Genomic DNA, 72,089 nt, shown 5'->3' with positions numbered 1-72,089 from the left:
CGCCTGGCTGGCTCAGTTGGTAGAGCATATGACTCTTGATCTCAGGGTTATAAGTTTGAGCCCCATATTGGGCATAGAGTTTACTTAAAAAAAAAACAACAAAAAAACCCAGAATTAAAAAAAAAAAGTCAACGCACTCTTACTATGTTACCCAGCATTTTGAATTCTACATACTTGTATATTCTAAATAAAACGAAACCTATGTCCACAAAATAACTTACACATGAATGTTTGTAGTAGCTTTATTTATTAAAGTTTCATACTGGAAATCAACCAAAATGTGTATCAACATTTAAATGGGAAAAAATTGCAGTATATTAATAAAATGGAATTCTACTTCATAATAAAAGGAACAAATTGATACGTGCAACATGAGTTAATTTCAGAGCATTACATTGAGCAAAAAACCAGACACCAAAGAATACATATTATTTGATTCCACTTAGATAAAATATTACAATAAGCAAAACTAATCTATAGTAACAGAACGTAGATCAGTGGTTGTTAGAGACCAGTAATAGGGTATGGTTGACTGCAAAGAGGCTAGAGGGAACTTTTTGTTGTATGAAAATGTTTTATATCTTAACTGTGGTATATACTAGTATAAATATTTGTCAAAATTCATTTAACTGTAAACTTAAGTGGATGCATTTAGAGTTATACTCCATAAAGTTGTCTTGAAAAGAAAGTAATGCTAGTTCTAAGTTATTTATGGGTAAGTGGAGTTATCTTTTTGTGGGCGTCACTATTGGGTGACAAGCTGATTTTTTCCTTAGGGGACCACAAAATGTCAGTAGCTCTTTCCAAAACAACATAGCTTTTTATAGAAACAACTATTTTTTTGGTGCAGTAATGTATTATTTTTTTGTATGTATCTAATTACAGTTGACCCTTGAACAACATGGTTTAATCTGCACAGGTCCACGTATATGTAGATTTTTATTTTTTTTTTATTTTTTTATTTTTTTTAAGATTTTATTTATTTATGTGACAGAGAGACAGCCAGCGAGAGAGGGAACACAGCAGGGGAGTGAGAGAGGAAGAAGCAGGCTCCCAGCAGAGGAGCCCGATGTGGGACTCGATCCCGGAACGCCGGGATCACGCCCTGAGCCGAAGGCAGACGCTTTAACGACTGCGCTACCCAGGCGCCCCAGATTTTTAAAATAAACATATAGTACAGTACTGTAAATATCTCTTCTTTATGATTTTCTTAGTAACATTTTCTTTTTTCCAGATTACTTTTTTCTCTAGATTATTTTATTGTAAAAATACAGTATATAAAACATATAACATAGAAAACATGGGTTAGTAAACTGTTTATGTGAACTGTAAGGCTTCTAGCCAACAGTAGGCTATTAAGTTTTTAGGGAATCAAATTATACATGGAATTTCAACTGCATGGGAGCTAACACATATTGTTCAAGGGTCAACTGTATATTTTATAATTATAAATACAAGTGGTAGACAACAGATTCAGAAACTAAAATAGTTGACTCTTAAGCATTCAATTCAACTGGTAGAAACTAAAGGTATGAGTGAATCCTGCAGCATAGGCTATGTGCTATGAGCATTAAGCATTCTACAGGCATTAGTGTGTTTTGCAGAGGACTGAGAGCTTCACTGAACCTCATTAGTCAACTCAGTAGAGTTTGGTTAAGAGAGCGAAAAAATCTAGGCAGCCATGAAGCTGTCTGTAACAGAGGAGTCCTGCAGATGAGTTTTGCAAGGTTTTTGCCACTGGGCTAGAGATTCAAGGAAGGACTTTTGTCCTGAGATAGGTGACGGTGTTGGGGAAATAGAATTAAACATCAAATCTCCTGCCAATGCAGTAAAATCTCTCCACAAAATGTAGAAATAATGAAACAGTATTATTACTAAATAAGGATTAAAACAGACTGTGATGAATCACAGGTAATCTCCTAAAGAGATTATAGAGACAAAAAAAGAAATCTTACCCTATTTACATAACACAGGCAGATATAATCCATTATATACCTGTTGATTGTCTTTAACCAAAAGAAAAATAAAATTTCTCATATCTTTTGACAAGCAGGAAGTTACACCTTTGAGCTAAATTGCCACAGACGGGGAAACACCTTCTTGAAGTTCATTTTTCAAAGAGATGGTGGCCCCCAAGAATGGTATTTCTGGGATGCATAACTGGCAGGAAGCTTATTTACTATTTAAATAGATTTACATACATCTCAGAGGTAGAGATGGCATTTTATAATCTCAAGTTTTCTGAAGGAAATGCTAAAAGAAGAGGGGAAAATGTTCTTTTTAGGCATTAGGAAAAGTTTTAAGTTTTTTAGATTTGTATTTAATCTTATAATTTCCCCTTTCTGTTAACTATTTTTTAGCGAACTACAGTTTTGTAATTATCTACATAGCCATTTCTGCCTTTCTCTAGCAACACTCTAAATATCTAGCAAGTCCATAGTAAAATACAGAACAAAGCAGTTATCAGAATTACAATAGATGAGTTTTAAAAATTAGTATAGTATTTGCCTTGGGAAAAATGTTTAAGTATATCTTACCAGTGGCGAATGCTTAAAGCAGACTCTTGATTAACACAAAAGGGCACAAATATTCTCCTTCATCATTAATTTTACAAACTGTTGTGATGTCTTTATTGTTTGTACTTTCAAATAATTAAGTACTTGAAGAAAATTAACTGGAGTATAATTTGTAATTTTTTATGATATCACATCCAATCCAAGCCTAATCAGTAGTTTAACTCTGGAGCTTGATAATCTGAATTTTTAACTACATTTTTTGTTAAAATACAATAAATTTCTCCTGTCTTTTCATCAGTCATAGAAGTAACATTACAATTAAGGATAAACTAGGCCCTTCAAGTAATTATTCCATCTACCCAAATAATTCTCCCACATGTAAAACAAAGACACTCATGGCCATTATCTAGTATCAAAGTACTAGTATAAGGAATTCATTGCAGGGGTACAGATTGAACTTTGTACAGGAGCAAAAATAAGTTTTCCTCTACCCTTCTATGTTCTTGGCTGAGACCTTCCTGTAATAAAAGACAGATTAACAAGAGAAAAACAGATGTTTAATAACATATATACCTCCTATATACACGGGAGATACCCAGAACTGAGAAACTCTGAAATGGCCCACACCATCACCTTATATACATCTCCAGCTAAAGGCAGAAGAAGATGTTGGGGGGTTGGGGATGGGCCCAACGATGGAAGGTTACCACGTGAAGCACAGTAAATGAGAGTATGGTTGTTATGCTGATGTAAGTCACTACCTTCTCCCGTGGTAAGAGTTTCTAGGGATTTAGTCCTCTTCCTCTTCCTGGTACAGAGAGGGAGACAGCCTTACAAAGGGAGCTTTCCCTTCTGTATGTAAGTGTTTTGTACAAAACGGTAACTTTTGGTTTTTAGAGCTTCTCCTATATCTGCTATTTCTTAAAACTAACCAGTTAAAGATAATCCTTATACCAAAGAGGCATATTTTGGGGGTAGCAAATTCTGCTCCCCTTCAACTTCCAGAGCTTAGTGTATATGGCTCTAATCATTTTAAGTGTATCTGTAGGCCATTTTTCACCTCCATCCAATCAGTGGTTAACAATGGATTTTTAATTAACTATTATAATACAACAGGCATGTTTATCTATCTATACTAAGACTAGAAAAAACTTGTATCCCAAAGTGGTTAACAGTGATATTACACCTGCCTTCTGTAGTTTCTATCCATAAATGCCAGATTTCTGTTTTTCTATTAATCAGGCCCTTTTCTATACCATCCTTCTCATCAAACTAGTTAACAAAACATTTTTTGTGTCAAATTTGGGGCCCGAGTATGATGCATATTAGTTTTACTTTGATATTATTAAAACAACTTAGTAATGAGGATGGTCTTATTTTTATTCTGCCGATAATCAGATTGTTGGATTTATAAGCCCAGGCTGTGTCCATGCTGGGAGTATAATTTAGAGCTGATCAGAAATGTGTGACTTTAGGAACCATTATTGGGAGTACAGAAAGAAAAAGTAAAGTAACAAACAACAGGAGTGTTTTCGAGTAAAATGTATTTCTTACACTAACTGAAATAACTACTGGAATAAGACAACAAGGCTGTCTGAGAATTGTATTAAATTCATTAGAATACCTCCTTTCAGCTGAGTTCAGTACCAGTATCAGTCTCTCAAAAAATGTAAGTTTCAAAACCTTTGTGGCAACCACAGTCTAGTCCTCCCGAGGGGCAGACTCCACATGGGAAGCACGCATCTATCTGGGTTATCTTTTACTTTGACAGCCATATGGGTGATCAGCGCTTCAAGTTGTCTCTCCATGTGGTGACGCCTCGTCTTCTCTCCAGAACACTTTTATGTAAAATAAATTGCTCATTGTGATGGGGGTGGGGGGGGGGAAGGGCAGACTTCTTCCAGTAGATCCCTCCAGGCCCTTCTGACTTTATGTCTCAGAGTTTCTAGGGAAGAGAGAAGCCATTTTAAAGTATTGAACAGGATTATGAGAGAATTCAGTTAAATGGGCAGGGGACGTGATTTCAGACACAAATTCACAGTTCCGACGTAGCGGGTGAAAATTTACTTCTACCCTTCAATATTATATTCTTCCAGATGGTCTAAGAATTAAATTGACATGAGACAGATTAACAGGAGAAAAAACCCAAAGTTTAATTACATGTGCACAGAGGCCCAATAATGAAACCGTGACCCAAAGAAATCACTAAGGCAGGCAGTTTTTATACTTTTTAGACAAAAAGGACAAAAAAAATCTGTGAGGAATTGATAGGACAAAGAAAGCTTAACTTCGGGAGCTTCATTTAGTAAGGAATTCAAAACAGATTTTGGTCTGTGGTAGTAAATTAGTAAAAAGTAACAGGGGTTGTTGAGACAGCCTTCTTGGCTCTAAATTTCTTATCTGTGGTAATAATGATATCTCTTTACCTCCTGGTATAGGGAGGGTACCTTTCACATTCATTTCTTGCTTTGTGGAGGCAAAGGAGGGGTCAGAGAGTTCTTTCTGCGTTGGCTGTCTCTTAAGTCACCTTTATTTAAAATGATCACTACGCCAAAGTGGCATATTTTGGGGTGGCCTGCCCTTGGCCCCTATACCGCCAAACGTAAGTTCAAAGACAGGGATAACACTATTGTTTGCAAGAATAGTTCTAATTATTAACAAAGGTGGTGGGAACTCTCTAGGCCACTTTAACCCACCAGATTGCTGAATCTTAGGCAGAGTTTGAGTCATCCATTCTACTTGGAGTATGGTAGCTTTTAGGAATCTACAAACATTTTGCATAATTCCTGGACAACAGTGGACATAAAATGGTTTCTTCTATCTGATTCCTGTGGGGGTCCCAAAAGTGGGGATTATGTGCACTAAGAGAGCCTTTATGCCTGCCTGAGCATTCACTTTAGAAGAGGGAAAGACCAGGCCATTCAGACATCATCCACATCACAACTAGACAAAAATCTCTTACCTTCCATAGGCATTAGTTCTATGAAATTTAACTGCCATCAGGTTCCTGGTAAAGTTGGTCAGGGAAAGCTTGCTTGCACCTACCTTGGAAGTGGTCTGTAAAGAATTCTGATAAATAACAAAACGCTTTAGTATGTTTTGCATAATTTCATCTATTTGATAGGTGTCATAAGAGTTTAGTGCCTTTAAAAATCCCTCTTAGATGATGTTGACAACATAACAATAAACTAATCAAGGAAATAAAGACTGTGGTATAAGAATTATTTTGTTAGGTAATTTTTATAGTCCAGTTGAATTTCTTTTAGCCCCCCCCCTTCAATCCCTTCAATCCATTTGTTCATTTCCCTTTGTGAGGCTTATTTTTGAAATTGAACAAGGCTTGTAGTATTAAAAGTGGGGCTTCTAAGTTTGGAGTCTGTCATGTTTTAACAGCAGCTTTTGTAGCTCTTTCAGCAAAATCATTGCCTTTAGAAATTTTGTCATTTTGCCCTGTGTGAGTTCCACAATGGATACTGATAATCTGAGTAGGCAATTGTAAAGCCTCTAACAAAGCAGCGTTTAACTCTTCATGAGATGTTTTAGTCCTCACTGAAGTCAACAATTCCCTATTTTTCTAAAGTTGCCCTGTTGCGTGACAGACACCAAACACATATTTATCATCAGTATATATATTTGCTTTTTGTCCAGAGCCAAGAATCTCAGCTGTAGTAACTGCTACTAACTTATGTGCTTTACCCAACTTAGTTCCGGACAAAATACAAGCTTCCAAGATTTTATGATAAGTCACCACAACATAGAAAGCCTGGAGTTGGCCACTTTTGTCCCAAGTATATGACCCATCAGGAAATATTATGGAATCTGCATTTTGAAAAGGATGATCAGATAAATCAGATTGGGGCTTAATGTTTTCTTCTATTACAGCTGTACAATCATGATCATCTATTCGATTTGCTAATCTGGTAAAAAAAAAAAAGGTACCAGGTTTAGGAAATTGCATCTTCCAATCACAGTGTTAGGATTGAATAACAATGCTTGCTCCTAGCCAGTCTGACAGTGTACCAACAAATGCTGGGTCTTACATACTCGTGAGATAAGTATCACCACATGTGGGATACTCAGTCAAGGAATCCAATGGAAGGGCTTGAGCATATTCAATAAGTGTGGTGGCTGCCGCCACAGCTCAGAAACGTTCAGGCATTTTCAGGGTGCCATGGCATCCAGATCGGTCTATTGTCTAATCCCAGCTTTAGAGTTAAAACTCTAGCAGTACCTTTATTTTTAGTACAAAACAAATGGAAAGATTTTCAAAATTTGGAATCCCTAAAGCTGGGGGAGGGACTCTAGCCAATTTTAATTGTTCAAATTCCTTTTGAGATTCTAGGGAGCAAACCAGAAGATTTGAAGCAATTATTATGCAATTGCATCATCAGAGATTTTCCCTGCTCTGCAAAAGCTAGAATTCATTGTTGACACTACCCTATTAGACCCCCAAATTGTCTAAGCCAAAGTATCAGTTTTACGTTACTGAAATTACTGGAAAGTCATCTACATATTGAATAATTACAGATCTTCCTGACGGGACAGATCTCTCTGCTTTCCCGTAAATGACTAGAGAAAATAGTAAGGAGTCCCCAAACCCTTTTGGATTTCTCTAACTTCATAAGAAAGAGCAAACAAGAATACAGAGTTATCCACTAGAAGAAAAGCAAAAAGTAAAAAAAAAGGGGGGGCGGATAATACAGATCAATTACAGTAAAAACTCTACAGACAATGGTACTGAAGTCAGAATAGTTGCAGGTTTAGGGACTAGATGGGTTAAGAAACAGAAAATTTATTTACTTGTTTAAGATACTACACAAATGTACACAGTAGTCAACCATTTGTATCAAATTTATCTTCCTACTTTACCAGAAGTATGGGACTATTACAAGGTGAATGCACTTTCAAGATTATGCCTCTTTTTTCTCCTAATTTTACTTATTTATTTTTAAAATTTATTTTATTTTTTCCCCTAATTTTAAAATACAAGTTTTATTCCTTCAAATTGAGCTCTAAACAAAGGGTATTATTTTATACATGGCCATGGCTTATCCTTTTGGTAAGCTATTTTTCCTGGTTTTCTATCTCAAATTAATCTAGTATCATTATTGGGTGCCTGGGTGGCTCAGTCGGTTAAGCATCTACCTTCGGCTCAGGTCATGATCTCACGGTCCTGGGACTAAGCCCTGCATCAGGCTCCCTGTCCAGCAGGGAGTCTGCCTCTCTCTCTCCCTCTGCCACTCCCTCCTGTTCCTGTGCTCTCTCTCTTGCTCATGCTTTCTCGCTCTCTCTCAAATAAATAAACACAATCTTAAAAAAAAAAAAAAAAGGAAATACCAATAACCAGTATTGCTGTATCACCCAGATACAAAATGAGAAATTTCCAAGTTAACCGCAGAATAAGTAGCACCTATATCTACCAGAAAAGGCAAGGACAGGTTAACCTGAGAGAAAGGTATTGAAGCATATTATTCTCCAGTTCCTACCTCTAAGATTCCACCAATCTATCAATTTTTGAGCCATTTTCCAATTATTTCCTAGCCGAAGATTTTGTCTTTCTGGGTTTTCTTGATTCTCTTGTTACAATTTTTGTACCCTCTAGGGTCACTTCCTACAATCTCTTTTCCAATATCTTGGCTTTTTGCAACGATATGCAATTTTCCCATCTTCCTTTGCTCCCTTCATAGGTTGACCAGAATAGGGCTATTCCCTTTAGTAGAGAGTTTAGTAGCTAATGCTGTGGTTTTTCATTTTTTCTCTTCTTTGTCTTTCTGTAGAGTGCCACAAAACTGAGTAGCTAATGCTAAGCCTAAGTTCTTTTGCCTTTTCAGTCCATCTGATTGTCTTTCCCTAACTTGAGTTTGGATAGTTGGCAAGATAGCAAAGACAAAAGTGAATAGTACTAGAGGGTGATTTTGACCTGCCCCTGCTTCCATACCAGTGAATGTTGAAAAAGCAACAGATTGCTAATGAAAATCAATTGGGAACTCCTTATGTCTGAGTACCTCTTGGTAGTGTCTCCCAGCTCATCATTAGGAGAAAGGTATTAAATCACCCTTCTTGATGGGTTTCTAAAGCCCTTAATTCTTCTCCAGTTATAAAGGGTGGCTGATAGCTTCCCTTGGCATGATACACATTATTGTGTGTCATTTTCTAGTCTCCAACATGTTTGCTCCATGACCTCAGTGAAGTTTGCTGGTTGCAGAATTCCTAGCAGCCAATGCATATCCCCATATGTGGGGCTACAAACTGAAAATGCTTGGAGCACTTCCTTGAGTCTTTCTGGGCACGGAAAAAGAAGTCTTTAAATGACTAATAGCGGGGTGCCTGGCTGGCTCAGTCAGTGGGGCATGCAACTCTTGATATTGGGGTTGTGAGTTTGAGTCCCATGTTAGGTGTAGAGATTACTTAAAAATAAAATCTTTTTTTTTTTTTTTTTTTGAGAGAGAGAGAGAGAGCGAGACAGAGCGTGCCGGAGTGGGGTGGGGGAAAGGGGGAGAAAAAGAATCTTAAGCAGGCTACATGCCCAGTGCAAAGCCTGAGGCGGGACTCTATCTCACGACCCCCATATCGTGACCTGAGCTGAAATCAAGAGTCAGATGCTTAACCGACTGAGCCACCCAGGTGCCCCAAAAGGAAAATCTTTAAAAAGAAAAAAAAAAAGGACCAATATTATCTGGTGAGAAACGCAAGTGGATTACCTGGGACGCCTGAATAGCATCTCCATGGCATCAGCCTCACAGGTGATCTGAATTGGAAGGGCAGGTTTTCATTATACGGGCCTTGGAGATATTGTGGGTTTGGTTCAGACCACTGCAATAAAGCAAATATCACAATAAAGCAAGTCAAATAAGTTTTTTGGTTTCCTGGTGCATATAAAAGTTATGTTTCCAATATACTGTAGTCTATCAAGTGCACAATAGCATTGTGTTCAAAAACACAATGTGGATACCTGAATTTTAAAATACTTTATTGCTAAAAATGCTAACCATCATCTGAGCTTTCAGTGAGTTGAAATCTCTGATCACAGAGCACCATAAAAAAGTACAGTCTTTCAAATTTTTCATTATTATGAGAATTACCAAAATGTGACACAGAGACACAAAGTCAGCAAATGCTGCTGGGAAATGGCGCCAATAGACTTGCTCAATGCAGGGTTGCCACAAACCTTCAATTTGTAAAATATGCAATATCTGTGAAACACAGTAAAGTAAAGCACAATAAAAGGAGGTATGCCTGTTGAGACAAAAATGTAGGATTATATAGCACTTTGGTTTCTTTTCTCATGTTGATATTTATCAGGCCTAACACTGTTTTTTGTCTTTTTCCATGTGGCCAATGCAGCCACTCTATCCCATTGCCTTCATACAGAGACATAATCTTTTATCCCAAGTCCCGATTATTTCTTGATCACATTTCTTTATGCTTGGTTTCCTAGCTACAGGTTGTGTGTTTCCTAAGGAACTCTTAGAAGTGGATTTCAGGGCTGAGACATGAAGTGGAATCAGGTTAGGACACCAGGCATACAACCATGTGCCCTCACACAGGGCAGGTAATTAGTTACCAGCTGGAGAAGCTGTGCCCTTGTTTTTCCACCCAGGGAAATCTACTCACGAAGGAAACCACCATCTAAAAGATTGTTGCTTCCTTCTTCTCGGGAGTCAATTTCATGTAGGGAAAGATTAAGAGATGCAGAGAGAACTGGTACAGCAAAGAAAAGAGGGTGGTTCTATGGAAGAGAAAGTGCTTTAGTTTTCCCATTTGCTTTTCCATTGTTCTCAGTCTTTCTGGTTATCAAATCACTTTTTACATTCTCCTTAGAATAACAGTCATCCAGTAAATACCACCAATCCGTATGCTTCGAACGAGGCACGTCTAAGAACCCCTACAAATATGTTCATTTGTCCAAATCAAAGAAACAGTCCTCACCACCATTAAGACTGGATTCTTATATATATGTCCAGTCCAAATATGATAGAGAATATTAACAATTTAAGAAAAGCCCTGCAGGCAACATTTCTGGCTTTCTACAATTTTTCTACCATCAAAGCTAATAGTGATCCTGAAGGGATTTTAGAGCTGGTGTCACCTTACTCAATAATAAAATCTTGAATTTGGAGAGGGTAGTTCATCTGGCTAGTATTCCAAAATAGTAGAGAGCGAGAAAGGAGACTTGTCTTAATTCAGGGTTTCTTACCTTACTGTTGTGTGTCTGTAAGACTTTCAGCTGATCCACCCAATTCAGGAATTGCCAGATAAATCCTTAGTGCCAAATCGTTGGGAAAATATAATTAAATATAAAATTTCCTGCCAAGCCAATAAAACTTCTTCATAAAACATAGAATGAAATGGTTTTATTACTGAATAAGCACTAAACAAGACTGCGACGTGCATCAACAGGCAATCTGCTAAAGAGATTGTACAGACCAAAGAAAAAAAAAAAAACACCTCTTACCCTTTTCTATACATGTTAACCCATGTTGGTGTTCATTTTCAAAGAGGTGGCTCCTTGGGCCCCAGCAATGACATTCCTAGTATGTAAAACTGGAAGAGGCTTATTTAGCTTTGAAAAACATTTACATGCATTTTAAAGAGGCTGAGCTAGCAATTATAATCTCATTTTCAGAAGGAAATTTTAAGAGAAAAGTGGAGGCCGGGGGAGGAAATTTCTCTACTTTTTGCACTAGGGAATTTGTTAAAGTAGTTTTTTTAGATTTACCCTTACGCTGGCAAAGAATAGTCAACGTCACGATCCTAGAGGGCCTATGCTACCTAATAAATTACCCAGATAGGGTCTCACACAGGAAGAGAAAAGACCTTAGTAGCTGGATCTAGAGTATGAGGTGAGCTATGGCTTTCAGGTGTAAAAACAAGACAACAAAATGGAGTCATTTATGCCAAGCCCCATGTCACCAAACCAAGACATAACTTAATTGCAGTTTCAGTTCTCCCAGAAATGGAATCTTAAACCAGCCAATTGGAATGACCTGACCAGCACTACTTATGTAATGTGCCTGATAGAGCCCTGCCACCCCCTAAGGGAAAGTAACCTTGCAGTAACCAGATACTGCATGATTCAAATTGATTTTTGCTCAGATAAACTCTTACAATGTTTATTATGCCTCAGTTTATCTTTTTTTTAAAGTTTGCTTATTTTTTTTTAGTAATCTCTACACCCAGTGTGGGGCTCAAACTCATGACCCCAAGATCAAGAGCATGGTACTCTGAGCCAGCAAGACACCCCTCCTCAGTTTATCTTTTTTTTTTTTTTGGTATTAATGAATAGATTTTTATTTTTTTTATTATTAAAGTTATATATATATATATATTTTTTAATTTAAATTCAATAATCCAACGTATAGTACATCATTAGTTTTGATATGATGTACAATGATTCATTAGTTGTGTATAACTCAGTTTATCTTTTAACACAGCAAAGGGGCAATGCCCCATTATAAATGGTACATAAGGTCCAGGTTGGAGTAACAAGAGGAATCTGAAGCTTGGTTTGACAGATTAGGGCTAGAGCTACTCATACTTTTGGTTTGTATGGCTTCTAGAATCCAGGACAGGGCTCAGCCTGCAGATAGTTTGGGTCACAAAGCCTCAGCTACATTAAAGAAAAAGCAATCTGGGGGGAACCCGGGTGACTCAGTGGGTTGAGTGTCCAACTCTTGATCTCAGCTTAGGTCTTGATCTCAGGGTTGTGAGTTCAAGCCCCATGTTGGGCTCCACCATGGAGCCTACTTAAAAAGAAAAAGTAATTTAGGACTAGAAACAAGAAGATTAGGAGTTATAGAGAAATAGATTTGTGTATAAAGGCATTGTTGTATTTTATAACCATATTGAAATTTACTCCTTTTACCACAGTTAACAAAATATATCACAAGAAAAACAAGGATGTTTGGGGAACCTGGGTGGTTCAGTCGGTTACGTATCTGCCTTTGGCTCAGGTCATGCTTTCAGAGACCTGGGATTGAGCCCCACTCCCTGCTCAACAGGGGAGTCTGCTTCTCCCTCTTCCTCTGCCCCTGCTCATGTTCTCTCTCTTGCTCACTGTCTCTCTCAAATAAATAAGAAATATCTTAAAACAAAAAACAAAAAAACCAACTAAGCATGTTTAACAAAAACAATACTTCTGAAAGTAGAACACAATTTTCTTTTCAGGAAATAATATTGCAAATGGTTGCTTCTGGGTCAATTTACCACAGTAGAGGAGCAAGTTGTTAAGGCATAGCTATGCTCAACTGAGCCACTTTTCTGCACACTTGTAAAGTGCCTGAAAACATTCCTAAGGTCAAGATTTAAAACCATTTTAAGAGACAAGACTTTAAGTGTTTTATAGCCACCTCTGTGAGAGGTTCTTTCCTGCCCCAAATGGTCAAAACTTAATTAGAAGGTTGACAATACTTAAGTTTGTTTTCCTCACCATATCTTCTGTTCAAAATACTATTATCATTGGTAATGTGGTTTGTATCTTGTCTGATCTGGATAATACAGTCCAGAAAGTAGGGTTTGAGAAGATAGACCCTATGCTCATGAAGGAAGTGTTGGCCCTCTGGGTGCAGGCCACATCCTGACTTCCCCCTCCCCTAGTTTTATAAATGGGGGACTCTGAGTTCCTTGACTTTCAGTGAACTGGGGTAAAGAGTGTGAATTACAATGGTGAGAAGGTTGCGTACTTACAAGTCAACTATCCTGTTGAAGCAGAACAGGTCCTGGAAGAAAATATTTCATATAAGGTAGCATCTGAGCAATAATATGTCTATGGAGAAGGCGATGGAGAAGAAGTCAATGGTAGACCTGAAGCTTGGCTGCGAATCAAGTGAGAAGTAGATGGCAACCTGGGAAGGATGTGGTATTTGATGGCTTACTGGTGGTGGAGTTGAGAGTATGGTATAGAATGTTGCTCTGGAGGCATAATATGATGAGAGTTCAATACCATTGGTTCACCCCGATATTCAGGATGATGGCGAGCTCAGGCGTGGAGAGAGGAGGTAGTGGTTCTCAAGCACCTGAGTTTGAGTCATTCTGAATAGGGACAGTTATTAAGTTTCTAAGTTTTCTTGTTGAAATACAAAGGTTTCCTGACTCACTGAAGGAAATTGAGGTGAAGCTGTGTACAATGAATTCCCCTGGAGGAGCACAAATATCTTCTTATGGCTGATTATATGGCTTGTGCAGTACGTGTTGGAAAGGAGGTGGTGGTATACTGTGTTGCCTTGTTGGAATATAGTTCATATGATGCTTGTCTGGCAGCCTTATAAAACGATCAGAAATTTCATGTGGTGTAGAAGCAATACGTAGGATGAACATTTTCAAGTTAAGGACGGGCAGCAAGGTCTCCGGATCTCATATGGCGGTGGTTGATATGAGCATCTAAATCTCTTTGAGACAAGTATGTTCTCTTGCATCCTTGAACAGTGCTACACATGAACAGAGAACCTTGTGCATGCTCCTCAATTCGGTGAACATATTTACTACAGCCTGGACACAACTTATCGCCTTCTTTTGCATGTAACATAGCACAGGCATAGCAAAAAGCATGCTTGCATGGAATCATCCGCCCATAGATTTTAATGGGTAATTCGCATTTGTCACAGAAATGAACTGGGGTGTCATCCCTTTCACCCAAGATGTTTATCCTAAAGTCCCAGAAAATATCTTCACTAGATCTTTGCTCATTTCTAAACGTTTCGCCCCTATTAAAGTCGTACCGTTCTTCCGCGCTAAGATTGTGTCCTTCAGCGCTAAGATGGTGTCCTTCAGCACTAAGATGGAGTTCTTCCGTGTGCTCCATGATTCAGCTTGCAGGGCACGATGGGAACGGAAATCAACCTCACTGACCCAGGGAGCGCATGTGCGCTACCCTCTTGAACCAGTGAGGCGGAAGTGCACGTGAGTTGCTCCAACTTTGACGTCTTCTTACGTACCCCCATTCCGGTGATGGAGTCAAGCAGGGAAAACAGGAAGTGTTTCAGAGCGGAGTTTGGTTAGACCGCTTTTTTTTTTTTTATGCTTCAAGACAAAGTAACCTTTAACTGGAGAAAGAGACTGACCTAGAAGGGAGTTGGGGGGAGGGGGGGAGGGGGAGGGGGAGGGGTGGGGAAAAGGAAGGGGAGGGGGGAAGGGGAGGGGGGGGTGGGGAGAGAGCAGGCCAACCAGCGCAGTAATATACCCAAAGGCATAGACTTGCTGCAGGTGAGGCAGCCAGCGCACCCTTAAAGGTTTTTTTAGTAATCCACGTTCTTTCCTTTTTTGGGTGAAAGCCCTTCCATTATATGAAATGTTCAAATAGATACTGGATAGCTTCTTATCAAGACGCTGTAGCTCTGGCTTCTCAAACTTTTCTGCCAAAGTATCCCCCAATCGTAGAGAAAAGTAAATTTAACTGTGAGAGTGAGGGGAGCAGAGTTCTAAATACCTCTGAAAGCAAGATATTTCTTTGAATAGTTGTACTTTACCTTAAAATTATATGAAGATAACTTGTCTTAAAATGTTGGTTTATTTTATTTTAGAATGTTGGTTCATTTTAATAAAAAAATATTGCTTTTAATTACTTAAATTACTCGACTTTCTCCCTGCCCCTAAAGTCTTTGAGTAGTAGTGATACCCCAGCGAGCTGTGCAGGAGATGTACCAAACGCTGTATGTAGCACACTGGTATAGCTCTCCTCAGCGTTGGTACACTAGTTTGTGATCCACTGCTCGCAGTAGCTTCTTTACTGAGTGCAGGGTCACCGGTAGGACTTAGAAATCTTTTATACAGAATCCTATATAATTGTATTTGTGTATAAGAATATCTGTGAATAAAAGTTAAAGGTTGAAAGCCCCAACAAATTAGGAAGATGATGAGTCACATTATAAAATACCTTCCCATATCTCCCAATTTCTAATTTTGGTTCTTTAAATATTACATCCTCCTGACATATTTGACGTGCACTTATAGAACATTAACAACTTGGAGGAGAGACCTAAGTAAAATAAAAAATTCAAGAGCAGGGGCGCCTGGGTGGCACAGCGGTTAAGCGTCTGCCTTCGGCTCAGGGCGTGGTCCCGGCGTTGTAGGATCGAGCCCCACATCAGGCTCCTCTGCTATGAGCCTGCTTCTTCCTCTCCCACTCCCCCTGCTTGTGTTCCCTCTCTCGCTGCCTGTCTCTATCTCTGTCGAATAAATAAATAAAATCTTAAAAAAAAAAAAAAAAGAACGTCTTTAAAAAAAAAAATTCAAGAGCAAATCAGTGATCACTCAAAGATGAATAGGAAGCATATCATAAGTGATCATTCGTTTACGGAAAGATAAGGCTGGATTTACAGCAATACTGTTTGTACTCCCATTTTGGGAACTTATGTCTATTGTAAAGTGAGGCTCACCCTCACTGTGATAGCTTCATCCATACTGTTCAGAATAAGTGCACTCATTTTCATTTACAAGACAACTTCGCAAAGGAAGTAATGAACTACTATGACCAAATATGCCAAATATATGATGAAAAAATAATTGAAGGATAGGTCAGAGCAGGAAATTGCCCTCATTAAGCAGATTATCCATCTCTGCTGAAACGCCGGTGCATAGTCAAAGCTGACCTTTGCCAAACAAAAAGAGAGTCAGCAGGGATGTTGCCCCAAGTTGAAAATGCTACAGAGAAAAGAAAAAGCCATTTTTTGATGGTCTTCATTTAGATACTGGAATTGCTGAAGCATATAGCTAGATCAGACTATTTTTTTGCAATTATACTCCGTGATTGATGCTGGGGATTTGGAGAAACTCTGAAATAATGAGTAGTTGACAAATTTTCATATTTGCTGACACACTTTATAAAAGAAAAAATACACAGCCTCATAGGACATTTTATCAGAGAAGATGAGCAAGAGAGTGAATGAGCAGCAGAGGTAGGGTTAAAAAGAATAAGAGACAAGCCCCCCTTTTCATGTTGGAAATGATTACGAGTCTTACAGGTCATTGGAAGAAGGAATCCTCTTTATCCATTTCATTATTGATGAATTCCTGAAAAGTTGCATGTAAGTAGGTACCAGTTTTCTCATCTTGACCTGTGATATCACTTCACGACTGTTCTGTCTTTATTTTGAATTTGTCACCTGTGGATAATGGTTATTGATACTTAAACTTTTGGTTTCTTTGGGCTTCTGCTAAATAGCTAATGCCATACAAACACGTAAGTGTGCAAGGGGACCTTGTGACTCAGTATGTGCCCTGCTTTCTGCAAAACAATCCTGTTTGAAATGGAGTAGTTTTCAAGCCTTCTCTGTAATCAGAAGGGTGCAGCTGCTCTGAGCGAACAGAGTTGGGAGCCCAGTCTTACCTCCTTAACACTGTCCAGCTCTGGCATCCCTTTCACCCACTCAGTGGAACACAGTTTGAATACTACTCCTCATACATTTTCTAAGCTGATATATAAAACAGATGGGCATTCATATATTTACCACCTAGATAAGAAAGAGAGCAGTATCAGTGCACTTGAAAATCCTGCTGTATTCCTCACTCATTATCACCCTCACAGGAGGAAAGCACTGTACTGAATTGTGTATTGTGTATTCATTGTTCTCTTGCTGTTTTCACTTTAAAGAGTCCCATATGTGTATATCTTTATACAAAATATTAGTTACTTTTGCATGTTTTTCACTTTGTAGGTATGGAATAACACTGTGACTTTCTTTATACCTTAACATATTTCTGAGATACTTTGATGTTAATGCATATATTTTATTCATTATCAATACTGTATTCCATTGTCTGACTGTATTATAATTTAAATATTCCCCTACTGATGACTATTCGGGTTGTTCTTACATTTTGCAAGTGTAAGTGCTGCTTTGAAATATTCTTGTACGTGCCTCTTGTACATGTTCCAGAATTTCTCTAGGGGATGTGTATAGGATTGATGTACGGATCATAGAGATATTCAACTTTTGCAAAGTGTGCATACTAATTTGTCAGTGGATTATAAAAGTTTCTGTTGTTCATCTTCACCAATACTTGTTATTAACTGACTCTTAATTTATTACAAATTTGTTGGTTGTAAAATTTATGGGTTTTTTTCAATTAATTATTGAAGATTTTATTTATTTTATTTCAGAGACAGAGCGTGAGTGAGAGAGAGAGCTGGGGGGAGAGGGAGCGGGAGAAGCAGAGTCCCCGCTGAACAGGGAGCCTGATGTGGGGCTTGACCTCCGGACCCTGAAATTGTAACCTGAGCTGAAGGCAGGTGATTAACTGACTGAGCCACCCAGGCACTCCAATTTATGGGTCTTTTTAAAAAGAATTTTTAAAAGATATTTATTTTAAAGGTTTTATTTTTTAACTAATTTCTACACCCAATATGGGTCTTGAACTCACAACCCCAAGATCAAGAGTTGCATGCTTCACCAACTGAGCCAGGCAGGTGCCCCCAAATTTATGTTTTTATGTTGTGTTTCTCTGCTTAAAGTGCAGTTGAGGGGGCGCCTGGGTGGCTCAGTTGTTGGGCGTCTGCCTTCGGCTCAGGGCGTTATCCCAGGGTCCTGGTTTCAAGCCCCGCATGGGGCTCTCTGCTCCACTGGGAAGCCTGCTTCTTCCTTTCCCACTCCCCCTACTTGTGTTCCCTCTCTTGCTGGCTGTCTCGCTCTCTGTCAAATAAATAAATAAAATCTTAAAAAAAAAAAGTGCAGTTGAGCAGTTTTTCATGGTGTTTTGACATTTATAATTCTTGTTTTGTTAGATATCTATTTATATCATTGGACCATTATTGAACAATTTATATTTTTCTTTATTGATTTGTGAGATACTAATTCTTTGCCAGTTATATGACTTGCAGTTATCTTCTCTAACTTTGTAAGTTGCCTTTTAATTTCTTTATGATGTGGTAAATAAAAGTTCTCAATTTTTTTAAAAAAAGTTTTTATTTATTTATGTAATCTCTATACCCAATGTGGGGCTTGAACTCGCTACCCTGAGATCAAGAGTCAAATGCTCTTCCGACCAAGCCAGCCAGGTGCCCCAGAAGTTCTCAATTTTGATTTATTAGGCTTATCAGTCTTTTTCTTTATGATTAGTGCTTTTCTGAAATGCTTAAAATGTTTTCCCTAACTTGAGGTCATAAAAGATATTTTCCCTTACAATTTTTGTTTTGTTTGGCCTTTCAAATGGAGTCATCTTTAATTGAATTGCAATTGATTTTGTATATTGTAATGTCAGGATATGTTTTTTTTCCTCCACATAAAAAGTCACGTGAAACCGAGTTAAAATGGAGTTGGGGGGCACCTGGGTGGCTCAGACATTTGAGTGTCTGCCTTCGGCTCGGGTCATGATCTCTGGGTCCTGGGATGGAGCCCAGCATCGGGCTTCCTGCTCAGTGGGGAGTCTGTGTCTCTCTCTCCCTCTGTCCCTCCCTACTGCTCCTCTCTCTCTCTCTCTCTCTTTCAAATAAATAAACAAAATCTCTAAAGATAAATAAATAATAAAATGGAGGGGCACCTGAGTGGCTCAGTTGGTTAAGTGTCTGCCTTCAGCTCAGGTCATGACCTCAGGGTCCTGGGATAGAGCCCCACATTGGGCTTCCTGCTCAGCGGGGAGTCTGCCTTGCCCCCCCACCCCTGCTCGTGCTCTCTCACTCTTTCAAATAAATCAATAAATAAAATCTTAAAAAAAAATGGAGTTGGAAGGCCAGGAGGCAGAACTCTCACAATGTAACACTTCTTTTTTAAAATTTTTTAAAGATTTTATTTATTTATTTGTCAGAGAGAGACCAAGAGCAGGAGCAGGGGGAACGGCAGGCAGAGGGAAAAGAGGGTTCCCCGCTGAGCAAGGAACCCAAGGTGAAGCTCAATCCCAGGACCCTGAGATCATGACCTGAGCCAAATTCAGATGCCTAACTGTCTGAACTACCCACATGTCCCACAGCATAACACTTCTTACAGCCCTTTGCAGACTCAACAGGAAGAGAGATACCTTACATTCCTGACAGAAGAATCCTGTATAGTACTTAACTACACCAGCAGGAGGATGAAAGATTTTCTCCTGGCCTAGCAACAGCCCAGCCAATGAGAAACTCTCACAACTTAGCCAATGAAAAACCATTATACTTCAGACTCCCAGTTGACTCCGATGGACTTTTTGTTCATTGGAGCCACTCCCAACTCCCCCCTTTCCTCTATAAAAGAATGTTGCTCTTCTTTGGGGCACCTGGCTGGTTCAGTCAGTGAAGTGTGCAGCACTTGATCTTGGGGTCATGAGTTCAAGCCCCATGTTGGGGGTAGAAATTATTAAAAAAAAAAACAACAAACAAACGTTGTCCTCCTTTGTTCTCTGGACTTGCCTATGGTTTTTTCTTAGCTTGTGTGTCCTGAATTGGAATTCTCTGCTAGTCCTGAGTAAAACCATTTTGTTGGTAAAATAACTGACAGTTTTATGTTTTAAGGCTAAGAGTCAATTATCCTAGAACCACTTGTTAAATAACACATTCTTTTCCTTCTGATCTGCAATGGCTAACTCTGTCATATGTCGGATTTTCACATATATGTCTGTTTCTGGGTTCTTTATTCTATTATGTTGGTCTGTTTTCCTATCCCATCTTAATTACTGTGGCTTTATAAAGTTTTAAGGTTTTGGAGAGGGGAGCAAGTCTCTCCAAATTATTTTTCAGGATGATCTTGTCCTATTCTTGGCCATTTGCTTTGTCAAGATATTTTAGGCTGGTGAGATATTAAAGGGATGAAGAAGTTCTGAGGGAAAAGAAGGGGAGAAAATAAGGTTTACAAATACACATTTGCTCATGTCACATTTTTTCTAAAAGTCAACCCTGCTTTTAAGTCAAAGACCAGAAAAGCTGCCTGCCTCAATTTACTGGCATCACTGTTGGTACTCTGTGAGATGAGGCACAGGGTTAACATAATTTTTGTTTCCTTTGCTTTTAAAGCTAACTTCTTTGGGATCTTACCATTTCTTGGGATGGGCAGTATAGCACTGTGATGAAAAGCATGGCCTCTGTTGACAGGCATACTTAGTTTTTTTTAAAGATTTATTTATTTATCTATTTATTTTAGAGAGAGCACAAGTGGGGGAGGGCAGAGGGAGAGAGAAAGAGAGAGAGAGAGAATCTTAAGCAGACTCCATGTGGAGCCTGACATGGGGCTTGAGATCTCTGAACCCTGAGATCATGACCCGAGCAGAAACCAAGAGTCAGATGCTCAACTGACTGCACCACCCAGGCGCCCCTGACGGGCATACTTATGTTTTAATTCTTGCTTGTCTTCTTATGACCTGTGTGACTTAGGCATATTACTTAATCTTTCTGAGACTTGTTATTTTCTTTTCTATCTTTAAATGGTGGTGGTAATAACAATAATAATTTTCCTAATGTGTTAGCTTTTTATTGCTGCCATAATGAATTGCCACAAACTTAGTGCTTTAAAACAACACAAATTTATTATCATAGAGTTTTGTAGGTCAGAAGTCTGACAAGGCTCTCAGTGGACTAAAATCAAGCTTTCGGCAGGGCTGTGCTCCTTTCTGGAGGCTCTAGGGGAGATTCCATTTCCTTGCTCTTTCAGATTGTTGGCAGAATTCAGTTCCTTGCAGTAGTTGGCCTAAGATCCCAGTTTTCTTGTTGGCTGTTGCCTTTGGGCAGATCCCAGCTCCTAGATGTCACCTGCATTTTTTGGCTCATGATTCCCTTCCTCCATCTTCAAAACCACTCTTCAAATCTTTCTTGCCTCTTTTTCCATCACATCATTCTTTGTGTGTTTGTCTTCCTCTTTTCTCTCTTACTCCAGGTTCAAAAAGTTTTCCACTTTTAAGGGCTGATGCAAGTAGATTTTGCCCACTCAGATGATCCAGGATAATCTCCCCATTTTAAGGCCCATAATTTTAATCACTTCTGCACAGGTCTCTTAGTCTTGCAAAGTAACATATTCACAGGTCCTGAGGATTCAGCTGTGGACATCTTTTGGGTGGGAGGGAAGGTTGGATTATTATACTATTCTGTCTACCACATGTACCTTATATGATTCTTGGGAGGAATGCATGAGCTAATATATGTAAAGAGCTCAATATAGATGTGACATGTAGTAAACAATATTTGAACTATTTCTTACTGGCAAAATGGGTTTTCCCCTTTGCTTTTTTGGTTTTGTTTTTTGGTATATTTATGTGACCTAATTTTACCTTCTACTCAGATAATTTTTTTTTTAAGATTATTTATTTATTTGAGAGAGAGTATGGGAGCATGAGCTGGGGGAGGAGCAGAGGGAGAGGGACACGCAGACTCTGTGCTGAGCGTGGAGCCCGATGAGGGGGCTTGATCTCATGATCCCAAGATCATGACCTGAGCCAAAACCAAGAGTCCGATGCTTAACTGACTGAGCAACCAGGTACCCCTTACATAATTTCTTTAGAAAAAGCTGTGAATTATTTCAAGCACACAGACTTATACAATTTTTGAGATGCTTGGTGCCCTCCACAGCTGTGGTGGATTGAATTGTGCTCCCACAAAACAAGATCAAGTCCTAATTCCTGGTGCCTGTGAGTGTGACCTTATTAGGAATCGGGGCTTAATATGTATAATGCAGTTAGGTCGAGGTCCTAGTGCTTTAGGGTAGGCCTTAAATCCAGTGACTTATCTTTATAAGGGAAAGGAGAGGGGGATTTTGACATAGGGTCACAAAAGAGAGACACATGGGGGAAAGGCCATACGATCATACAGGCAGAGAATGGAGTGATGCAGCCAAGGGATGCCAAGGATTGCTGGCAACTACCAGAAGCTAGGAAGAGGCAAGGAAAGATTCTTCCCTAGAGCCTTCAGAAGGAACTTGCCCTGATTTTGGATGTCCAGCCTCGCGGACTGTGAGAGAATGAATTTCTGTTGTTTTAAGCCACCTAGTTTGTGGTATTTTGTTATGGCGGCTTGGAAACTACCCACTAGTTTACCATGTTTTCCTAAATTGGTTTTTATTTGAAGTAGCATATTAAAAATAGTCTTGTTTATTTTCAGCGTATAAGACACCTACATTCAAATATATGTCCCAAGATACGGGCAGTACCCTAAGACTCCTTTGGTGTAGCCCGTAATCGAATTAAGATCATTTAGTAAAAGTTATAAAGAAACTGATTTTTAGTTCAATGTGTAAAATAGAGCTTTTTAAAATTTTATTATTATTATTTTTTAATGTAGGCCCCTTGTCCAGAAAGGAGCCAACCCAGGGCTTAAACTTACCACCCTGAGATCAAGACCTGAGTGGAGATCAAGCGTCAGGTGACTAACCAACAGAGCCACCCAGGTGCCCCTAAAATAGAGCTTTCAAACATTACAGTAGTGCATGGCTGTAAGAGCTGTCCTAATACTCAGATCCTAGGCCTTTGGTTGAGGTAGTAGAACTATTTTTTTATGAATGTTTAAGATAAAAATTCATTTTATTTTATTTTAAAAGGTTTATTTATCTGTGAGAGAGAGAACACGAGCAGGGGGGAGGTGTAGAGGGAGAGAGAGAAGCAGACTTCCCGCTGAGTAGGGAGCCCAATGCAGGACTTGATCCCAGGACCCTGGGATCATGACCAGGGATCATGACCTGAGCCAAAGGCAGATGCTTAACCACTGACTGAACCACCCAGGCGCCAGATAAAAATTCATTTTAAAGAGAATTAGATATTGTCATGGTAAGCCAGGAAGAATAGTTTTTTACACTGTAACAGAAAAGTCTGAACTGGCGCTTGCTTACTTAGACGTATATAAGAAAAAGGTTCTTACCAATGTTTTCGGTTGATCAGGAACAAAATTTGGTCAAGTTGATGAGGTTGCGGAATATAGGTGAGGTTAAGTGGGGTGGAGTCCGGAGCCAACGACCAAGAAAGAATTCTTGAGACGCCTTTGGTACAAAATTGGTGGTTTATTGAAGCACGGGGACAGGACCCGTGGGCAGAAAGAGCTGCTGCCCGGGTTGTGAGGGGCGGCTGATTATATACCATGGGGTTGGGGGAGGTAAGGAAAAAAGGGAGGTTAAGAAAGTACTTTCATACGTTAAAGAAGACTCACAGGATACTGGAGGCCTTGCTATTGTCAAGTTAAGGTCGTTGACCCCTCTAGAAGGTGTTAATGGTAAGACATTTGGGAGATCCCAGGAGAGTGTTACTTTCCTCCTATCACATGTCCTTGTCAATGGGCTGCAGGTCCGGAAAGAAATTCCATTTTACTTACATTTCCTTCTGCCTCAGCCTCCCTCAATTTTATGGAGGGGGTGGTAATGTTAGGGCTCCAGGAAACTGAATTATGGGTCTCTGGAAGTTAGGCTATTGATGAGAAAGCTTCTTCCTTGTAAATCACTAGGACATGTGTAAACTGAGGGAGACTCAGGTCTTGCAGGACTGTGATCTATGTCAGTTAACCATTTGTTTTTCCTTTCCTTAGCTCTAGGGCAGCCAGGAGTGCCTGAGGAATGTCACGTACATCCCATGGCGGAGGGGGGGATTGCAGGGTGTCAGTTTCTGCTTTGGCCTCAGCTTGCCTTCTGTTCCCTCATCAAAGTGGTTATCTAGTCTATAAGACTAAATCCACATCAACTGACAGAAATTTGTTTTCTGGAGGGCAATGACGACTCCAGTGTTTATTGAGTGCTCCATATACAATATAAGAAATGTAAATGACGCCATCGCTGGGTTGTGTAGCAGACACTTGCTGGGTGCATTCCGGGTTCCATTCTCTTCTAACAATATTCCTGTTTGCCTACTGGTATCCATCCCTCTCTGTCCCAGGTCGCTTGCTTCAGGCTACCTAATCAAGGTGAATTTTAGCGCTCTTGTTTGGAATGCTGGTAAGAAGTTCTGTGTATCCCTCTGGATATTAGTCACAAAAATATGGTCATGATTGTAGCTGGCAGCTATGTTATTGCCAGAATAGAATCCAGTTTTAGGATAAAGTTGACACTGAGGACGGTAAAGCAGGAAGATGGAAGGAAATTGAGTCCTTGAAGGTATTCACTGAATTACTGGATCAACTATACATCAGGGATTTAGTTAAGTGAGAAAATAAATCCTCTTTTTGTTTAAAGCCAGTTTGCATTGGGTTTTCTGGTTTTTTTTTTTTCCAGCACAAAGTCTTACCTAATATGTTCATAAATCAATGGAAAAAACAATAAATGGCCATATGTAATCGAGTGCTAGATATACTGAAGACAAACCACCAGCAGCATTAGCATTACTGGAGAACTTGACAGAAATGCAAATTTTCAGCCCCTCACCCCAGACTGTCTGTCTGGGGGTGGCGCCCAGTAACCTTTGTTTTAACATGCCTTGCAGGGGACTCTGTTGCTGGCTAAAGTTTGAAAAACTACCCTGGAAGTTTAAAATGGAAAAGAAGACTTCACAGGGAAGGTGAGATGAACTAAATCCAGGAGCAAGATGGCCTTTTGAAAAGAAGACTTATGAACCAGAATGAATAAAGGCACAGAGGTAGTAATGGATTTTATTTATGGGGCATTCTCTGGGTAATTGTGACTCATAAAATAGTAAAGGATTCATATTGCATGGATGTTAGGGTAGCAGAGAGTAGGTGGCTGAGACGGAGTTTTTGTTTTTTGTCCTGTTACTCTCATTTCTCCTGAACCCTTTGCAAACCTGGACAGTAGAACGCACTATCGGTGTTCTTCATTGGTGGCAATATATGCTGAGATCCACCTGTGTGTAGAATAGCTATAGGATATTAAGAGCATCAAGTCCCAGGAGGAAAATGGTCTAGTCCTACGTGTATTTGTGTCAGGTAGACAAAGAAGCTTCCCTCCTGGACTTCAAAAATTTGAAGAGAGTTACTTTTATCATGTCAAGATCTGACCCTAGCAGGGCCACACCAGCAGGGAGAATTTAACCTGCCCTCACTTTCTGAGCTCTTGAGTGGGATTCCTGGTCTTCTTTCTCCTTTCTTTCCATATTTTGTGGGAGAAGTTTCCACCTTAAATACTGATGGCATGGCCAAAGTTGTCCATCACCCGCCCACACTGCCTGCTCTGTTTGATAATGTGTGCTTGGATGGAGCTGTTGACATTCCACCCTTTTCCCTAAAGTGCTATCAGCCATGCATAATGATGCAGCCTGTGGAATTATGGAATGGGATCTGACTTTGGCTGAGAGAGAGAGTGCTGGAAAATGAGAGACAAGCATTTTAAAGTGTCCATGCTAATGACTACAAAAAAACCAAACACTAGACCTTAAAGTCTAACTCTTTTCCAAACTTGTCTAGACCTGAGTTTATGGTGATAGTGGGTGGGCGTGTAAGTGACAGTGGGGTTGAGGGAGGAGAGGAAGGGTTTTATTTTAACCTAAAGATGCAAATAACTTTTCCTTATTGACAGCCAGCTTTTTGCTAAGGAGTGCCAGAATAGTGAATAAGCATTTCTAGAGCAGAGGCATTGCTCGGTGTATTTAGTCATTATTTAATTAGTCTTGATAATGGGGCTTCATTTTAGAGAGAATTTAATATAATGGTCTTGATATTGAATGACCTTGGCATGGCAAAAACACTTGTCTCTGTGTATGTATGTGTGTAAAATGCCAATAATGGAAGTGGCTTTGGAATTGGGCCAAAACTCCTTCGCACCAGGCTAAGGTTACTTTAAATCTGCTTGCTCTGCAGGTCAGATTGAAGGATGCCTGAGACAAGCAATAAATTCTTCCCCTCTGCCACTTTGGGAGGACAAATCAGCCAATGAATCACCTCTTGTTTGTTCAGCTAGACTGACCCGTCATTTGACTTGCTTTGAGGGTCCAAAGTTTAATTTTTTCCTTTCTTGGGGGATAAAGGAGCCATTGTGGGAAGCAAATGTTCAAATCATGGGCCACTAGTGAGTGGCGGGGCTCGAGGTCAGTCATTTTGACCTCACACTGCTTGGAGGAGCAACTAGGAGCCCTGTTAGCTTATTCTCTGGTGGGGACGATTTCTGCAGGCAGAATCGTTTCCATGGGCACAGACTGGTGGAGACTGGGATTTCCAGTGCTTACTTTGGGAAAGGTGGTGCTTTGATAACCTTAACACAGGACTGATAATCGTTGCACTTCTATCCTGTTTCTTCTAAGCTTTGGGCTGTGAGGCTTTGACTGTTGTGGACATGAATATATTGCTTCCCTTCCTTACTCTGGAGGGTTCAAGCTCTGCTGTTTCTAATGGACCCTTTCAAATGCTGTGCTTCTAGGTTCATTTTCAATCATGAAATGCACTGCTGGCCTTCAGTGTGAGTTGTTTGAAGCTAAAGGAAGATATGTAGTCTGACAAACCCTGCCGTGCCTTTGGTTGAAGTATTTAACAAGAAATGAGGCCCTGCTACAGCCGACATACTCACGAGACAACTGACAGGTACGTATGGCACAGCTAAGTATTAGACGTGGTGGGGAAAAGTGAAGAGACCGAGATGCTGAACGTCTAGATTAGGTCTGTATACAACTGATTTACTGACTTTGTATTTTGGGGGGAAGAAAAATTTCCTCTACTCTCTCAAGAGTCTACTGGCTGGTCTAAGGATCAAGTCGACACGAGACAGATTAACAGGAGAAAATGAGATTTAATTATGTAGCTACGGGAAATCCACATAAACATGAGATTCCTAAGTCCGGATGTGTCATCCTGAACTAAGGAGAAGGGGACAGGGGTCTGGGCTTCAAAGGGAGGGAAAGCCATTTACAGGAAGATGAAAAATTGGAAATATTTGGTAAACAGATGATTGCCAGACCACACAGAAACCATGGGACAGAAAAGAAGAATTTTAACAAACAGGTTTTCTTAGGCGCCTCCGTCTCTCCAAGCCCTAGTTCATGTTATAATTTATGGTGATTGCTGTCTTCCTGGAGCAGCAGGTCCTCCATCCAGATTCTTTTTAGGCAGTTGAGGGGAGGTCACAGTTTCTTCCTGAGTCTTTTAGGCCTTGATTGTTTTCAGCTCAAAATAATCTGCATGCCAGAGTGGCACATCTTAAGGTGACATTATTGTTTCTTTCATGAAATTTACTGGTTTTTTGGTTGTTGGTTTCTCTGTTGGTGAGTGTGAAGTACACTTAGACTATGGTTCTGCCTCTATATTGAACGCTGTGCCTTCGGGTAGGGCTTACCCTCTCAGTCTCAGTTAGCTCTGCTGTAAAATGGAGATACTGATGAGGACACGGAATACTCCTGAGGTTCAGTGGGGTGGAGCCCGGAGCCGACGACCAAGAAAGAATTCTTGAGGCGTCTTTGGTGCAAAATTGGTGGTTTATTAAAGCACGGGGACAGGACCCGTGGGCAGAAAGAGCTGCTGCACCGGGGTTGTGAGGGGTGACTGGTTATATACCGTGGGGTTGCGGGAGGTAACAAAAAAGGGAGGTTGAGGAAGTACTTTCATATGTTAAAGAAGACTCATGAGATACCAGAGGCCTTGCCATTGTCAAGTTAAGGTTGTTTTCCCTCTAGCAAGGCATTAACATTAAGATGGTTGGGAACTTCCTGGAGACTGCAGATTATAAGGACATTTAATTGTATCTACATTCCCTTCTGGAAGCTAGGTTATTGATAGAAATGCTTCGTTCTTGTAAACTGCTAAGACATTTGTAAACTTAAGTCTTGAGACTTAAGTCTTGCAGGATTGCAGTATCTATAGGTTAACTATTTCTTTGACCTTTAGGGCAGTCAGGAGTGCCTGAGGAATGTCAAGTACATCCCATGGGGGGGGGGGTTGCGGGGTATCAGTTTCTCCTTTGTCCTCAGCTGGCCTTCTTTCCCTCGTCAATACCACTTGACCTTCCTTATTCATAGTTAATGTAAGTGTAGCTATTGGTCCCAGTTGGAGTCTAAGGTAATATTACCCTACTAACTGGACATGTCTGGGCACATCTGGAAGGACTATGAGATTTGCCAGGAGTCAGTTGTTATAAAGGACCACAGGGTCTCTTGGAAAGGAACTAAGCAAAAAAGGATTCAGTCACATGAACTTGCCACAGGAGTAGTGCCAGGAAGCCACAGTAAAAGAAATAGCAGTGTCTTGATAATCAGAGTCCAAAGCAAAATGATAGTTGGAGCCCTTGAGTCTAAGGAACAGATCAGAACAGCCTGTATTGGAAGTTTAGGGAAATGGAGGGGATGAAAATTGCCTTTAGGAAGAATAAGCAAAGAGCTGTGGCAAGAGAAAATGACAGGCCCTGGAGGACTGGGCTCCAGGGTCCTTCTAATGATCCAGAGAGAGGCAGTGTCTGTTACGTATTCCTGGACCGTGAGGCTTAGTCTTAGTCATGGATGGCACCCTAGTGTCCCATTTACTTTTCAGTAGATACATGGTAATTCAGACACCTTGATACAAATAAGATGGGGTCAAAAGAAACTGACAGATGCATGCAAGTTCCTAAGGTAAATGGGTTTCTGTTAGCTCACTCCTTTCCCAGAGGTTGCGTTCAGGGTGTAGGGACAGAATGGTGACTGGCTAAGTGGGGCTCATCGGTTGCGGAGTAGAGAGAAGTGGAGCGAACAGGGAATCTACTTGTCCTTAGCTCTCCTCTGCACTGTGTTCATTTTATTTTGTTATTTTGTTTTTATTTATTTTTTTAGAGTATCTTTTTTTCAAGTTTATTTATTTTTAATAATTTCTACAGCCAACTTGGGGCTCGAACCCACGACCCCGAGAGCAAGAGTCACACGCTCTTGCGACTGTGCCAACCAGGTGCCTGTTGTGCTCTCCCCTCCATTTCCAACCCTTTATTGGGGCTCTGTCAGCAGCCCCCCCAACTCCATGTTCTTTATAGAAGCATGCATGTGAGCAAGGAACTCACTGGATAGATCCGCAGGCTGAGGCCTGAGGGCCTTGAATCAGAATGACCTAGGAGAATGTGGTGGTGAGGCCCTGCGATTTTACTTTAAGATTGTTATGTGGTGGGGCTGGGAACTTGACCTGATCAGCATGAGGTCCTGAGTATGGCATATGCCACATGGGCAGAAGTTTCTTTGTGGGCAAAGAAGTTGGCTGTTGCTCTTAGGGTAACTGAGGTACATGAGAGCAGGCTTCTGCCTCACGGAGGAGGATGAGTGTAAGGAGGTAGGTAGGTATTAACCTGATCAGAGAGGAGTGTATAGAAAGGTTGACCATAGTTCACAGTCTGCCAGGGATGACCTCAATATGCACCTGTAGTTCTGGTATAATTATTAAGAACGTCTTTTTTTATTCCCCAAGCTCTTCCAGTTTGAATGGTAAAGTATATGGTAAGGAGCTGGGGCGAAGTTGTTTTGTCCTTTTGAATTCCTCTGCTGCTCTGCTGGCTGGCCTTTCAATGGGCAATTACTTCAGTTTTTGTGGGGCATCTGAAGATCTCTTCTTCCCTTCTGTTAGGTCCTTCTTCTTCCATCTGCTCCCTTATCCTCCTCCCTTTTCCCATCCTGGGCTCTTGGGAAATTAAAAAAAATTTTTTTTAAAGATTGTATTTATTTGACAGAGAGACAGCGAGGGAGGGAACACAAGCAGGGGGAGTGGGAGAGGGAGAAGCAGGCTTCCCACTGAGCAGGGAGCCCAATGTGGGTCTCGATCCCAGGACCTCAGGGTCATGACCTGAGCCTAAGGCAGACACTTAATGACTGAGCCACCCAGGCGCCCCAGCTCTTGGGAGATTCCTTATGCTTGTGGTTCTTTTTTGACCCTGGGGATTCTGTTGCCTGAGTCTGGCTTTGTGCCAAGCTGCAGGGGCCCTAATGCTTGATTCATTTTTGTCCTTTTGCCATTTTTGAATTTGATGGCAAATGTACAAACATGAGGAATCACCTCTCTATTCCATTGGGGAGTTAGTCTTGCCCATCAGTTACATGGTGTTTCTCCAGTCAAGGCTTTGTGAAATTTAGTACGGCCCACCTGCTACCATGGTTCTGGCCTGAGGGATGGTTAACCTTCAGTACAGCAAATGCTGATAGCAATTTTTCTCAAAACAATGTGTACCACTGTCCCTCAAGAAAATATAGAAAATAAAAATAGAAAATAAAGAAAATAAAGATAGAAAATAAAGATTACTTGGAGAACATTAGGAAAGCCTAATCATCCTACCTGAACTTCTCTTGATAAAGCTCTGTTAGCTAACATCAGGCTTTGGCCTGCTCATGCTCTTCCAGCTTAAGACAGTGAAACCAATAGTATTATGAAATCTATCGATTTCCTATTCTCATTCATATCATTCAGTTTTTATATCTCTAGGGTGTGAAGACGGTTAAACACAAGAGCAATTTTATAGGTTTATCAGGGCCCTGATGTCATCTGGGATAACGTACTTCACTTCTGCATCATGTATGAGAAACAGAATCAGACGCAAATCACCGAGAAATGCAGTTAATGTTTTATGAGTTCATAAATCCAGAGCTGTGACTAACACTGGGGCCTCCAATGGAAACCTCCAGCCTTATAATTCTGCAGCTCCAAGGCTTAATTTTATCACACAGAGCTTGGGCCGGGAGCTAAAATCCATCCACATGCAAATCCAGACCATGGAGGATACCTGGAGGCATTTGTGCATGGAGGTTTGTGACTGTGCACTGGGGAAACAACCTCCTAAATCCTTTTTTGAGTTGTCACTTGCTAGTTGCACATCCAGGGTGCAGTACCCAGGACAGTAAACGTTCTGTTTAAATCAACCCTCCGTGTTTAATTATAGGAGGACTAGTCCTGTCAAATTTAATTATGATTAAGCCACTGACTCATGTGATTATGTAAACCTGTGTCCCTATTTTATAGATGAGAAAATTGAGGTCAAGCCGCGTGAAATTGCTTATGGTCACGAAGCCACAAAGTTGTAACATTGTGCTTTCTGATTCCATGGCCAATTCTCCTCCTATAAGATCATACTATGTATAACAAGAGTTCAGTAAAACTCATCCATCTTTATTTGCTCCTGTATACATGTGGGCTTCATGGATAGTGACGGACACACCTAGCAGGATACAGCCATGAGGATGGTTGTGGTAGGGTGTCCTATGTGACGTTTGTCATGTTCACTAGTAAAGAATTTGGTTGGAGCTTCCTGTCTGCTATGCATCAACGCTAGGGGAAAAATTTAGGCCCCTGTTTTCTATCTAATGGTCCATTTGGTACAACCACAGTGGATTCCTGGCAGGCAAGGCTGACTTCATGTGGGAGCAGAGTTGACCACACTTATGGCGGGTGTGAGTTTAAAGGGATTAGGCAGCCTGTTGTCTCATCAACAGCAGTAGAGGCTTATTCTTGATTTAATTTTATTTATTTCTACTGAGTTTTTTTTAACCTTTTATTTTATTTTTATTTTTTATTTTTTTTAAAGATTTTATTTATTTATTTAACAGAGAGAGAGACAGCCAGCGAGAGAGGGATCACAAGTAGGGGGAGTGGGAGAGGAAGAAGCAGGCTCCTAGCGGAGGAGCCTGATGTGGGGCTCGATCCCAGAACGTTGGGATCATGTCCTGAGCCAAAGGCAGACGCTTAACGACTGTGCCACCCAGGCGCCCCTTAACCTTTTATTTTTAATTAATTCTAGACCACAGGAAATTATAAAAGTAGTAGAGTCCCACGTACCCTTCACTCTTTCTCTGACGTTAATGGTTTACATAAAGTACAGTGCAATATCAAAACCCGGAGTTTGGCATTGGTATAATAGTGTTAACTGTACTTCAAGCCTTATTCGAATTTTGCTAGTTTTTACCTATATGTGCGCACGCGCATGTGCGTAGTTCTATGACATTTTATCTCTAGGGTGGTTCTTTTAATTTATGGCACTCATCCCTATTGCAGTACAAACTCCACCACCTTGGAGAGGTGGTGCGTTGTGACAGAAAGAACATGGGCTTTTGGAACTTGACAAGCTTGAGTAGAAATCCTAATTGGCTTTTTAAAAAAATTGTGTGATGGTGATTTTGGACAAATAATTTCATCTCTCTGGGCCTCAGTTTTCCCCTCTCTGAAATGGAGACAATAGTTCATAATTCACATGGCTTTTGCGAGGATTAAGTGGGATAATACACACAACAAAGGGATGATACATGTAAAGTTCCTGGCCTAGCAAACATTTCCCTTCCTCATTTCTCCTTCCGTGAGTGAGGTAGCACTTTTACGCTGTTCTCAGTTCTGTATACCTCTGATTTTTTTCCTGAGAAGCTCAGGTTTTAATGGGAAGACGTGAGAAATGCATGAAAGTATTGTGAGTAGAGACACCCATGAAAGATCTCACCGATTTTGTAATTTTGCCTGGTGCTAATCCTGTTCCAGGTGGTCTGTGGGTGGTTCCTGTGTAACATGAATGTTTATAATATTCCTACCCCTATACTTTTGCATCTGTCATAGATTGATAATCTAAAATATTTATGAGGGATGCCTGGGTGGCTCAGTCAGTTAAGTGTCTGCCTTTGGCTCAGGTCATGATCCCAGAGTCTTGGGATCAAGTCCCACATCAGGCTTCTTGCTCGGCGGGGAGCCTGCTTCTCCCTCTCCTTCCTGCTTATGTTTTCTCTCACTATCTCTCTCTCTCAAATGAATAAATAAAATCTTAAAAAAGTATTTATGGGGTGCCTGGGTGGCTCAGTTGGTTCAGCTTCCAACTTTTGTTCTCAACTCAGGTCTTGATCTCAGGGTCATGAGTTCAAGACCCGTTTTGGACTGCATGCTGGGCGTGGAGTCTACTTAAAAAAAAATTTAACAAAATTAAAATATTTAATAAACATCATAGTCATCACTTCATTTCTGTCTTACCCAGAAATTCTACTCTTTTTTTTTTTTTTTAAAGATTTTATTTATTTATTAGACAGAGATAGAGACAGCCAGCGAGAGAGGGAACACAAGCAGGGGGAGTGGGAGAGGAAGAAGCAGGCTCACAGCGGAGGAGCCTGATGTGGGGCTCGATCCCATAACACCGGGATCATGCCCTGAGCCGAAGGCAGACGCTTTAACCGCTGTGCCACCCAGGTGCCCCTACTCTTAACCGTTCTTACTTTGAATTCAGAGTCACCGTGCCAAGGTGAAGTCTTGAGGGAGTGATGGTGTAAAGTTATACTTTTCTATAGATTTGACTATTAAACAGTTAGCCACTAAAGGATGTGGAGGCTAGCCTGGGTATACAATAGGGGTGTTTCTATTGCTTTTTTTCTTGGGTAGAGGGGATGAGCACAAAGATGGAGAGACCTCTAGAACTGGGAACCTGACTTTTTATATGAAAGGAGAGGAAGGATGCTACTGATGATTTTTTTAAAATACTTAAGGTTCTGTTTCCTTTCATTTATGTCTTTTTAAAAAATTTTTAAAAAGATTGTATTTATTTGAGAGAAAGAGCAAGTGAGTGAGAGACAGAGAGCACGAGCAGGGAGAGGGGCAGAGGGAGAGGGAGAGGGAGAAGCAGGCTCCCCACCGAGCAGGGAGCCAGATGCTGGGCAATCCCAGGACCCCGGCACCATGACCTGAGCCAAAGGCAGATGCTTAGCTGACTGAGCCATGCAGGCGCCGCCCCTCATTTATGTCTTTAAAAGTCAGGTTTATTGACCTTCTCAAAGAATTTTTTTTTGGTTTTGTTGATTCTTTGTATTGTTTTTCTGTTTCCCTTGACATTTGTATTTTCTTCCTTCTGCTTGCATTGAATTTAATTTTTTTTCTTGTCTTAAGGTGAAGTTTACATTGTTGGTTTAAGACTTTTCTTATAATTTTAGTCATTCAGTGCTATAAATTTCATTCTAAACACTGCTTAAGCTGCATTCCACAAATTTTGATAGGCGTATTTTTCATTTATGGGTTATTCAGAAGCTTGTTGTTTAATATCCAAATGTTTGAGGATTTCCCTAATTTTTTTTTATTCTACTTTAGTAACTTTTCTTTTCTTTCTTTCTTTCTTTCTTTCTTTCTTTCTTTCTTTCTTTCTTTCTTTCTTTCTTTTTTTCTTTCTTTTCTCTTCTCTTCTCTTCTCTTCTCTTCTCTTCTCTTCTCTTCTCTTCTCTTCTTTTCTTTTCTTTTCTTTTCTTTTCTTTTCTTTTCTTTTCTTTTCTTTTCTTTTCTTTAAGATTTATTTATTTATTTGACGGAGAGAGAGACAGCCAGCGAGAGAGGGAACACAAGCAGGGGGAGTGGGAGAGGAAGAAGCAGGCTCCCAGCGGGGAAGCCTGATGTGGGGCTCGATCCCAGAACGCTGGGATCACGCCCTGAGCTGAAGACAGACGCTTAACGACTGAGCCACCCAGGCACCCCATACTTTAGTAACTTTTCGGCCAGAAAATATACTATAAATGATTTCAATTAAAAAAAATGGAGGATTATTTTTGGATCCAGAACCTAGCCTATTTTGATGAATGTTCCATGTGCAGTTTTGTGTTTGTTGAGTAGAGTTTTTAAGGGTGACCAATTTCTTTTTGATTTCTTTTTTAAAGACTTTATTTATTTATTTTTAAAGATTTTATTTATTTATTTGACAGATAGAGACAGCCAGCGAGAGAGGGAACACAAGCAGGGGGAGTGGGAGAGGAAGAAGCAGGCTCCTAGCGGAGGAGCCTGATGTGGGGCTCGATCCCAGAACGCCGGGATCACGCCCTGAGCCGAAGGCAGACGCTTAACCGCTGTGCCACCCAGGCGCCCCTAAAGACTTTATTTTTAAGCAATCTCTACACCCAACGTGGGGCTCGAACTCAGAACCCCCAGATCAAGAGTCGCATGCTCTACTAAGCCTGGCAGGCACCCCACAAATTTTCAGTTTTAAAAGATAATTCCAAATTGGGGGTGCCTGACAGGCTCAGTCAGAAGAGCATTGGACTCTTGATCTCGAGGTTGTGAATTTGACCCCACACTGGGTGTAAACCTTACTTAAGTAAATAAAACTTAAAAAAATGATAATACCAAATTGTTTTCTAAAGTGGATTTTTAATTTTACATTTCCATTGCAGTCGATGAAAGTTCCTATTCATCTGCATCTTTGCCAACATGTGGAGCTGTCAGACTTAATTTTTGCTTATTTTGAGTGTTTAAAATAGTATCTCGTTGTGGTTTTAATTTACATTTCCCTGCTTCCTAATGGAGTTAGGAATCTTTTCTTCTGTTTACTGAAAGCTTATGCCTCCTCTTCTGTGAAATGCTTGTTCATGAGCTTTCATATGGATTTGTAGGCGTTGTGTATATTTTATGTATACTCTGTCTTTATGTAATATAAGACACACATGCATTCTTCCATTGTCCCACTTTCCTTATAATGTCTTTTAATGAATAGAAATTCTTTTTTTTTTTTTTAAAGATTTCATTTATTTATTTAACGGAGATAGAGACAGCCAGCGAGAGAGGGAACACAAGCAGGGGGAATGGGAGAGGAAGGAGCAGGCTCATAGCGCAGGAGCCTGATGTGGGGCTCGAACCCAGAACACCGGGATCACGCCCTGAGCCGAAGGCAGACGCCCAACTGCTGTGCCACCCAGGCGCCCCTAATGAATAGAAATTCTTATTTAATCTCCAATATATGAGTCTTTATTTTATGATTAGTACTTTCTTTTTTTTTTTTTACCTAATTTTATCACAAGTTTTTAATGGGCCTCTTAATATAATTCTAAATTTAATGGCATTTTGGTGCTTGAGTTAGGCCGATGATTCTTTTTTTTTTTTTTTAAGCTTCAGGGCTATACAGCATGATGGTTTGATTTACGTATATTTTGAAACGATTACAATAGGTTTAGTTACATCCATCAGCTCATGTAGATACAATAAAAAGAAAAGAAATTCTTTTTGTGATGAGAAGTCTTAGGGTCTACTTCCTCAGCATCTCTCCTATATATCGCACAGCGGTGTGTTAAACATATAATCATCACGTTGTACGTGATACCCCTAGTGTTTATCTTATAATTGCAACCTTTTGTGCCCCTTCTTCCAATTCCCTTGCACCCCCCAAATTTATGGTTAAGTACTTTTTGTATTGTAAGGTACCTTTCCTTAACTTGAGCCTAAACGTATTCTATAATGGAACTGATTTTCTGCAATTGGAACTGATTTCTCTATCTGGTGTGCATTAGATTCAATGTCGGCATTTCTGTTTCCCTAGGGACACTCATTTGTTCCAGCGCCATTTATTGAAGAGATCCTCTTTTTCTTATTCCTCTGCTATTCTTCCTTTATAAAACAGCAAGTGTCTGGATTTGCCTGGTCCTCATTTCTGGGGTCTCTAGTGTGTTCCATTGACATATTAATCTTTCCTTTTTTTATTTTTTAATTTTTTCCCTCTCTATCATTAATATGTTAATTTTACATAATAACATTACCATAAACACAGACACACATACTCTCACACTCTCAAGATACAGTTGGGTTTTGTATGGAAACTACATTGACTCTATAGAACAGTTTGAGGAGAACTGATATATTTATGTATGACATTAAGTATGGGTTTTGATCTTTAAAACTTCCTAAATACATGAAAAATTATACTTTTAGTCAGGATATAAAAGGTCACAAGACCTCTATACATATTGATCTGAGTCTTATTTTTCTTTCGATAACTTTCTTTTTATATTGTTTCTTCTCTTTCATTTTGCCTTTCTGAAATTTCAAGAGGCTGTGTCCACTTCTCCTGCTTTAAGTGATACTTGGTGGCATCTTTCAAGATTAAGTGTTGTTTTAAAAAGTTCAGGAATGGGGCGCCTGGGTGGCTCAGTCCTTAAGCGTCTGCCTTCGGCTTAGGGCCTGATCTCAGGGTCCTGGGATTGAGCCCTGCATCGGATTCCCTCCTCCGCTGGGAGCCTGCTTCTTCCTCTCCCACTCCCCCTGCTTGTATTCCTTCTCTCACTGGCTGTCTCTCAGTCAAATAAATAAATAAAATCTTTAATAAAAAAATAAAAAGTTCAGGGAAGTTTCCTTCTTTTCGTTTCATTGCCTCTATTCTTTTATTCTGGAACTCATTTTACTTATTTCCTTTTTAAAAAATATATTTATTTAGGGGCGCCTGGGTGGTGCAGTCGTTAAGCGTCTGCCTTCGGCTCAGGGCGTGATCCCAGCGTTCTGGGATCGAGCCCCATGTCGGGCTCCTCCGCTGGAAGCCTGCTTCTTCCTCTCCCACTTCCCCTGCTTGTGTTCCCTCTCTCACTGGCTGTCTCTCTCTCTGTCAAATAAATAAATAAAATCTTTAAAAAATTTATTTATTTAACTAATTTCTTCACCCAGTGTGGGGCTTGAACTCACAATCCCAGGATCAAGAGCCACAGGCTCCACCGACTGAGGCAGTCAGGTGTCCCCTGGAACTCATTATATTTTATTTTTAAAGATTTTATTTATTCATTTGAGAGAGAGACAGAGAGGATGAGCAGGGGGCGGGGCAGAGGGAGTGGGGAAGCTGACTCCCTGCTCAGCAGGGAGCCAGAAGCAGGGCTCCATCCCAGGAGCCTGAGATCATGACCTGAGCCGAAGTTGGACACTTAACTTACTAAGCCACTCAGGCACCCCAACCTGGAACTCATTTTATTTTATTTCATTTTTTAAGATTTTATTTATTCATTCGACAGAGAAGGAGATAGTCAGTGAGAGAGGGAACACAAGCAGGGGGAGTGGGAGAGGAAGAAGCAGGCTCATAGCGGAAGAGCCTGATGTGGGGCTCGATCCCATAACACCAGGATCACGCCCTGAGCCGAAGGCAGACGCTTAACGACTGAGCCACCCAGGCGCCCTGGAACTCATTTTAAATACTTGTTGGATATCCTCAATTTTTCAATTCTCTTAACTCTTTTCCTCATAATTTTCGTCTTCCTTTTTCCTCTATGTTCTTGGAGAGTTCCCTCAACTTCATTTTGTAGATTGATAGTTTCAGCCATGACCTTATTATTCATTGTATCCATAGATTTTTAAAAATATTTCTGGAGCCATCATAGTTTTAATATACAAAAGCTCATTTTTGTTCTTTGTTTTTCTAATATATTAGAATGTGCTTTTTTATGGGTGCCATATTTTTAAAAATGCTTTGAGGATATTAAATATTTTTTTCTGGCTTGTCCTGGATTCATGACCACTGCTGACTGGCCTTCCAGGTCTGGCGGTCTGTTTTTAGCGGCTGGGCAGCCCCAGGTCCTAAAAGCCTTCCCAGGAGGGCTGCCTTCCTTGGTGGGCCGTGCGTGGTTGTGCAGGAGAGGTGCCTGGCCGCCTCTGCATTCTTATTTGTTTTTTGTTTTTTGTTTTAGTTTTCTTGGTGGCCATATGGAGAAGAAGATATTAATTTTTTAATAATTGGGTTTATCCCTGAATTACTTCTTTGTTTCAGTTTTCCTCTCTCTTATTTCTTTCTCCTTTTTGTTTTTTTGTTTTTGTTTTTGTTTTGTTTTTTGGATCTTTTTGTTGATCTCGATTCTTTTCTTTGATGCTGGTTTCCTCATATCCTTTCGGATCTGTGGGTAAAGGATTGTATTGGTTAGTATAGGTAAGATTTCCCCCTTTGTTGTATAGATTTGTTTTATCAATAAACATTTTGAAAGGGATGGCTGGCTCCATTCTGTGTAAGTGCGCGTGGAATGTTGATGGATGGAGCTTCCTGTAGCATTTGGGATCAGGGATCAGGTAGGTACATTCACAGTGGCTACCCACATTTGCGAAAGTAAGGTGAGGCTTACTGGAAGCATGATTAAAGTGATTTAATGTATCTTATTCCTGGGGCGCCTGGGTGGCACAGCAGTTAAGCCTCTGCCTTCGGCTCAGGGCGTGATCCCGGCGTTGTAGGATCGAGCCCCACATCAGGCTCCTCTGCTATGAGCCTGCTTCTTCCTCTCCCACTCCTCCTGCTTGTGTTCCCTCTCTTGCTGGCTGTCTCTATCTCTGTCGAATAAATAAATAAAATCTTAAAAAAAAAAAAGTATCTTATTCCTGAGTAGAAACAGTTTTCCTTTATTCACCTTTATTCACCTTTCCTTCATCAAATCTATTGCTCCAAGCTCTGAGCAACTTTGCTGACAGGTTCTAACACCCATATTAGAAGTGAACCCTACAGTGACTACTTTTTAGAAGATGAGATCTTTGGGCTTCATTCTAAGACAGTGGTTCTCATAGTGTGGTCCCCAGACCAGTATCTTCAGCATCATCTGAAAACTTGGTGGAAGTACAGATTCTCAGGCCCCATCCCAGACACACTGAATAAGGAATTTGGAAGATGAATCTTAGAAACTTGTGTTTTAACAACTTCTCCAGGTGATTCTGATGCACTCAAGTTTGAGAACCACGGTCTTAGGAGCAAAAGCCACTGTTGTCAGTTGTTCTTTTTATGTCTTGTGGGGTGGAATCTCTGTGGTCCAGGTGTTTTGAATGCAGTTTGTTAAATGAAATAAACCGGTGAATGCTCCTTAGCCCAATCTCTGCTTTTGGTTCCATTTGCTCCTGTTAAATTTTCACTTGTGGCTCTTTTTAGAAGAACTGTATTTACTTTTGCCGTCCTGCGATGGGATTTCATCTGCTCTGGTTATTCACTAATCCCTTTTGCTTTTTATTTTTTTAAAATTTGATCGTGGAGCCCAATGCAGGGCTTGAACTCACAACCCTAAGATCAAGACCTGAGCCGACACCAAGAGTCGGATGTCTAGTCTAACTGACTGAGCCACCCAAGTGCCCCCCCCCATTTGCTTTTACTTTACAGGAATTCTTTAAAGATTGTCAGTGGTACTTTTTCTTGGTTTATTCTTTTAAAAAATTCTTTCAGACTTTGATGGTGGGGGAAGGGGAATATTTGTTTCTATTAAAATATTTAAATTAAATTCTTTCTAACTAAGGGTCCATTAGGAAATAAAATTGGCTTTTTGACCCTTTTTGATTTATTATAAAGAATTGTGTAAATTCGCAGCCCTAGGTAATTATTAAACATTAGAGTTATGGAATAAATAATGGTAGCATCAGGTTGAACTTCAGAAATCATCTTGTCCCGTAGACCCACTTTAGGGGGAATCAAGAGTTAGAAAGGGGAAGTAGCTTGCTCTCATTCAGACAGCAGGTTATTTTAGAGCTGAGGCTAAAACCTAGAGTGCATTGGCAATTCTGTGTTTCTAGAGGGAATGCAGAAGGAACAGAAGCAGAGGGACACCTTTCTGGCCTGAGCAGATTTAAGCCAGGGAGAACTCCATTTTTGAACTTTATTTCTTGGAATGGAGTATCTTGTACATTTACACTGTCCGACTTTCAGAAAATTGGGCTGTTAGAAGTCACAGAGGGAATTAGCAGCTGTTATAAGAAAAAACAAAAGGATTGTTGCCAGACTTCCTAAATCTTGGCATATTTGAGAAAATGTCCCAATATGTTACATATGCTTATTCATGTGTGTAAACCTTTGGCTATAGTGTTTTGTCAGTGTAATATGTTCTGCATTGTAAGTTGGTCTGAGTGCTGGATTGCATGTTTATTAGTCCCTGAGAACCCCGGTTCTGCTACTTCTTTTTGCTTCATTTCTCCTGCTCTTCTGTTCTTTTCTTTCCTCTCTGCATAAAACGGCAAAGGGGGTGGGGAACTCAGGCAGAGCTGTCAAGAATTTCATTCTCCTTCTTCTTTCAAACCCTGCCATCCCTTCAATCCTTAGTGACAATTACTTTTTGATCTCCGCCTTGTCCAGAGTTTTAAGATCAAACCATATAAGCCATGCTTCAGAGAGTGGAGAAGGCCTATTTTTAGAACTGGGAAATTACCAAAAAGTGGGTAGAGGACCCCGTGAGGAAGTCCAGCCACTCTCGAAGCTGGATAGACACAGACTCTTTTGTCCTGTAGAAACAATCAGTAAACTGAAGCGCATGTATGGATGCGGAGAGATCAGGCAGATTGATTTCGTTACTCATATTTTTAGCACAACCAGCTTCTCTGAGAAATTGTGAGAGGCAAATCGAAGCCATGTTTACTTTGTAGATGGGCTCCTCATAGAGTTTCTTGTTCTGGGTCAGAGTCTTACCCCAACTCAATAAGGTGAGTCAAGGGGCACGCCGAAGCTGCAGAAACAAGCCAATGAGGAAAGGGAAAAAAAGCTAGGATTTAATGGCCATAGAAAGATAGTGAAATAGTTGCTCTGTTGGCCTATGGGCAATAAATAAATTGGTGGATAAAATACCAATTGTTCATCATTCCTTGGCTTCAGGCAGTAGTTTCCAAACCTGTTTTAAAGTAGATAAACTGATTTGTCAAATGATAACTTTTATGGAATCCTAATATAAAATGAAGGGGAAAAAAACCCCAAGCCAGATGAAAGCAAAGCTAGTGTGGTTGAAGCATCTCCACAGGGCACAATTCGGAAGACGCTGGGTTAAGGCATTCAAGACTTCTTTGAAATGTAATATTACCTGGGAGGTATAACCTATTAAGCTATTGTACAATAACAGTTTGGGAAAAAATTAAATAAATCACTTCTGGAATACTGTATTAACTTCTGGGTGTTTTACTCTATTTTTTATTTTTTTCCTTTATTTTGCTCAAGGGTGAACTTTATTTATTTTTTTAAATATTTTTTTTATTATATTATGTTAGTTACCATACAGTACATCCCTAGTTTTTGATGTAAAGTTCCATGATTCATTACTTGCGTATGGGAGTTCTACTTTAAGAGAGGGATAGAAAAGCTGAGATTCATCGAGTAGGATTTCCGGCGTTCCGTGTTTCTTAGTGGAACTGGGTTGTGGAATCAGAGGTCTTGAATACAGGTTTTGCCTCTGCTATTTAGTACCTGTGTGACCTTAGGCAGTTCATCTCTCTGAGGCATAATTTCCTTATCTGTGAAGCAGAATAGACTGTGTCACTCCCCAAATATGCATCTTCAGCATGAGGATGATTTCGACCTGATTTTTATATTTTTTTAAAGTAAACTCTACCCCCAACGTGGGACTCAAACTCACAAGCCTGAGGTCAAGAGTCTCGTCCTGTGCTCTACTGATGAGTCAGCCAGGTGCCCCTCCAGAGCTGATGATTTTTAAAAAAAATAGTCACAGGAGAGTCTCTTCAAACTAAGTAGAATTTACCCTTTAAGTGCATTTACATTTACAAGGGAAATCTCCATTTGTAAGGGTCTCCCTCTCTTTTCCCAGGAGAGGGGGGATGAGTCTGTCTCTAGAAACTCTTATTAATGGAGGAGGCAATGACTCAAATCTACATAACAACTATACCCTGAGGTTTACTGTGTTTTGCCCGTGGCCTCGCAACACTGGCTCCCCACCCCGTAAACATCGTCTTTTGTCTTTAACTGGAGATGGTATTTAAGGTGGTTAATGGCTTGGGCCATTTTGGGGAGTTATTCAGTTTTCCTGGGTCTCCTGCGCGTTTGGGAAGTTTATTTGCTATTAAACCTATGTTTGTTTTTCTCCTGTTAAATTGTCTTTTATTACAGGGGGTTGGGGGCGTCTCAGCCAGAAACCTAGAAGGGTAAAGGTAAAATTATTTTTCCTCTTCTTCACCTGTTTTGTGCCGTGTGAGGCTGGTCTTTACGGACCGCATTAACCGGCTCTCCCTCCCTCTGGCTTTTGATTGGTTTTAGTCAATGGGTGGTACCAACCGGAAGCTGGAGAGTGGAAGAAAAGAGAGAATGGGACAACTATTCCCGACTTTCTGCCTGAGGTGGTTTGGAATTGGTTTTGTTCCTCTACTGAATACCTCAGCTCCTGTCTGGTAGCCTCTCCCTGAAGTTCTCTGCACGTTCTGGGTACTCTTCCCTTCCCGGCCCCTTCAGGTAAGTGTGGTGTTAAATTAGGCTCCTGGTCTCTCTTCCTGGCCTTCGAATGCTTCCCTTTCCTCAGTTGATTTTCCTTGATTTATCTCACAACATTAGAAATAGTCCTTTTATTAAGTTGTCCTTTGAGTGTGCCATCTACTTCCGGGGGGGGGGAACCCTGATAAATTCATTATTAAAAACATTACCGCATTATTGAAATGTGTTTATGTCTTTGGGTATGTTGTTTCCTCAGAAGCATTTGTTATATGAATAAGACTGTGGCATTGGTATTTAACTATCCATTAACTATTAAATTTTTATCTCTGGGCTTTCCTTACCTTTTAGTGTCTGTGGACTCCTAAGAATTCTGAAGTCTGCTTGGGTACTATGTACACCCAAGATACACTACACTTCAGGGCCAACTCAGTTGTTTGCTCAGCCTGGGGCTAAGGAAACCATGGCCCGGGTTTTGTCCTTGTGTGGGGCAGTGAACTTGTTTTCTAAAGCTTTAGATGGTACTTAAAACCTTGGTCACCAGTAAGTATTTTGAGGGTCCGTTAAGGTAGGATGGCTGGCTCTGATCAAGCAGCGGAATAGTTCAGTCTGCTGATCTTGGGTCAGTTGTGTCCTCTGTTTTAGGAAGAGCAGTAATATTGTCTAGAAAGGGGACAGAAATCCAACTCAAATAATTACTAGATGGACTCTATTTCTTCTCAAAGAATATTTATATGCTCTTTTAGGAGGTGCAGCTTGTTACCGTTCCTTTCTGACCTGGCTGTCAGGATATATTTGCTATATTTATTTATTTTTAAAAGATTTTATTTGAGAAAGAGAGTGAGGCCATACGCATGCATGAGGGGGGTAAGGGGGAGGGAGGAGGGGCAGAGGGACAAGCAGACTCCTTTGAGACCGCCACCTGAGCTGAAGTCAGACCCTTAACTGACTGAGCCACCCAGCTGCCCCGATATATTTGCTCTATTTAAAAAACTCAATCAGGATGCCTGGGTGGCTCGGTTTGTTAAGTGTCTGCCTTGGGCTCAGGTCACCATCCCATCAGCTTCCTTCCTCAGCAGGGAGCCTGCTTCTCTTTCTGCCTACCAGTCCCCCGCTTGTGCTCTCTCCCTCTCTCTCTTTCTCTTTGATAAATAAATAAATAAATAAAATCTTGGAAAAAAAAAAAAAACTCACAGTAATGATCTCATTTTTAGTTTCTGATATAACTCCCTTTCTCATTAGTTTGCTTAGTCTTTATTGAACTATTTGGTGGATATTTATATTTTACTGAAGTTATTTTAAATTCATTAGGAAATAGGAAAAAAAATTCATTAGGAGATAGTGTAAATACTTGGGATAAGCCTTAATGAGAGTTCCAAGAATATGGAAAAATGAGGGGGGCAGATTGCCCTCTGAAATCAACATGTAAGTCCAGGTAGATCTGTACAACCACCTGAGAGAAGATGGCTTCAAGACCAGAATTAGTGGGCGCCTGGGTGGCTCAGTCGTTAAGCGTCTGCCTTCGGCTCAGGGCGTGATCCTGGCGTTCTGGGATCGATCTCCACGTCAGGCTCTTCCGCTGGGAGGCTGCTTCTTCCTCTCCCACTCCCCCTGCTGTGTTCCCTCTCTCACTGGCTGTCTCCTTCTCTGTCGAATGAATAAATAAAATAAATAAAAAAAAAGACCAGAATTAGTGATATTGTACTAATATATCTAAATAAAGACCATATCAATTAAAAAAAGGGTCTAGTCAATTCAGTAAGTCTAGAAAAAGGGGACTTAAGGAGGCACATGTTAGCTGTGTCCACCCAAGCATTCTCAAGGCAAGAAAGCCAGAGCTAATTTACTTCTAGTACTTTGACCTATTGAGAGCATTTGAATGAGATAGATACATAAGGTACCCCGCGATTTCAAGAATTTGATTCATTTGATTATTAATCCTTTTTATAATTTCAAGCTCCTCAGATAACATTCTGAGTATGATGTGGCTTTCCATGCACCATAACTACAGGGAGAAAAATCCACTCTTCATATAAACTGAATAATCTGGTGTCTGTAACAATTATCAGTGTAAAGTTAAAAGAAAGACCTTTTTATTATGATCGGGCCTTCCATGTGGTGTGTCTACAGAGAGAAAATTCACTCATCATGCTGACTTGATTATTCCAGTCCATGTGAGAATCATACTCCGCTTTGTCAATAAATGAATTGGCATTTTGATGTCTGTCTTAGTCTGGGAAGCCTAATTAGTGTGCATGCATTGCCGGAGGTAGATTTGCTCTTGGTGAGCTCGCAATATCAGACTTCAGAGGTTGCAAGGCTGAGGGCCAAACTCAGGACGGTGGTTAATTCCCGGAAGTAATGAGCACCCTCCTGTGAGGCCTCTTTCGGGAGCCAGCCTGTAGGCTTTGTTCTGTAATGACACGTTCTGTAGCTGAAAGTGAGCATGCTTTTCTTTTATAAAATAATAGGGCTTCTAAATAGTCTCTTAGCCAAGGTATGTTTAGGCTTCATCACAAGCCTGTGGTAAAATGTGATCACGTTAGTTTTTTTCCATTTTTTCTGTAAAGTATATGATTCACAGAAGAGAATATGTGTAAGACATGTGAAAGTTATTAATCATTGTAATAGAACAACTCTGAACCACCACCTTACCACAGAACTGGCAAGTTAGGAATGCTGTTGGAAATCTGGTGTGTTCTTCCCTGATACCTTAGCACTGTTCGTGTCTCAGAAGGAACTACTGTCCTGAATTCTACATTTAGTATTTCCCTTGAATTTCTTTGGCGCTTTACCATACATGTAGGTATCTCTAAACAATTTATTGCTTATTATTTGCTAAATTTTGAGCTTCATAAAAATTGAGTCAGGCTGATGTGGTTTTGGAGTGTTGGGGTCCAGAGCCGACAGCCAAGAAAGAATTCTTGAGACGTCTTTGGTGCAAAAAGGTGGTTTTATTAAAGCACGGGGACAGGACCTGTGGGCAGAAGGAACTGCACTGGGGTTGTGAGGAGTGGCTAATTATATAAGATTTTCTATCCTGTGGAGGGAAGGGTAATGGTTAGGGCTCCAAGAAATTGAGTCTGTAGGTTTCTGGAGATTGCTTTTTTCTTGCAAACTGATGGAGACCCTGTCCTGCCTGACTGTGATCTCTTTCCTTGTTCTAGGGCGGCCAGGAGTACCTGAGGAATGTCATACATATCCCACCTTGGGGACGGGGTAGGGGGGTTTGTGGGGTGTTAGCTTGTGCTTTGCCCTCAGTTTGCCTTCTGTTCCCTCATCAAAGCTGTTTGTATTTTTCTGGGACATGCTTTTTTTATACTTTAAATGATTGTCTTAAGATTATTCTATGTTGCATTTATCTATACTTGATTCATTTTCACTGTTGTATAGTATTCCATCATATGACTGTATCACAATTTGTCTGTTTTCCTGTCAGTGAACATTTAGAATGTTGCTATGAATATTGTTAGAAGTGTGAGATATCTCACGGACGACTGAGGCACCAGGTAAGAGGTCTCAGTACCCTGGTGAGGGATCATGTAGAGTAGCCTTGAGACTTTATACAGAGAGCAAGATGTCCCATTGAGACCAGTCTTCCAGCTGTTCTTGATGGGGCACCAGGAATGTGAGTAAAGCTACCAGTTGCATACCACTAAGTGACTCCAGTTCATGTCACATGGATTAGAAGAACCACCCTGTCAAGATTTGCTGGAATTTCTAACGCATAAACTCATGAGATACAATAAAACTATTGTTTTAAGTCAGTAAGTTTGAGAGTAGGAAGCCAACTGAGAACCAGAACATGGTTGTTACCATGTGAGAAAGAGCTGACAACTGAAATCAGAATCATTTGTATTCGTAGTTCAGTATCTAGACATGAGTGTTAAGTGTATATTCTCATCATATTTGGTGTATTCTTAACATAGTGTCTTCATTTTCTTTCTTTCTTTTTTTTTAAGATTTTATTTACTTATTTGATAGAGACAGCCAGCGAGAGAGGGAACACAAGCAGGGGGAGTGGGGGAGGAAGAAGCAGACTCCCAGCAGAGGAGCCTGATGGAGGGCTCAATCCCAGAACACCGGGGTCACGCCCTGAGCCAAAGGCAGACGCTTAAGGACTGAGCCACCCAGGTGCCCCAATGTCTTCATTTTCTAAGTTCTGAGTTAAGCAACTTTTCTAGGCACTTTTTAATATAATTGGGATAAGGCTTCTCTACCCACTAAGAAATGCAACCCCTAAGGAAAGCTTTGGCAGTATTGTTTTTAATAGTTTTTTGAAGAGGTTGAAAATTATAATCCAGAGTGAAACCTCTTAATTTTTAAAATCTTTACAAAAAAGATTTTATTTATTTATTTGAGAGAGAGAGCGAGAGGGAGCGCATGAGCGGTGGGGAGAGGGAGCCCAAGGTGGGGCTCAATCCCAGGAGCCTGGGATCATGACCTGAACTGAAGGCAGACGCTTAACTGACTGAGCCACCCAGGCGCCCCAGGGTGAAACCTCCTTAAATTCTCATTTCCTGCTCTTTTCCAGTATCTCACACTGTATGGCACATGGATTGTTCCTACCTTTTGACTATTGTGAATGATGATTCTATGAACACTGGTGTACAAGTACCTGAGTCTATGTTTTCAATTCTTTTGGTTGTATACCTAGCAGTGGAATTGCTGAGGCAAATGAAAATTCTATGTTTAACTTTTTGAGGAACCACTTAACCGCATTTCACAGTGGCTACACCATTTTACATTCTCACCAGCAATGTATGAGGGTTCCAATTTCTCCATATCTTCACTGATGCTTATTAATTTTCCTTTTCTTAAAAATTATGGCCATCCCAGTAAATGTCAAGTTATCTTCAATGAGATGGTTTTGATGTGCATTTCCCTACTGACTAATGATACATGCTTTTTGGTCATGTATATCTTCTTTGGAGAAATCCTTATTAATGTTCTTTGCCCATTAAATTTTTTTGGTCTTTCTGTTGTTGAGTTTTAAGGGTTATTTATATATTCTGGATATTAAACTGTTGTCAGCTGTATGACTTGCAAATATATTCTCCCATTCTTTGGATTTTTTTTTCACTCTCTTGATATTGTCCTTTGTGCAAGAGCTTTAATTTTAAGGAAGTCTATTTTTTCTTTTTTAAGATTTTATTTGAGAGAGAAGAGTGAGCGAGAGAGAGAGCACACACGAGCAGGGGCAGAGGGAACGAGAGAAGCAGGCTCTCTTGCTGAGCAAGGAGCCCGATGCAGGGCTCAGTCCCAGGACCCTGGGATCATGACCTGAGCCGAAGGCAGGCACTTAACCGACTGAGCCATTCAGGCGCCCTGGAAGTTTATTTTCTCTTTTGTTGTGTGTGTTTTCGTTATATTTAAGAAACCATTGTCTACTCCAAGGTCATACAGACTTGCTTGTTTTCTTCTAAGAGTTTTATAGTTTTAGGTCTCATATTTTGGTTATTTATTCATTTGAGTTAATTTTTGTATACAGTATAAGATAAAGGTTGAACTTCATTCTTTGGCCTCTGCATGGGTAGTTTCCCCAGCAGTGTTTGTGCAAGATACTATTCTTTCTCAGCACCCTTGTTTCGAATCAATTGAAGGGCACTTGTGGTGAGTGCTGGGTGTTGCATGTAGGTGATGAATTACTGAATTCTACTCCAGAAACCAATAATGCAGTGTATGTTAACTAACAGAATGTAATTAAAAAGAAAAGAAAAGAAAAAATCATTTGAGTATAGATGTGAGGGTTCATTTCCAGGCTGTCAGTTCAATTTCATGGTCCATATATCTATTCCTTATGCCAGTATCACACTGTTTTGAGTACTGTAGTTTTGTAGTAAGTTTTGAAATCAGGAAGTGAGAGTCTTCCATGTGGTACTTCTTTTTCAAAATTGGTTTGGCTATTGTGGCTCCCTTGAAATTCCGTAAGAGTTTTAGCATGGGTTTTTCCATTGCTGCAGAAAAGCCATTGGGATGTTCAGAGATTACATTCAATTTGTAGGTCACTTTGGGTAGAATTGTTATAACTATATTAAGCCTTCAATCCGTTAACACAGGAGGAATTTTCCAGTTATTTATGCTTTATTTCTTCAGTGATGTTGTGTAGTTTTCAGTATACAAGTCTTTTGCCTCCTTTGTTAAATTTATTCCTGTTTTATTCTTTTTGATGCTTTTATAAATGGAATTGTTTCCTTAATTTCCTTTTCTGATATTTCATTGTTAATGTATGGATACTGCAACTGATTTTTGAATATTGGTTTTGTGTTCATCTACTTTGGTGAATTTATTAGCCCTAACAGAGTTTTGTGGAACATTTAGGATTTTTTACACATAAGATCATGCCATCTGTGAAGAGGGGTAATTTGTCTACTTCTCTCCAATTTGGATGGCTTTACTTCTTTTTCTTTCCTAAATTGCTCTGGTTAGAACTTTATTTTATTTTCTTTAAAGATTTTATTTATTTGAGAGAGAGAGAGAGAAAGAGCATGAGAGGGGGGAGGGTCAGAGGGAGAAGCAGAAGGGAGCCCGATGAGGGACTCAGTCCTGGGACTCCAGGATCATGACCTGAGCTGAAGGCAGTTGCTTAACCAACTGAGCCACCCAGACGTGCTGGTTAGAACTTCTGATGCTATACTGAGTAGAATTGTAAAAAAGGGCATATGCTTTTCTTGTTCCTGATCTTAGTGGGAAAGTTTTTAAAGTCTTTTACCATTCAAGATGATGTAAGCTGGAGGTGTTTCATTTATGGCATTTATCATGTTGAGGAAGTTATATTCCTAGTTTACTGTGTGTTTATATCATGAAAAGGCGTTACATTTTGTCAGTTCCTTTGCATCAATTAAGATGATTATGTTTTTGTCATTAATTGTATTAATATGGTATATTATATTGGTTAATTTTTGTTTTTAAAGTAGGCTCCACACCCATCGTGGGGCTTGAACTCAAAACCCTGAGATCAAGCGTCACATGGTCTGCTGACTGAGCCTGCAAGGTGCCCCTGATTAATATTTTATTTTATTTTATTTTTTTATTTTATTTTATTTTATTTTATTTTTTATTCAAAATATTTTATTTATTTATTCGACGGAGATAGAGACAGCCAGCGAGAGAGGGAACACAAGCAGGGGGAGTGGGAGAGAAAGAAGCAGGCTCATAGCAGAAGAGCCTGATGTGGGGCTCGATCCCGTAATGCCAGGATCACGCCCTGAGCTGAAGGCAGACGCTTAACCACTGTGCCACCCAGGCGCCCCCTGATTAATATTTTATGTTGAACCACCTTTGCATCCCTGGGATAAATCCCACTTGGTCATTGTATATAATGTTAAATTTTTAATTTTAGTTTTAATATGCTACTGAATGCAATTTACTAGTGTTTTATTGAGGATTTTGCATCTATATTCGTGAAAGATACTGTTCTTTAAGTTACTGTCCTCATTTTACTTGAAGTTACTGTTCAGTTCCTCCTGAATGACTTGCTTTAGGTTTTTTTCTGTGGCCAGTCTATGAGCAATAACCTGTCTCAGCTTTTATATATCTGGGAATGTTTAATTTCTTTTTCATTTTGGAAGAATAATTAAGCAAGATAAAGAATTCTTGGTTGGCAGGGGCGCCTGGGTGGCGCAGTCGTTCAGCGTCTGCCTCCGGCTCAGGGCGTGATCTGGCGTTATGGGATCGAGCCCCACATCAGGCTTCTCCGCTATGAGCCTGCTTCTTCCTCTCCCACTCCCCCTGCTTGTGTTCCCTCTCTCGCTGCCTGTCTCTCTCTGTCAAATAAATAAATAAAATCTTAAAAAAAAAAAAAGAAATCTTGGTTGGCAGTTTTTTTCATCCCCTTCCTTTCTTTATTTTTTTTAAGTTTATCTTATTTTTTTAAAAGATTTTATTTATTTATTCGAAAGAGAGAGGGACAGCCAGCGAGAGAGGGAACACAGCAGGGGAGTGGGAGAGGAAGAAGCAGGCTCATAGCGGAGGAGCCTGATGTGGGGCTCGATCCCGGAACGCCGGGATCACGCCCTGAGCCGAAGGCAGACGCTTAACCGCTGTGCCATCCAGGCGCCGCTAAGTTTATTTTTTTTTAGTAATCTCTACACCCAACATGGGGCTCAAACTCATGACCCTGAGATCAACAGTCACATGCCCTTAAGACTGAGCCAGCCAGGTACCCCCATTCCTTCCCTTACATATATTCTCTCACTGCCTCTTGTATCTATGATTTCTGTTGAGAATTGATTGTTAATTGATGTTCCCTTGTATGTAATAAGTCACTTCTCTTGATGCTTTGAAGGTTTTCTCTTTGTCTTTTGACGGTTTGTTTATAATGTATCTTGGTGTGGATCTCTTTAAATGTATCCTACTTGAGGAAAAAAAAATAAAAGGGGGTGCCTCACTGGTTCAGTTAATGAAATGTGCAACTCTTGATCTTAGGATCCTGAGTTTGAGCCCTGAGGCAGGCATAGAGATTTCTTAAGAAGAAATAAATATGTTTTACTTGGAGTTTGTTGAGCTTTTTGAATGTGTAAATTCATGTATTTCATTAAATTTTGGAAGTTTTCAGAGCCATTATTCTTTCAAATATTCTTTCTGCCCCTTTCTTCTTTCCTCTGGACCTCCTAATATGCATATTGGTACACTTGATGTCCCACAGGTCTCTGTTTTCTTCATTTTTCTTCATTTTTCTTTTTGTTCTTCAGACTGGATTATTTTAATTGCCCTACCTTCAAATTCATTGATTATTTCTTCTGACTAATGAAGTCTTCTGTTAAACCTTTCTTATGATTATTTTGATTCAATTATTGTACTTTTCAGCTCCAGAATTTGTTTGGTTCCTTTCTATAATTTTAATTTTTTTATTGATGTGCTCTATTTGGTAAGACTGTTCTTTTGAGTTTCTGTAGTTCTTTTCCATTGTTTTCTGTTGCTCTTTCACAGCATATGTGATTTATTTTTATTTTTATTTATTTATTTTTAAGAATATTTATTTATTTATTTTAGAGAGAGTACGTGTGCACAAATTGGGGGAGGGCTAAAGGGAGGGAGAGAGAGAATCCTCAAGCAGACTCCCTGCTGAGCCTAGAGCCCGATGTGGGTCTTGATCTCAGGACCCCAAGATCATGACCCGAGCTGAAACCAAGAGTTGGATGCTTACCCGACTGAGCCACCCAGGTGCCCCTATTTTTATTTCTTAAAAGACTTTATTTTTTTAAATCTTTATTTTATTTTATTTTTTAAATTTTGTCAGAGATGGAGAGCACAAGTAGGGGGAGCTGAGACAGAGCAGGCAGAGGGAGAAGCAGACTCCCCGCCGAGCAAGGAGCCCGATGTGGGACTTGATCCCAGGACCCTGGGATCATGACCTGAGCCAAAAGCAGCCGCTTAACCAACTGAGCCCCCCAGGCGTCCCTAAAAGACATTATTTTTAAGTAATCTCTGTATACAACATGGGGCCTAAACTCACAACCTCGAGATCAAGAGTCACATGCTTTCCTGACTGAGCCGCCAGGTGCCCCAAGACAGATTTAAAGTTTTTGTCTAGTGGGGTGCCCGAGTGCCTCTGTTGGTTCAGCGTCTGACTTCAGTTCAGGTCACGATCTTGCGGTGTGGGGATCGAGCCCAGCGTTGAGCTCCCTGTTCAGCGGGGAGTCTCCTTCTCCCTCTCCCTATGTCTTTCCCCCACTTGTGCTGTCTCTCTTTCAACTAAATAAATAAAATCTTTAAAAAAAAATTAAGGTTTTGTCTGGTCAGTCCAGTGTCTGGGCTTTCTCCATGATGGTTGCTTTTAATTTCTTTTTTCCTGTAAATAGACCATACATTCTCAAGTCTTTGCATGCTTCATAATTTCATCTTCTTGAAAAGTGGACATTTTGGGGGTGCCTGGGTGGCTCAGTCAGTTAAGCATCTGCTTTCAGCTCGGGTCATGATCCTGTAGTCCTGGGATTGAGCCCCCTGTGGGGCTTCCTGCTTGGCGGGGAGTCTGTTTCTCCCTGTGCCCCTCACCCCACTCATGTTCTCTCCCTCTCTCTCTCTCTCACTCTCTGTCTCTCTCTCAAATAAATGAATAAATCTTTAAGAAAAAAAAAAGAAAAGTGGCATTTTGACCATTGCAGTGCGGTAACACTGAACAGCCGATTTCTTCCCCCTTCTCATGGGGTTTGTTGTTTCTGTTATGGCTTGTAAAAGTGTTTTATTTACAAAATATGTTGGAAAAGTTACTAAAGACAGTGTATTTGTCACGTGAGGTCATTGAAGTCTCTGTTACATTAGTTTAATGTTTAGCTAGTGATTTTACAGATTTTGAAAACAACTCTTGAGCCTAAAAACCCCGTGTCTCGTCTTTGCAGCTGGGCCCTCCGTGCGCATCGGTGCAGGCCTTCTGCACTCAGACCGTGCACAGCTCTGCCCTTGCCTTCACTTTTGCTCATGCAGAGCTTGAAAGTCAGCCAGAGGGAAGAGCTTAGGGACTTCTAGGTGTCTGGGGACACAGTTGAGTATGTGTCTCCTCTGGGCGTATGCATCTCACCTTGGACATATGTGTAGCCTTTTAAATTGTTAGGATTTTGTGGGAACTTCCGTTTCCCAAACTGGCTTAGTCTTTCCTGCCTGGTTTTTCATTGTGTTTGTTGTTTCCCCTGACTGGTAACCATTATCTCAGGTGACCATTGTTCTTTCATTTGTCTTTAATATGTTTTTGACAAATGCTGCCTTCCTTGCACTCCCTTCTCTATTCTGAGACAGTTCCAGGAAAAGGCAAAATAAAGGCAAGATTTTTGGGGGGCGTCTGGGGGGCTCAGTTGGGTAAGTGTCTGACTTTTGATTTTGGCTCAGGTCATGATGTCAGCGTTGTGAGATCCAGCCCCTCATCGGGCTCTGTGCTGAGCTTGGAGCCTGCTTAAGATTGTCTGTCTCCCTCTGACCCCCTCCATCCCTCCCTATTTGGAGGGGGGGGGGAAGCAAGCTTTTTGTGTTAGTCCTCCAGAAAACCGCCAGCCAGGTCAAAACCAATAATGACAATTCTTTGAGAGCAATATCCACTCTGTTGGTACCAGGCAGTCATTCTTGGAATGTGGACCGAGGCATTCAAGACCTCCAGTACGCTTGGAAGGTGTGAATGCAGCATAGGTAACGGAACATGCCACAAAGCTCTCTTACCACGTCTTAGTCACATTTTTGTTGTTGAAACATTTGCTTGGTTGCTATAAACTTTGTTTTCTTGAGTTCTGATAAAGTTAATTCTGATCATTTTGGTCAGCTTTTTGGGCGTTCTTGTAGAGGGATGGGCCCTTAGGATCCTCTATTCCACCATTTTCACTGATGTCACCCCCACTATTTGTTATTATAATTAATATCTTTTAAAATATAATGAGCAAAAAAGTCATAAGTAGTCTCAAGGTGGCTGAATTCTTTTTCTTTTTAAAATTTATTTATTTGGGGCACCTGTGTTGCTCAGTCAGTGAAGCGCCTGCCTTCAGCTCAGGTCATGATCTCAGGGTCCTGGGACAGAGCCTTGTGTCAGGCTCCCTGTTCGTTGGGGAGTCTGCTTCTCCCTCTCCCTCTGCCCCTCCCACCTGCTTGTGCTCTCTCTCTCAAATAAATAAATACAAATTTAAAAAATAAGTACATTAACTAAATTTATTATTTATTTGAGAGAGAGAGAGAGTATAAGAGCCAAAGTGCGGGGGAGGGGAGGGGCAGCGGGAGGGGGAGAAAGAATTTTGGGGCTTTGATCACACGACCCTGAGGACCCTGAGATCATGACCTGAGCCGAAATCAAGAGTCAGACATTTAACTGACTGATCCACCCAGGCACCCCTCAAGGTGGCTGAATTGTATCTGGGCATAGGCCGTAATACACTAAGCCACAGAAGAATAGTCAATATAGAGGAAGCATCAAAAATCAGGTAATCTAAATTCTAGTGGAAGGCTCTTTCCACTATACTAAATTAAGCTCATGGCCGGCTAGAAAGGTTCTGAGTATAGGTTGGAGAAGTTGTCTGTATTTTAATTTCAGATTATTAGCAAATAAATTTTTTTTTTTTTGTAAAGATTTTATTTATTTATTTGACAGAGATAGAGACAGCCAGCGAGAGAGGGAACCCAAGCAGGGGGAGTGGGAGAGGAAGAAACAGGCTCCTAGCGGAGGAGCCTGATGTGGGGCTCGATCCCATAACGCCGGGATCACGCCCTGAGCCGAAGGCAGACGCTTAACCGCTGTGCCACCCAGGCGCCCCAGCAAATAAATTTCTTTCTCACTTTATTTTCCAGGGAGCTGTCCCTAAGTAGCCAAAATCCATCTTACCACTTACCCTTATTCTAACAACAGATATTACAAGGCTGTGAGGCCACCTTTTGTATTTGTCACGAAATTAGTCTATTTGGTTTCATCTGTAACAAAATTCTTTTTGCCCCGCACTTTTTCCTTCTGGATTGTTGTTTTATAAAGTACATTATTTTTTTCTCTCTGTGACTGATAAGAATGCCCAGGCATTCATTTTGGGTTTGTGCACAGTTTCCTGTCCTCCCTTGATGCATTATTCCAACTAGATTTCTCTCTTCCAGAATCTCTAGTGGTTGTTTCCTTTCCTTTTGGTAGCAGTTATATTTTGTTTACTTCCCCTTAGCCCAAGTAGTTACAAAGTGTGCAAAATGAGTACCCAGAGATCAATTAAAATATTCTTTTAGTCTAGGGCCATTGACTTGTCCATGGTCTGGGTAGAAAAGTGAATAGATAAGAGTGATTTTAGATATTCTACCATTTGCCCCTGTAAGTAGGCTCATACTTACCAGTCTGTATGTCCTGACTATTAGTTTATAAAAATTTAGTATGTATGGATCACCTTGGTGAATGAGTCAGATGGGACTCTCTGTGTCAGTTTATTTTTTCTCATGGACCTCTGATAAGAGCTCATGTTCGGTGTGTTCTTTTTTGTTATTTGTATCTTTGATTTTTGGGAAATTTGGCAAAGAACATCTGACTTAGCCTTAGTGGAAAGAAGGTAAATTGGATATAGCTTCTGATGAGAGTGTGTGCGTGCGTGCGTGTATGTGACAGATTTCATTTTCTTGGTGCCTTTAATGAGGAACTGATATGAGTGTTTTTGATGAAAAAGTAATAGCAAAAAAAATAGAAATGAAGGCTCAGATAGTTATTAATAGGAACTTGGAGTATGTTTAGGTGTAGACATTCTGCTAATATGTGCTATGAAGGCTGAGAAAGAATCTTATATAGGAGAACATTCGAGTTTGTTGTTAATGTGGCCAGTGACACTTCTGAATGCCTTGTAACTCTGGGTGGAGCTTCTTGGCCTCTTGTTATTTCTGCTATCTACAAATAGGTATCAGTTCTCTTTCCGTGCTTTCAGCCAAAGGGCCAAGGAGCTGAAGAATTTATGAATCAGTCTTCTATATACTGTGGCACTTTGCCTGAGGCTAGTTCAAGGCAAATTTAACAATTGTATTAATAATAATAAAAATAATAATAGCGATCAATTATCAGGACATATCAGGTAACAGTTACATTTTATACACTATTTCTACATCTTGCAACCATGGTATTTTTATCTCTGCTATATATAGGAGGAAACTGAGAAACAGAGAGGGGAGATAACTTGCCCCAGGTTTCACAGCAGTGGTTCAAGCCCAGATCTCTCCCTGAATGCAAAGTCTTCTCTCTCTCAACTGTGCCTCAGTGCTTTTCAGACATTCTAGTTTGTTACCAGATAGGCTGCTTTTCTGTTCCTTGTTTTCAAATAGCTTATTGTTTAAACATCTGCCATAGGCTAGCCATTGTGATGACTGTATATTAAGACAGTTGCCTTGCAAGGTAAATATTAATATCCTCATTTTATAGATGAGATGATTTTACATTTTGTCTCCACCTCTCCTTGCTTTTTTTTTTTTTTAAAGATTTTATTTATTTGAAGAGAAAGCATGAGCAGGGGGGAGGGGCAGAGGGAGAAAGAGAAGCAGACTCCCGACTGAACAGGGAGCCTGACACGGGGCTTGATCCCAGGGCCCTGGGATCATGACCTGAGCCAAAGGCAGATGCTTAACCGACTGAGCCACCCAGGCGCCCCTCTCCTTCCTCTTTCTAAGAGTTACCTCTTGCCCTGGCTAGATACCTTTCAGCCATGCTGTGACCCTTCCTTCCCCGTCCTCATTATAACTTCCCAGATGCATGTTCTAGATGATTCCATCATCTTGTTCCTACATGCTCGATGGTGCTAAGGATTTCCTATGTTACCTTTCTGACTTATTAGCACTGCCTGAGGGACCCACAGGCTTACTGCTCGCCGAAAGTATGGCCTGTCCCCGAGCTTGGTGCTCCTCAGCTGTGGTGTAAATTTACGGCATGCGTAACATTTGCCTGGGCCTGTCTTCAAAACACCTCCATGGGACTCATGGGCAAGGGGAACTGGCTTAATCTGCTCAGGCTGCTATAACAAAATCCCGTAGACTGGGTGGCTTAAAGACCAGGCGTTTATTTCTCCCAGTTCTAGAGGCTGGGAAGTCCAAGATCAAGTTGCCAGTATGGTCGAGTTCTGGTGAGAATTTTCTTGCTCACTTGCAGATAGCTTCCTTTTCACTGCCTCCTTGCATGATGGAGAGAAGAGGAGGAAACAGCCTCTATGGTGTATCTTCTAAGGGCACTAATCCCATTTTGTGGGCCCACTCTCATTACTTCATCTAAACCTAGTTATCTCCTAAAGGCCCCACCTCCTAATACTATCATACTGGAGGTTAAGGCTTCATAATATGAATTGTGGGAGGACACAAACATTCAGTCTATAACAACCAACACAAATACATATGCAGGTGCTCATGCTGCTTGCTGTGCTGTGAGCAGTAGAGTCCTCTGTCTTTGGCCGAGGAGTCTTTCCTCTTCTGTCAGTGTCTGTGAATCAGTATGCTTTATCTTTTTAGCTTGTAAGTAGGGTAAAATCCCAGACCCTTCGTGGTTCTTGATCACTACTCTACCCAAGGATTTTCAGTCTGGCTTATGGGAAGAGGCTTTATTCCTAGCCTTGTGTGAGTGTTGGCTCCAATCCTTTCAGGTGGTTCTTTGCCCACCCTTGGTGAGCCTCCTTCCAAGCAGGTTCTCATCAGTACTCTGCTGAATACTCCAGGGGGACACTGTTGCCCTCCCGGGTTCTCTCTGCTGCTCTGTCCTCTCGGATCATCTGGCCTGCAAACTCTAGTCTTCTTGTTCTTCTTGTACTCTCAGTTTCTGCTCCTCTAACCCAGGCAATCCATAGGCATTTCTTCTGTTTTCCCTTTCTGCATCCTGTACGCATCCTGAAAACTCTTTCCAGGCAGTAAACTGATACGGTCATTTGTTTTACCAATTGCTCTTTGTTGCTTGGTGTCCTAAGTCTTGCAAATTTTTGCTTGTCATTGTGTCTGTTTTTTGAGTTGTTTCGGGTGAGCAGATAATAAGTCCCTGTTACTCTATCTTGGCCTGAAGTGGAAATTGAACCTTTTTTTTTTTTTTTTTTTTTTTTTTGGTGAGAGAGTGAGAGAAAGGACGAGAGGGGAAAAGGTCAGAGGGAGAAGCCGACTCCCTGCTGAGGCTCCATCCCAGGACCCTGGGATCATGATCTGAGCTGAAGGCAGATGCTTAACGGACTGAGCCACCCAGGCGCCCCTGAAACTTTCTTTTTTGAATGTGGATCCGATATTAAGAAACAGCCCAGGGGCGCCTGGGTGGCGCAGTCGTTAAGCGTCTGCCTTCGGCTCAGGGTGTGATTCCGGCGTTATGGGATCGAGCCCCACATCAGGCTCTTCCGCTATGAGCCTGCTTCTTCCTCTCCCACTCCCCCTGCTTGTGTTCCCTCTCTCGCTGGCTGTCTCTATCTCTGTCAAATAAATAAATAAAATCTTAAAAAAAAAAGAAACAGCCCAAAGAAAGGAATAAGTAAAATGAATCAGGTTGGTCATCAAGCTGGCTAATTTTTTTGCAGCCCCCTCGTCCAAAAAAGGTGTGGTAGTAGAGTAACCAGCCTACTCTTCTTTCTGTGGTTTAGAATTATTTTTATAAAGAGGAGTTTTAGTGGACTTACTCTACTCTCCCCTCTCGTAGGTTACTAGGCACTGTATGGAGGACTAAACGTTCTGGAAATAAATGGGGGTTATATTTTTACCATCATCCACTCTTCCCCAACACCACAGTTACTTTACTAGTCACTTTGTGACTCTTCCCTTTTTGGCGTCTCTTATATTCTCCCTCTCAGTGTCATGACTGAGCCCGAGGTTCTTATTTCCTTTGGTGTGGATTATCATACCGTACTCCTAACTGGGCTTTCCCTTTTTCTGTCCTTCACGTGAAGGCCAGAGTAACGTTCTGAAAGAAACAAAAACACTAGATCTGACCATGCCCTATTGCCCCTCAAGATGGTGCCCCCTTAAATGTAGAATGCCCAGCCTTCTTTTTGTGCTCACAATTTGATCTCTGCTTTTATTTCTGACTTTATTTTATATAACACAGTTTCTACCATCCACAGAATTAAAATCCTCAGATGATGGCATTGTAAGGTGCCCTAAACTCAAGCCAGGTGAGACAGCTCTGCCTTTCTTGTGCAGGCCCAGCTCTGTCCCATCTTGGTGCCTCTGCTTATGCTGTGTTCTTTTTCGGAAATCGCCCATTTTGGGGCTCCTGGGTGGCTCAGCTGTTAAGCGTCTGCCTTCGGCTCAGGTCATGATCCCAGGGTCCTGGGGTCGAGCCTTGCATCGGGCTCCCTGCTCCATGGGACGCCTGCTTCTCCCTCTCACACTCACCTTGCTTGTGTTCCCTCTCTCGCTGTCTCTGTCAAATAAATGAATAAAATCTTAAAAAAAAAAAAAAAAGAAATCGCCCATTTTGCCTGCCTTTGGAGACATTTCTCAAATAATAACTATTTCATAAGGCCTCCTCAGAGGTCTCCAATTGGAATAAATTCCTTTGTCCCTCATTTTTCCATAGCATGTTGGTTGCACCGTATTAGAGCACTTACCAGACTCTGCTTTGGTTTACTTGAGTGAATGCCTGTCTCCCTCCGTGGCCTGAGTCCCCGGAGTACAGGTGCTAACTGCTTTATTTCTCTTCATATTCATTGTAGCATCTACCCCAGGGCCTTATAACTAGTATGTTCTGAATAAATATTTATTGAATTGAAATTTATTAAATTAGGAAACTTTTGCACCTAAGAATAAATCAGTAACGCTTTCATTTACTGACATCTATAGTCTGATCTGAGCTCAGTGAAATTGCGAGTAAATAATTGGTCTTTGGGTTCTGTGAGGACCCTGCTCTCTTGTGGTGGCTAGCCTCTACCCAGAACTTCTATTTTGTCCCTTGAATGCCTTCCTTCTCTAGGCAATACCCTCTGAGAGTAGCTTCAAATCTAGTTATGCCCCAGATTTATCTGGGGGAGTTTTATTTTATTATTTTTTTTAAAGATTTATTTATTTGAGAGAGAGAGAGAAAAAGAGAGAGAGTGTGAGAGAGTACACGAGTGCGAGTGGGGGGAGGAGTAGAGGGACAGGGACAAGCAGACTCCCTGCTGAGCATGGAGCCTGAGGTACAGCTAGATCTCAGGACTCTGAGATCGTGACCTGAGCCAAACCAAGAATCAATGCTTAACCGACTGAGCCACCCAGGCACCCCTATCTGGGGGAGTTTTAAATAAATAAATAAATAAATAAATCACTTTCCTGGGTTCCATCTCAGAACCACTGAGTTGGAATCTCTGAGGGTGGGGCTCAGGAATTTGCATCTGGCATTTGGTGACACTTAAGCAGAGCCAGACAGGAGATCCACTGCTCTATGCTCTTGAGTCTAGATCATTCCCTATAGTGACCCTCCTGTCAGAATTTATTTACTCTGAGTTTCCAGCTTTTGGGACCCAGGTTTCAGCTAGCTGGTATTTTGAAAAGTGGTTTGATTTATTTTCAAACTCTTCCATACTAAGTTATTAATGTCTTATTTGTCTCAAGGATATTTACTTTTGAATAGGGCTGTCTCGAAGATAATGTAGAAAATATTGCCTCTAAGAAATGGCAATGTTTAGACTTTTTTTGTTGGAAAAAGAGTTGATCCCTATTTATTTATTTATTTATTTATTTATTTATTTATTTGAGAGAGGAGAAGCGGAGGGGGAGGGAGAGGGACAAGCCTACTCCGCACCGAGCATGGAGCTGGACGAGGGGCTTGATCTCACGACCCTGAGATTGTGACCTGAGCCGAAATAAAAATTTGGCCACTCAACTGACTGAGCCACCCAGGCATCCCTAGATATCACTATTTTTATATGAAGTTCCATTTTTGTAGGTAAAAGCATGTTCATGTCTGAAAATAAGTACTAGATGCTTAGAGTCTCAGCTAATCATGGTTAAGGCCTAAGTATGATTATGAGGCTTACAGGACTCTACCCCAGTTTTCTCCAAACTTACTTGATCATCCCTGTCAGTAAATATATGCATGCCTATATATGTATTTATTTACAAAGTACTACATATAATACTGAACATGATAAAACAAACAGAAATAGAAATTAAAATAGATTATATGTAGAAATTTTAATATTCTTTTCCCAAACCCCAATGGATTGGTGGTTTTAAGTATTTATGGAGTACACGTAAACCACTTTTGATACTGTTACTCTTTCTTTTCTGTTCTCACGCTTGGGTTGAGCATTAGAGCCACTTGGGGTGATGGATTCTTGTGCCCTCCCCCAGGTTTATTGAATTAGAATCTCCATGGCTAGAACTTGGGAGCTTCTAGTTTGAAAATGTTGTCCCCAGACAATTCTGACGCCCAGTCAAACTTGGGAAATAACGATTTCACACCAAAGGTCACCTAGTGGCATTTGTTTTCTAAGTCCGTGATTCTCCACCTTGGCTATGCCTTGGGACTACCCAGGCAACTTTAAAAATGCTGATTCCTGGGTCCTACCATAATTGGTCTGAGATATGCCTTGGCATTGGGATTTTAAAGCTCTCCAGGTGAATCTAAGATGTAGCCGAGGTCGAGAGCCACTGCTGTGGTGGTGAAGATAAAAAAGGCTCTTTCAAGCTGTATTAGTATATTTTGATTACAAGTTACACAAACTCAAGCTAGCTTAAGCAAAAAGGAATTTATTGGTTTACCTAAGATGTCTAGGGGTTGTCTCAGTTCAGACATGTCTGGATTCAGGGCCTTAAGCAGTGCGATCATTGATATCACTCTCTCTTTACATCTCTTGACTCCGCTTTCCTTTATATGGTTATGTTCTTGGGTAAGCTTTCTCCACCACCTTTGGATTTGCATGATCCTTACCGTTTGTAGTCTTGGAGAAAGTGAAAAAAAGAACTGTTTATTCTCATAGGTTACATATCAATTTTTAGGGGATACTTTCATTATTCTAGCTTGCTTCAGGTGCCTATGTCTGAACTAACCACAGTGGCTGGACAGATGAAGTTGGATGGGTCACATGCTAACTCAGCTGGTCTGGAGGGTGGGGATTATGAGATGATGGTCTCACCGAAACCTCATGGAATGAGTTTCCCATAGGAAGGGATGTTTGGTTAGAAGAAGAAAGGGGGAAGGAATATTATGCTAGCTAGTGGATATCACAATCCACTACTGAAGTGGACTTTACAAATTTAATGCTGTTTTGATGGTGCTAATGGCACTGCTTGGAATATTTGTAGTCACAATGCCCTAAGACAAATGGAAGGTCTAAGGGTTGAAGACCATCTGTAAGGTTAGTCTTGCCTGAAATCAAGTTATAAATTCTTACATAAGCTAAAAAAAACTATTTCCCTTTCGGATGGAAGTGTCAACTGAATCCTACTTTATGAATTGGCTACATTTTCCTCCCTGCTGTGGGTATTAACTGCTGAGATCTTAGAAAGAACCAAATTCTCTCTGGTCAGAGACTGTGTTTGATGAAAATCTGAAACCCCATGAGCAAATCATCAACTGCTTAACATTCAGTTGCGGAGAAATCCCTTTTTAGGCTGTTGGTTTACAAATTGATAAGGCATTGCTCTTGCTGCAGTGCTGAAGGTAGTGAAATTTGCAGAGCTATTAGAATTCCGATAGTGTCAGAATTGGTAATACGTGAGAGCCTAGCTCAGGGTCCCTCTCTGAGACCATGCGATATATTCACAGTTGAAGGCCTGGCCCTGAAAATCTGATTGTCAATTGGGAAAAGCGCTTTTACAGTTCACTTCCTCTGTAATTGGTTAACACTCTTCTTTCTCCATGGAATCAAGTAATAGAAAAACAAATGCAGAGTAAATAGAATTTCATGCTTGTGCAAGTCACTGGCAAAATCATCCTTGGGTCTTGCAGGAAGAGATGTTCTGTGCAGAGGAAAATTGTCTGGAAGGGAAACATTTTATTTCAGTCTCCTTTCTCTTATTTACTCTGTTTGAAGTTCTGGTTTTAAAATGCTGATTCTTCGCAGAGAGATGTATTGGGAGGGAGGAGACTTTGCACCTGTCCTGGAGATCAGGCAAACAATTGTAGCATTATCAAATGAGTGATTTATTCATGCAGATTTTGAATACTAGAAAACTCCAAGGTTACTTACATAAAAAGAGAGAAGAGCATATGAAAACCGAACTGTTCTCTAAAGTGCCTACTAATTTTACCTGTCGGGCAGAATAGCAGAGTAGACAAAGTTTGCCTTAGCAAAGGTAAATTACCTCAATTCTTTTGGGTCTCTGTGTAGTGTGTGTGTGTGTGTGTGTGTGGTACTTTCTCTCTCTCTCTCTCTCTCTCTCTCTCTCACAAATACCCCACCTTATACTTACTGTCTCACCTTATTACTCTTCTTGCTGTGTTCTATTTGTTTTCCATTGCTGCTCTGACAAGTTACTACAGACTTAGTGGCTTAAACAGTACAAATTTATTCTCTTACAGTTCTGAAGGTTAGAAGTCCAAAATGGGTCTCATTGGGTTAAAAATCAACGTATTGTTGGCAGGGCTGAATTTCTTCCTTAGTGGCTCTGGGGGGTGGGGTGGGGGAATGTGTTTCCTTTCCTTCCCCTTTCCCTTCCCTTCCCCTTCCCCTTCCCCTTCCCCTTCCCCTTCCCCTTCCCCTTCCCCTTCCCCTTCCCCTTCCCTTCCCAGCTTCTGGAGGCTTCATTCCTTGGCCTGTGGCTCCATCCTTCATATTCAAAGCCAGCAGTGACCAGTCAGATCTTTCTCCAGCAGCATCACTCTGGCCTACTCTCCTGCCTCCCTCTTCTACTGTTAAGGACCCTTTTTATTATATCGGACCCACCCAACTAATCCAGGATAACCTCTATTTTATAAAGTTAGCTGATTAGTAACCTTAATTCCATCCGCAGCCTACGTTCCCTTTTGCCATGTAGCCTAACATATTCTTAGAATCTGAGGGTTAGGATGTGGGCATCTTTGCAGCAGTAGGCAGGTAGGCGGGGGGGGGGGGCATTATTCTGTTACCATATATGTCCAGCGCTCCAGGCTTTTATTCTATGCATTCATTGGCTGCCCGGAATTCCTGACACTCAGGTGGGACTGTTACTTCCTAAAGATCTTGGAGTGTAATTTACAGATAGGACACCAGAGGAGGAGCAGAGGTTTGGGTTGGCAAACGGCTTCTCCACTTACAGGTTGTGTAACCTTGGGCAAATCTTGGATCCGCAGCTTCCTCATCCATGCCCTTCTCCCTTTTCCTTATCAAAGCATACCTATTCTCTATCTTTCTAGCAGGAAAACTCATCCAAGCTAAGACGTTAATAAGTGATAATGATTTCATGCATTGTCACTCCCTTCCCTCCAACCCCAATACACATAAACCCTCTCAAGGACTATTTACATTTCCTAAGATGGATTCACTGGGAGGAAGTCATTGTATTAGGTGTGCAGTAAAAGTAAATGGATCAGGCTGCTGACTACCTTTTCAAGCTGACTTTGTCCCTGAACATTTAAGAAGTTATCTATAGGATGAGCAGAGTCCCTGGCTTACCTCAGAGTAGTCTCGGTTTATATCTGTTAATGATAAATTATATGATCACTGTATTTATTTGGCACTTGGCAATGCGAGTGTATTTATAAAATTCTTCTACCTTGGACTTTGATTGAAACCAGGGACATTTTAATTATTTTGTAGTTTCTCCTCTCATTAGCCTAGAATCTGTGTACCATGGCTTCTGGGGAGCTGTTTCCTACTGGCTCTAATTCCATATTTTATATTTCAGCCATCATTATTTTTCCAAGTAAAGTTTGTTGACTCTTACGAACTGAATTGCATCCTTTGGCAAATTTCTGTGTTGAAGCCCTAAGCAATCATTTGACTCTATTTGGAGATAGGGCCTTGAAGGAGGTAATTAACATTAAATGAAGTCGTGAGGGCGGGGTTTCTAATCCAGTAAGACTGGTGTCCTTATAGGAAGAGGGAGAGACATGAGAGATGTATGTGCCCAGTGAAGAGGCCATGTGAGGACACCTGCAAGCCAAGGAGAGAGGCCTCAGGAGAAACCAAACCTGCCAACACCTTGGTGTTAGACTTCCAGCACCCAAAACCGTGAGAAATAAATTTCTGTTGTTGAAGCCACCCAGTCTGTGGTCATTTGTTGTGTTAGCCCTAGCAGACTGATATGTCATCTATATAAGAAGCAGTTAAAGATCTTGTTAAAAATGCAGTTTCCTGAGTGCTGTTTCAATTTTAATCAGAATCTCTCTGGTTGGGGCTCACGGAAGCTCTGTGTTTTCCTTAGGTGATTCTTACACACACTAAATTTGAGAACCGCTGAAACAGGGACCTCAGGGTACTAGGAAAGGGGGGGCTTTTTTTCCCCACGTGTCTATATCATGGTTAAGTTTTTGTTCTCTCTTCAGGGACTTTCTACCTGGGTGTTAGCAGAAAATAACAGGGATGGAATATTCTAATTATCTTGGCATATCTTGAGGTATCAATGAAAATTGCAGAAAGCCTGGAGGCTATGGGGACTATATGTGAAAGATGAATCAAGGAAGAGAGGAATATATCATTTTAGGGGGAGGAAGTATCAAAACTAATGTAGAATTAGCCCTTTAAAAAGGTCATGGGGAAAGCTTTTGAGGCTGTATTTAACCACTGCTCACCTCTCTCCTTCTTCCTCCTTTGGAGCTGGTGAATAATACTTGGACTTCCTGCTTCGTCCCTTTCCTTGAGGGCCCTTCAGAAGCTTTGGCTTTCATGTCTTTGTGTCTTAACCAACCTACCTCTCATAGAAGCAATTAGCCCCCAGAGATTAAATCCCATCTCGGTGGAGGCTAGATTAGTGACAAGGCAGCTAAGAGAAATGGACTCAGTTGATAAACGTTCTAGTCTGTAAAGCTTGAGATCTTCATGCCTCAGAAGTTAGGTTACATCCTTAATGTCAGACCTAGTTGTAATTAGCATGAATCTCTGCCCATTCCATGGTCTGGATAAGTTCAAAGCCTTCTCCTGGATCCCTAGAAATGCGAATTTCCTCCGAATAACCTACTTGCACAAAGCATTTCTAAGCAGTATAGATTTTACTGAAATTTTGCAGAGGATGTGGAGAATAATTTACAGGGCAGTGTAAATGACTTTCACATGTACTGTAGGCAGTTCTTAACTATCCATTGTTACCACAACCCTGTGGAGTTTCACTAGCCTTGTCCTCTGAACCCAGTTTCTTTCTACTTTGACAATTCCTTTTGTATTCACTCATATTTTAAGATAACAACAAAATTCCTCCCCCATTTCATTCAGAGCAACAACTTCCCCCCCTCATACTTGATGCTACCTGGCTATCCAGGGTTGGCTTTTTTTGTTTTTGTTTTTGTGATTTTTGGTTTTGGGTGGGTGTGGTGGTAAGGAGGGTCACTTTCTCTCCTTCTGGTTTATGCATTTACCAAGGCAGTCTTTCAATTCAAGACTGTGCTAGTCCTCTTTTTTTTTTTTTTTTTAAGATTTTAAAAAATTTATTGAGAGAGAGAATGTGCTAGAGAATGTGCTAGTGCAAGCCGGGGGAGGGGCAGAGGGAGAGAGAATCTCCAGCAGACTCCCTGCTGAGCATGGAGCTCAGGGCTGCATCTCAGGACCCTGAGATCATGACTCGAGCTGAAACCCAGAGTCGGACACTTAATGAACTAAGCCACCCAGGCTCCCCAAGACCGTGATTTTCTTGAGAGAAACTAGTGACCCAATTTGTCTTGATCTCATTTTTCACAAAAATAAAACTGCTGTTATTGCCATGGAACAGATAGGGATATGGTATAGCTAAATGAAAAGAGTATTATACCAGACAGTGAATAGAAGGAAACTAATTTTAACTGAATTTGGCCTTTCCAGCACAAGGTATGTGTTTTATGTTTTATTTAGTCCTCACAATGTGAAGTAGGTTATTATTACTAGCCCATATTATGAATGAGAAAAATAAAGGATCAGAGAGGTTAAGTGACTTCAGCTAATGAAAGGAAAATCCAGTATTTAAATTCAGGTCCGGGTCTGCATGTAATTTTCACTATTCACTGTATGCCTCTGCATCTGGAGTCTTGGGTCCAAAGTTCTCATGGTTTGTGTACCCATGGAAAAGTCATGTTCCCTCTGAGTTCCTTAACTATAAAACAGGGAGGCTGGATTAAATGGTTTCTAAAGGCCTTTTGAGCGCAGACAGTACCTTCTGTCACCTCTCCGTACATCATTTGACAAATAAAACTGGAAGCTATAGTATACCTTAGTTAAGGCAGGGTCTCATTAAGATCTGGATCCTGCGTTTTATTGTCCTACCCCTGAAGTGGATAACTTATATATAATTTAATTATTTCTGTATTGGAGATTGAATTTTTTAATTTTTTTAATTTTAATTTTATTTCATATTTTAGGTCCAGAATCTTATTAAAAAGTTGGATTAATTTACTTCAGATTCTATTTTCCAAATTTTGAAATATTTTCAACCTTTGAAATGGGAAGGCTGGATGGTCTTTGCAATGCCAATGAGTTACATGGCAACCTTGCCCTTGGTTTTAAGAAGCAGGATCACGCGTGTTCGGATCAGCAGGTCTCTTATCTGCAGCTATCAGTCCTTAACTGTGAAGGCTGTTTCTCATAGTAAGCCTCATGGCCTGAAATGCTGCCATCTCTCCTGACGGCTGTGTTGGTAAAGTAGGAGGACCAAAGACAAAGACACCCACTGTCATGATAAATACTCAGACCAGGCTGTACCACCACAGTGGCCAATGTAGAGGAGATTGTGGAGCCTGTATGTGGTGGAAAAAAAGTCACTGTATAAGATGCCATTGATTCAGGGGTTTGGTGGCTAGATATTGGCTGAGTCGTCATCCATGTGAAGAGGAGGGGATTGATTGGAGGGTAGCATACAGAATCCTATTTGGATTTGGTTGAAAGAGGAAGAAAAGGAATTTCTCAGGAGAGATTCTAGAATTTGTGCTTTATTGTATAGAATTCAGTTATTTGGGTTATGTCATCCTTGTCTGGCTAATCCTCTTCCAAAGAAAAAACCAAAACCAAACCCCAATGATATAGATACCACTTAAATTTACAGTGTTTTATATGCATTATTTTGTTTCACCATCACAACAACCCTAGATAGATACGTAGGTAGGTAGATATTATCGTTCAAATTGTATAGATGGGGAATGTGAAGCTCAGTGAGGTTAAATGACTTTCCCAAGGTCGTATAGCTAGTAAGTATCTGAACTAGAATGTGAACTTGGATAGTCCTCTTCTTCCTATTCCCTTCCCCCTTCCCTGCTCTGCTTACACCATTCCCACTCAGCCTGAATATCTGATGATTATCTTACAGAATCATTTGTGAAATAGTTTCCAAGAGAGTTAATACCAGTGGGTTAAATAAATAAATAACGGTAGACTGATTAACTGATGAAGTAATTAAGTATTCAGTGAGTTCTTGTGCAGGCTCTGGGGATACAGTATTACAAAAATACGAGAATAATGCTTGCCCTCATGAAACACGGAATCTAATTGCTGATGATGTCTACACTGATAGCCACTAGCTAAGAGCAACAATTTAAATTTAAATTAATTAAAATTAAATACAATTAACTCATTGTCTTGGTCACACTAGCTACATTTCAAGTGCTCCATAGTGACCTACAGCTAGTGGCCAATGTACTAGACAACAGAGATATAGAGCAGTTCCATTATCATAGAAAGTTCTATTGGACAGTACTTAGTAACAATTGTATTGTGAAAAAAGAGGACAATGTATTATTATTATTATTATTATTATTTTTAAAGATTTTATTTGATTGAGGGAGAGAGTGCATGTGAGCGAGCTGGGAGAGGGTCCGAGGCAGCAGGAAAGGGAGAGAATCTCAAGCAGACTCTGTACTGAATACGGTGCCCGATGCGGGGCTCTGTCTCACGACCCTGAGATCATGACCTGAGCCGAAATCAAGAGTCAGATGCTCAACTGACTGAGCCACCCAGGCGCCCCATGTGTTTAATTACTTAATGGAGCTAGTCTGGGAAGCTTTACTGAGGCAAGTGACATTTGAGCTGAGCTTTCAGTCAGAAAGAGATAAGCCAATATTTCTAGGCCATGATTCTTCCACAGTTACTCCCTGATGGGAGGTAAAGTAACGAACGCTCATAGAATTACAGCAGTGAGGTGGATTTGTTCAGCTTGTCAGGGTATAAAGACACCCACCTTCTGCCCTCAATGGACCCAGCCTTAGGTAAGCAGGAGAGAATAGACTAGAAGAAGGTCCAGAGCTGTCTCCTATCTGTGCCTGTTAGAGTCAGGACAGTGGAGCCTGAGGCCATAATCCCTGCAAGGGAGCACCTGCCTTCATTTTTGGTGTTCTGTGAAGCAGTTCTATATTTTTCTTTGAAATATTTTGGGGAGATCCAAGCCTAGGCACTAATATTTAGTTTGGTAAAACACTGGTAGGATTCAGGATGTTTGGGCAAAGTTGGGGAAGAAGGCCGAGCAGGGGAGAAGGCGCTTGTGCTTGGGCGCCTGCGCCGTGTGGGGAGGTACTTGCTGCAGGAGCTGCTTCTCCGGCCTGCACTGGAGAGGGGAGAGGTACTTAGCTACTCAGACCTCTGCGGGCAGGAAGTTCGGTTCGAGTGCATCAGCTGGCCGAGATGCAACCCCGGGTGGCACGCTGGTAGATCTTTACATGAATTAGAACGGAATGTGATCCCCCTAATTGTCGTCCATCTCTAGCTCATCCTTCAGGTCTGTTGTCTCTCTCTGTCACCTATCACTATCATCTGTTACATATCTAGATCTGTCCTCCAAAAGTCCTTGGCAGGATTTCCAAGGCTCTCCAATTCCCAGATCCTTCCTTTCTGTGTGTTCCACTCAGGCTCAATTTCTTTTTCTGACCAGGGCGCCATGGAGCAAGGTGTGGGAAGTCTGCCCGTTTTTCCGCTGTCGGCATCGTGCGCCCTGGATATTTCATGCTTGCTTTGCAGAGAGAGACACCACGGCCTCCAGAAGATGAATTTGACTGACTGATAGTCATGTCAGTAAAAACTGCCAATAAAAACTACCTCTTGGGTATCATAGAAATGGGCAAAAAGTCGGGGTGATTGCAAGAACTCGTCAACTCTCAGCCAGTGACATTGGTATCGTGCGGATGTCGCAGTACTGGGAATTGGAATGACTCAGTTCTCCAAATGCTTCCCAGTTTTTAAATCCCAGAAACAACTATGTCAGCTTCTGCACATCTGCCTGCTGTTTGTCTCACTTGCATATTAAAGGGCTTTTTAAATGCATCTCATTGCTACTGTGTTTCCTGGGTGGGGGGGTGTTCGAGTTTTTTCTGGAAATGCTAGTCTCTTTCAAAAGTACTGCTTCTTCCCCTTCTTTCTTTGAGCATCCTGCTTGCAGCTGCCCCTCAGAGACCTTGACTCACTGGTAATGGCTGGAATCCAGGTCCTGTCTCTCTCGGTTTTTGTTGCGTGTTCTGAGCTTTGTCAGAGCCATTCTGTATTTGATTTATCTTCTGCCGGGATGGTGGCTCCATATTCAATCTGTGTGCCAAGTGCTTCTGAGGCAGCGTTTCCAAACCAGATAATTTAATTTCTCCATTTTCAGAAAGCAAAGAGCAAGCCACCTTATTAACTGGAGATGTGCTTATCTGGTGCTGCGTGGGGGGCTGACATTATCCCTCTGAATCTTAAGAAGCTCAACTTGTTCCTGAGGTTTAATTTTCCTTCTTAAAATCTCTGTGCACCCTGACCCCCACACATGTCCTCAGACACAGACACACATAACGTACTTGCAACTCCAAATTCTAGTAGTTCTTTGAGGCTCACTTTAAGGCTTGTCCTCTCCATGGACTCTTCTCCGATTAGGGAACCCGTAGTGTATTTTCTCCTCTCCTCCGGTACATGACGTCTGCAAAACAGTCTCACACTTGCTTATTATACTGTCTTGTATAATCCTCTCCAGTTGGAGAGTAAATTCTTAGAGGGCTCAGTCCATATCTTATAATTCTCCTGGTGATTACTTTATTCATTCATCTATTTAGTGAATATTTATGGAATACTTAACATAGTAGGTCCTGTGCTAGGTACTGGAGCTTTGAAGATAATGATTAACACGCAGTGCCTGCCTTCAAGGCGTGCCCAGTCTGGTAGGGGAGATGAATAAACACGTAAGTGTAATCATGTATTCTTGGTGCTAGGATAGGAGTCAAAAGAGAGTGTAGGGAAAGTATAAAGGAAGGCATAGGGGCCAGTTCTACTTGAAGCAGGAAAGGCTTCAAGAAGTGATTGATTCAGCTTAGTTTTCAACACATAGTCCATTTTTACTTGGGAGAAAAGAAGAATATTCCAAAGAGTAAGAGCATCAGAAGAAAAGTCGCAGAGGCTTGCCAAAGGATGAAACGTTAGAGAAACCAGGTGGCTTGGCATGACTAGAAGGCAGTTGGGTGGAGGTGGGTAGAGCAACTAGGGAGAGAGAGAACTGGAGAAGTGTTAGGGGCCAGAATCTCGAGGGCCTTGTCACGTTAAGGACATCGAACTCTAGGCTACAGGCAATGGTGAGCCGCTGT

At 40.9% G+C, this 72,089-nt stretch overlaps 1 long non-coding RNA gene and 1 pseudogene across 2 annotated transcripts; one reads left to right on the top strand and one right to left on the bottom strand.

Moving 5' to 3' along the window:
* Positions 1-12,971: 12,971 nt before the first annotated feature.
* Positions 12,972-14,316, bottom strand: LOC123796539 (E3 ubiquitin-protein ligase Hakai pseudogene; annotated as a pseudogene).
* Positions 14,317-24,810: 10,494 nt separating this feature from the next.
* LOC123796548 (uncharacterized) lies at positions 24,811-70,996 on the top strand. 2 transcript variants are annotated; one of them, XR_015723292.1, is made up of 4 exons: positions 24,811-24,953; positions 26,687-26,847; positions 42,932-43,123; positions 70,418-70,996. It is a non-coding gene; the product is annotated as an uncharacterized LOC123796548 (long non-coding RNA). The 2 variants fall into 2 exon arrangements; XR_006780774.2 differs by lacking the exon at positions 24,811-24,953 and adding an exon at positions 26,294-26,357.
* The last annotated feature ends 1,093 nt before the right edge of the window (positions 70,997-72,089 follow it).

Source organism: Ursus americanus, chromosome X, assembly GCF_024610735.1.
Source record: "Ursus americanus isolate L20-20 chromosome X, mUrsAme1.1.p, whole genome shotgun sequence".
Taxonomy (NCBI): domain Eukaryota; kingdom Metazoa; phylum Chordata; class Mammalia; order Carnivora; family Ursidae; genus Ursus; species Ursus americanus.
Note: the sequence above shows the minus strand (reverse complement) of the source record. Positions and strands in the feature narration are given on the sequence as shown.